The 72089-nt window shown below is 33.7% G+C and overlaps 4 protein-coding genes across 6 annotated transcripts in view; 1 reads left to right on the top strand and 3 right to left on the bottom strand.

The window, feature by feature from the left end:
* Positions 1–28126: 28126 nt before the first annotated feature.
* LOC105434579 lies at positions 28127–30709 on the bottom strand. Its single transcript, XM_011650775.2, has one exon. The coding sequence runs from the start codon at positions 30517–30519 to the stop codon at positions 28546–28548; it is 1974 nt and encodes a 657-aa protein (XP_011649077.1). The 5' UTR covers positions 30520–30709; the 3' UTR covers positions 28127–28545.
* Positions 30710–40160: 9451 nt separating this feature from the next.
* On the bottom strand, positions 40161–44227 carry LOC101210094 (stromal 70 kDa heat shock-related protein, chloroplastic). Its single transcript, NM_001308936.1, is given in 8 exon segments — positions 40161–40845; positions 40925–41323; positions 42085–42274; positions 42444–42542; positions 42656–42798; positions 42890–42969; positions 43078–43330; positions 43567–44227. Coding segments are annotated over 8 exon segments (2124 nt in total). The 5' UTR covers positions 44128–44227; the 3' UTR covers positions 40161–40446.
* Positions 44228–57585: 13358 nt separating this feature from the next.
* Positions 57586–62869, bottom strand: LOC101209678. 2 transcript variants are annotated; one of them, XM_004138893.3, is made up of 2 exons: positions 62679–62869; positions 57586–60344 (listed from the first exon to the last, which is right to left on the bottom strand). In XM_004138893.3, the coding sequence occupies exon 2, from the start codon at positions 59892–59894 to the stop codon at positions 57978–57980; it is 1917 nt and encodes a 638-aa protein (XP_004138941.1). In that variant the 5' UTR covers positions 59895–60344; positions 62679–62869; the 3' UTR covers positions 57586–57977. The 2 variants fall into 2 exon arrangements, with proteins under 2 accessions (XP_004138941.1, XP_004138942.1); XM_004138894.3 differs by having other exon boundaries at positions 57586–60233; positions 62679–62850.
* Positions 62870–69366: 6497 nt separating this feature from the next.
* The window catches only part of LOC101209432 (probable magnesium transporter NIPA2), a 7002-nt gene continuing 4279 nt past the window's right edge, over positions 69367–72089 (top strand). Inside the window, exons 1-7 of one of the 2 annotated variants that reach the window (XM_004138892.3) lie at positions 69367–69624; positions 69705–69902; positions 70127–70183; positions 70880–70970; positions 71145–71305; positions 71394–71521; positions 71616–71753. In XM_004138892.3, the coding sequence (XP_004138940.1) occupies positions 69776–69902; positions 70127–70183; positions 70880–70970; positions 71145–71305; positions 71394–71521; positions 71616–71753 (702 nt within the window). In that variant the 5' untranslated portion in view covers positions 69367–69624; positions 69705–69775. The remainder of the gene's footprint in view (positions 69625–69704; positions 69903–70126; positions 70184–70879; positions 70971–71144; positions 71306–71393; positions 71522–71615; positions 71754–72089) is intronic. The other variant, XM_031880520.1, reaches the window with a different exon arrangement.

Raw genomic sequence — 72089 nt, 5'->3', positions numbered from 1 at the left:
TACCATTTATTATTTACAATTATACTTTATAATAATCTATATTTGTAATATTTATGTGTCAGGATGACCAGTATTGCAGTCTATTTTGATGGTTTTTTTTCAACGAAACTAACAATTATGTTAGTTACAGTGTGTCTGAAATAGTAGTTGATGAACCTATGTCATATACTGAATTGTCCAATGTCCTTAGATCCAAGTTAGGTAGTTTCATTGATATGAACAATTTTGAGATATACTTTTGCTTAGTTCCTATAGAATGTCTTAAGAAAGATATGAGAATAAATAATGACAACGATGTTAAATGGGTTTACCATATAATAACATCGAACGTTGAACAACATATTGCCCTTATTGTTCATTGTGTTGGTCTTTTAACTATTTCTTTGAGTTCATCATTCTCAAGTTCATTTCAATCTGAAATCCATTCAGATGGGGGTTGTTTTTTTGAAACCATAGATATGTCTAAGATAGCTTCCAATTTTTCACTAAAACACCAAGACATGTTTTCAACCAAATCTTTATTGAAAGAATCTGTTCAAGTCATTGCCCATAGAGATAACTTTCAATATGTTACAATCAAATCAAAAGCAGGTCTTGATTCTGCAATGCGTAAATAAGATTGTCAATGGTTATTGCGTGCTTCTTGTTGCTATTGTGGTGATAGGACATTATGGGTTCTTACTAGGTTCGATTATGAACATACATGTTCAGTCTATGTTCCACTTAGAGACGATAGACAAGCTACCTTTATTGTTATTAGGGACTTGATAAAGAACAAAATAAATTTAGCTGGTTCAGAATTGTCCACTCCTAAAGATGGAGTTCATTATGTTTGTGTTAAACATGACTTAAGCATATCTTACCAAATATATTACATAGGCGTTGGATGAGATTAGCGGTTCTCTGGAGGATTCCTACAAGATGGTCGCCAAATTTGCATACATGTTGAATCTTAACAATCCAGGTATATTAATAATATACCTAACGACCTATGTAATATATTTGTCATTATCAGATTGTTGTTCTTTAATGTTAATAGGTTCTATAGTTGAATACTGAGTTGATGTGGATGATAGATTTCTATATTTCTTCATGACATTATATGCTTCTATTGTTGCTATCGCCACGTGCTCGAGACGATGCGGAGCGGCCGACGTCCTCAAAAGAGTTAATTTTAAAAGAACATAGGAATCGCCACCAATTTTACGGTGTGATTTGACACCGAAATAAAGTAAATGATTTTAAAAAATGGTCTGCAAAAAATAGAGTTGAGTTCGGGAATAATTTGTGTGTGAGGAAGGTATTAGCACCCCACGACACCCATTTAGAAAACGGTGGCCAAATTTTAAATCTTGAATTGAAAATATTTTTTAAGTTATTTTAAAACTAATGTCTTATTCTACCCTCATTACTCCAATGTTTGAAGCAATGATCTCATAAAATAAGTGGAATAATATTTCATTAATTAGACTGTATATTGAAGGAAACTTCTCACCTTAAGAAAATGAGGAATTATTACAATTTCTCAAAATCTATCATAGGTTAGTTTTCGAATAAAGATTTTTTTTTTAAAAAAAACATTGATTAAGTTCATTTTTTTCTTCTGATCATATCTTAGACTTCCAAAGAATTATAGATTCCTCACCTCAAGAAATCTAGAAAATCAGACTCCCAAATTTTCTAGATTCCATCATACGATTTTATTTAAAGAAAATGGTTAAGTTATTAAAAAAGATTCATTTAGGAAACTTTATGAAATTATAGATTAAATTTTGAAAGTTTAAAAACATTAAAAAAAAATTATAACATTATAGATAAAATTTGCTAAATGATTAACAAAGAGTTTTTTTTTAAAAAAAAAAAAACATAGAGACTTTAAATTGGAATAATTTTAAAACATTGAAAATTTTTGAAATACAAAAAAGAATTACCTTTTAAGTGCATATAACAATGATTATTATGATAGTAATGTGAATAAGTAAAAGAAAGAAAAACATAATCAAGTAAATAAAATAAGAAAAGAAACTGATGTAATTCAAAGTTGGATTTGGATCTTTTTTTTATTCAAGAATTCAATCTACCATTCTCAATAGGAGAAGGGTTATTTATAGATGTGAATGATAGTTACAGTTACTTGTTTGGGTGTAACTAATTAGTTATTGTAACTGATTAGTTTGAAGAAAACAGAAAAACAACTAATACCAGAAAAACAACTGAAAACAGAAAAACATCTAATAACATAAAAACAACTAATACCTAATTGTGTTGTTATGATGACTGTGTAGTTGCATCATTCCATCCTCCCTGAGATTGTACTCGACCACGAGTGCACTAGTCGGCAAGCTGGAAGTCGTCTGGAGCATAATAGGGCTTCAAGTCTTCAATATTGAATATTGAATGGATATGCATATCCGAGGGAAGTTCGACCTTAAAAGCATTATCTCCATATTTTTCTATAATGCGAAATGGGTCGATTTGTTTATCCTTCAACTTGTTATATGTTCCAACAGGGAATCTGTTCTTCCTTAGGTGTACCATTACTAAATCCCCTTTGGAGAAAACAGCTTGTCTCCTCTTCTTGCCTGCTGCTTTCTTATAAGAATAAGTGGATTGGATGAGGTGGTCATGAACTTCCTTATGTAGTTTTTCAATATTATCTGCCATGGTTTCTGCTTCTTTATGACTTTCTACAGTAACAGGGAGTGATGCGAGGTCAAATGTTAATCTAGGTCGTTTAGTGTATACGACCTCAAAGGGACATTTGTCAGTCGACCGGTTCTTCATGTTATTGAAAGCAAATTCTACTTGTGCGAGGGACAAATCCCATTGTTTAGGTTTAGAGCCACTAAGACAACGTATCAAATTGCCTAGTGTCCTGTTGGTTACTTCAGTCTGTCCGTCGGTCTGGGGGTGAGCTGTGGTTCTATATTTCAGTGTTGTATCAAACTTTTTCCACAGGGTCTTCCAGAAATGACTTAGGAATTTGACATCCCTATCAGAGACTATTGTTTTAGGTATTCCATGTAATCGGATGACTTCCTTGAAAAATAGGTTAGCGATATATATAGCATCATTCGTTTTCTTGCAAGCGACGAAGTGAGCCATCTTGCTAAATCGGTCAACAACCACCATGACTGAATCATGGTTTCTTTGAGTCTTAGGAAGCCCGAGCACAAAGTCAATTGAGAGGTCTTCCCAGATTGATTGTGAAATCGGCAATGGGGTATATAACCCTGCATTAGTTCGAGAGCCCTTGGCCCTTTGGCAAATGGAACACCTCTTCACAAAGTTATTGGAGTCTCTCCTTAATTGTGGCCAGTAGTACCGTATAGAAACTGTTTCAAAGGTCTTATCTTGCCCAAAATGTCCAGCTAACCCGTTAGAGTGAGCTTCTAGGATGTGATAACCTTCAGCTCTTAAGTAATTGGAGCATTTATGCCAGATGTCTGCGAAGTCAGCATCCCTTTCGTATAGTTCCGACAGGTGTTTAAAAGCAATTATTTCTGAGGAGAGGAGTGTAAGTAGGGAGCCTTTTCTGCTCAGGGCATCAGCCACCTTATTCTCTTTTCCAGCTTGGTGTTTGATAACAAAATCGAACCTCTATAAGTAGGAGATCCAACGGACGTGCATTCGACTGATATATTTTTTAGACTGAAGGTATTTCAGGGAGAAATGATCGGTTAAGAGAACAAATTCTTTGGAAAGCAAGTAATGTTCCCACTGTTTGAGAGCTCGGACTAAGGCATATAGTTCTTGCTCGTACGTGCTCCATGTTTTTCGTGCCAGACTCAACTTCTCACTGAGGTATTCAATCAGGTGACCTCGTTGGGATAGGACTGCTCCAATCCCCGTACCACAGGCGTCGACTGCTACCTCAAAAGGAGAAGAGAAATCTGGTAATTGTAGAACAGGGCAAGAAGCTAACCTTTTTTTTGTCTTCGAAGCTCTCCTGTTGAGATAGGGTCCACTTAAAGTTTCCCTTCTTCAAGCAGTCGGTCAGTGGTGCACAGATGGAGCTGAAGTTTCTTATAAATTTTCTGTAGAAAGAAGGCAGCCCTAGGAAGGCCTGTATTTCTTTGACAGTGGTTGGAACCAACCAATTCTGTATTGCTTCAACCTTTCTTGGCTCCATGCTTATCTTTCCTTTCTTGATTATAAACCCAAGAAATGTAATTTCAGCCCTCAAGAATTCACATTTCTTTTGATTGATGTCACGAAGTGGTGGCAGTAGGAGAATGGTTATTTATAGATGTGAATGATAGTTACATCCCTCAAGAATTATATTTGCCTCAAGAATTCACATCCTTCTTTGAACTCCGAACTGATGTAATTCAAAGTTGGATTTGGATCCTTTTTTTATTCAAGAATTCAATCTACCATTCTCAATAGGAGAATGGTTATTTATAGATGTGAATGATAGTTACACAGTTAGTTGTTTGGGTGTAACTAATCAGTTATTGTAACTGATTAGTTTGAAGAAAACAGAAAAACAACTAATACCAAAAAAACAACTAAAAACAGAAAAACAGCTAATAACAGAAAAACAACTAATACCTAATTGTGTTGTTATCATGACTGTGTAATTGCATCAGAAACAAAAAAAAAGTAGTCATACAAAGATATATATAATAATAATAAGATAATTAATAGAGAATAAATAGTAATATAAAAAGAATATCAACAACGATAACAAGTATAATAATGATAGAAAGAAAACACTAATAAATAAAAATATGAATACAATAACAATAATATATGTATATTTTTAATAATAACGACATAATTCTTTATTACTCATTCATTCTCTCTATATTTTTAGAGAGAAGAACATCAAGATCAAGAGTTAAAAAAAAAAATCTTATGCCTTGTTCTTTTTCTTTATTATTTAGGGAGAAAAAAAAAGACTAAGGTTTTATTTTTTAAAAAATAACAATAAAATTAAAAGAAAGCAAAAAAAAAATCTTATACATTTTTTTCTTTTTCGCTATTTTTAAAGAAAAAACGAAGAGATAAAAAAATGATCAAATCCCAAAGAAAATTACTCGTCGATGAGGTGCGAATCCTTGAGAGTAAAACCCTACCACATGCAACCTCTAACAAAGTCTATTTCAACACGAGATTTGATTTGGTAAAGAGAAATAAAAAAAGTACCAAAACAAAAAAAAAAAGTAAAGATACTAACGTAATGAAATAATTTAAAAAAAAACAACCTTTTGGAGAAACTTTTCTTCGAATTCGCAGAAACTCTCCCAAAAACAAAATTCTCTAATAACTTTTCTCTAAAGACTTTTTTTGTAATAACTCTTTTCCTCCAAAGAATTCTGTTTTTCAGAAAACTCTTCTCCCCTTTTTCAAATGACAAGGCCCCTATTTATAGACTTGTGGTGTACCACAATTTAAGAAAAATTAATAAGAATAAAAATGAAAATTTAATTTATTAACATAATATCAAAATTTTGATTTTTATTCTTATTAATTTTGATATTACGTTAATAAAATAAATTTTCATTTTTCTAAAATATATTAAATTAGATATTTTGAGATTTTATGAAAAATAAATTAATAAATCAAATGAAAATTAAAATATTTTTCATTTAAAATTGGATTTCTTTTTTTCCTAAAATGATAAAAGTGATATTATAAGATTTTATTTAAAACATATTCATTTTTTTTCTTAAAATAGTACAAATGTGATATTAAAAGATTTCAAATGTGATATTTTTGTTTCTTAAAATGATAAAAATGAAATATTATAAGATATTTTGTTATTACTAATTTTTACCTTTTTAAAATAAATAAATAATTTAGCAATTATTACTAATATTAGTATTTTAAAAAAGATATATATGTGTAGGATAAAAATAGGTGGCTACAGTATGCCCCCTTCATGCATCTTTGTAGAATTAGAAGGTGGACGAAGGTGTAGCCACTGACTCATCAAACTAAGATATTTTAGATAAATTACCAACGTTAAGGATCATGGATAAGACAAGCATCTCTTGACAAAAGAATAAATAAGCTGGAGACCAGGGATAAAGCAAGCATCACCGCAGCAATACGATGTCAAGGGCCAGGGATAAAACATGCACCTCATGACAAAAGAATAAATAAGCTAGAGGCAGAGATAAAACAAACACTACCACAACAACATGGTGTCAAGGGCCAGGGATAAAACAAGCGCCTCATAAAGAATAAATAAGTTGGAGGTAGGATGTAACGAACGCCACCACAGCAACATGGTGTCAAGGGCCAGAGATAAAACAAGCACCTGATGACAAAAGAATAAATAAGCTGGAGACCAGAGATGAAACAAGCGCCATCACAACTAAAATCAAATTGATAAATGTCATTTAAGAATGCTTTTATGCATGTATATGCTTACTACGACATGCTTATTTTAATAGTTTTCTTTTTTTCAAACATTCTCTAAATTCTATTCAAAAGAAGAAAACGAGTCAGAGCATACAAAATAAGTGGTTTACTTTTCCACAAAAATTGATAACTAGGTATCATGATCTTAAGCTGTAATCTAGTTGCTAATTTGCCTTGAAAATCTCTATGGAGTGATTATTTACCAAATAAAACATCATCTTTAGTCCTTGAGATTGATGGTAATAAGTAGATCGATAAAAAGTAGCGATCATATAAATTAGATCTTGATCTTAAAGTCCTTTCTTCAGCTTCAAACTCTTCATAAATGATGAACTTTAAAGGTTCTTATAGTCTCTAAAGCGAGGGAATGTTCTTCAAAATTAGCTCTCTTGAAAATAATGATGACAAGCGTCCTGTGCTTTGCAATGCAGTCTTACTCAAATGAATGATACTTGGACTTCGACAGAGAAAGCCAGTTTCACCCTATATATTAAATAAAGCGAGACCGCCCCCAAATGATCTTTGATAAAAAAAAAAAAAAAAACTCCTACTAATCCAGATTTTGAAACATAGTTATTTAAAGATTTTGGCTTACTATCTCAACAAAACAATTTGTTCTTTATTTCAACATCTCAAGGCCCAACATATTTTAGTTTTTTTTTTTTTTTTTTTTTTTTTTTTTTTTTTTTTTTTGCAAAAGAACATATTTTAGTTCTTCTCCTCATGGTTAAGAGATGAAAAATTGAAATCAAACCTTCAGGTTGATTTCATTTCTAAAGTCTTCATTGATATCATTTTCTTTTCACGACGACTAGAAAGAATATACTTGAAAAAACAAAAGAAGCCAACAATTCATTTTTATTGCGAAAAAATATGATACATATGGTCATGAAGATGTCATCCAATTCAATAAAATATTAAAAAGTGCTCCTATTACAAAGGTGTTGCCTTAATCTTGAGGGTAGCGAATATTAAATAACCTTCAATTACTCTAGTGATCTTAGGAAGTTCTTTATTTCCAATTGAGATGTTCCAAATTTTGCAAGCATGGAGAAATCAACTCATCATATGGAATTGCACTACTAATGATGATGGAAACAAGTGATTTGTTGTCATTCTTTGCTTTATTTATTTGACTTTTCCTCTTCGTAGTTTACTTGTTTAAATGATGGTAGTGACACATGGCTGATAATGCTGACACCTTCGTAGCGCCTTCGTCATACCCCATACTTAATAAAAAAAAAAGTTCCTTATCATGAGATCAAATAGTGTCAAATCAGGCGCTCTTGGAATTGGTGAAAAAAAATCATTGTGGAAGTGGATTGACATCCTTTTATCGTATATGATGAAATGACTTTCATTAAACTTTCCAAATTTTAGCCTCTTGAACTTGGATGTTGTAATCATGACGTCCAAGACTAGACACAATTGTGTCGCCTTAATTTCTTCATAAACGTTGTTCTTTAATACGCCCAATCTCTCTTCTGGAAACTTTGATATAATCTTCCTTTGAGATTTTTGTTTTCAAAGGTCTTTTTGTCGGTTTTTCATTTGCCGTAGAAACCTAAGTCATTCAAATAACTCATTTATTATGGAGCTCGACCTTAATCTGGTGTCAGGTATGCCCTCAAGTCTATATGTAAAACCCTCATGCGACGGTCTTAAAAAATGTCTTATTCAATCCGAAACCTCAATAAACCTTAGGATATAACACATGCAAAATCACATTTTTGATTTCGTTGCCTATTTAGACTGATATCTTTAATCTATGTAATATACCAAATGTCTACTGTGTATAAAATATATCCAACCTAACCTCGTATTTTTTGGTAGTCGGAAAACAGATGAACTGGTCGACCGTCAAATAAATTCTTCACTATCGAAATCGATGAAACGCTTTTTCTTCACGGTCGAAAACGAAATCCTCGAATCACTTCCTTCATTGTCGAAAAGGAAATGATTTATTTGAATATGGAAAGTGAGAAAACTGTCATATAATTTTTCTATTTTAATGACCCACAATTTTCTCCTATTTTCTATATTAAAATAATTTTGTATATTGTGTGAAAAAACTACCATTATATTTGTAATTTGGGCCTATTTTTGTGTAATATTGTGGTCCATTTGGTACATTTGTGTACAATATGAGCAATTTATGCTTTTTTTTTTAATATCATAGAATAAATTTGGCTATATGAGTTAAAGACTCTAATTTCATTACATGTAAACATCCCTAATTTACCGACAATAACTCTCACCACATTGTTATAATTTGTTTTTGTCTGTTGAAATTATGTTTGTGATATTCTATGTATTATATCTTGTTTTATTCAAAAAAAAAAAAAGGAGAAGAAGAAGCTACTAATGACTTTCGAAAAAAGGAAAATAATTGAAAATAATTGATTTCGAACGAGAAACAAAGTGAATGAAGGAGTGTAGATTCTCCATTTGACGGTTCATCCTATTAAGAAAACGAAGCCTTCTTCGTCAGACATATGTATATGTGTACATACATCATATATGCATTTCCATATTCATGTATGTATATGAACATATAAATCGATACATATATACATATACATATACGATATATATATATATATATATATACGTCGTAGACATAGATACAATTTGTATATACATCGTATATATAGATACATCATGTATATATATTGTGTTAAATAAAAATTATTTTTCATTTACCATTTGGACTTTTGTCATTCTAAATTTTAAAAAGAGTGTTAGATGAGTAATTATTTTTAATAAACACGAGTTTATCATATTTTGGTTAAATCCTATTAAAATTATTAATCATTGTTATTAAAAAAATATTTTTTTAATTTTCAAATCCAGTGATAATTTTTTTTAAATTTTCATATAAGAAACTACTTAGTTGGCACAAGTTTAATAATAATCATTCATTTTTAGAAAAAATATTTTGTAACACTATTTTAAAATATATATTATATTTATATAATGGTTTCAAATATAATATAAAAAACAAAAAATAAGTTGAGTTCGAACGAGATACAAAGCAGATAAATGCATCTAAGATTATTCAAAATTCAGAACTTCAGAATGAGTGAAAAGTCAAAAAGATGTAATAAATTACTGATGGTAGATGGCGAAGAGCGGCGAACTGGCTTTGTATTTTGGATGACAACCACGGCGAGCGGCGAACTGGCGATTGTTGTAAAATATATGTGGATGACAACCAAACTAACTTGTTGCGCCGTGACGAATCACTACCCTGAAATTTTTTTTGACTACATCATGGTGCTAATCGTAATGTCGGTTGCTCTCCAAGGTGAACACAGCTCCCTACTTCTGACGTGCACTCGCCGAAAATAGCAATAGAAACGATGAAGGATCTTGCTCAAAACTTTCATTTTGTGAAGAGAAAGTTAGGGAGGAGAACTTTTGTATCGAGAGTGAATATGGAATGAATGAAATGAATTGAGGAGGACTATATTTATAATGGAGTCCTCGTGAACTGCCATCTTAAATTTCGTTAAAAGGGAGGCATAGAGTAAAGATCGACAACGAATGAACAGTGACGTGGGGTGTGGAAGAGTGACAATTCAAGACGAATGAAGGATTGACTCGATTTTCGATGCGTGGCAAAACATAAGGGACTACAAAACTGCAGGGCACTTAGGGGAACAATAAAAAATGTTGGAATGAGTATAAAAAATTACATCCTTATTTGCGCAACCGCGGTTGCCCAAGCCCTATCCCCAGCCCCAACCCGCCCAAAAGGCGGCGACGCACGTGGTGACAGGATCATATAATCATCATCGACACAATTTGTATTCCCCTAGTGGCACTTAACTATTTATACTCATTTGTCTCTTCCAACTTTATTAATGTGGGACAACAAAAGAGGTAACTTTGCATTGGGCCAAAAACCCACATAATTTTCCAACAATCCCCTACCAAAGATTGTGGTGACAAAGTTACAGGATAGTTGAGAGAAAGTTACTTACGAGCAAAGATGTGACAGTAAACTTAAACATCAATATCCGAAGATTTGAGTTGATGCGTAGTGAAGTAAGACAACATCCTTGTTAAAGAAAGTGAAATTAGATCTTGAACTTTCTTCAACACTGGTTGAGGCCCTTATGACACGATTTATCCCTAGTTTTGGTCATTGTTTCTACAATATGGATTTGTGCTAAGAAGCACGGACACGAACACAGATATGATAGGACACGACAATACTCCAATTTCTAAAATAATAGGACACGAACACGTTGGGGATACGTTATTTTTTAAAATTATTTTTTTATATAATATATATAAATTTGTTAAAAAATACTAAATGTTCTTCATTTTCTCAACAAATATATATATACTAAATGTTCTTCAATCTTCATTGAAGAAACATAAAATGTCAAATTAACATTTAACCATTGTAGGTTGTAGTAGTACAAAACATATTAGGTATATTCAACATGAAAACTAATTTTCCGTACAAAAGAATAAAATATTAAAGACTAATAAAAAAACTATCCTCTCAAATCTCAATAACGTCTTCATCCTTATAAACACCATCCTCCTTAGTAATTTCAACATCCAGCTCTGGATCATCTAGATAAATTAGCTACTTCAAGTCTGCCTATATCTTCAAGTGAATAAAAAACATCTCCCGCAATACCTCATGCCATGATTTCTCCTTTTGAATATTCTGAAGTTTTTCTAGACAAAAGACGAAGGTTACTATGGATAAATACCAAATCCTCTTCATGTTGAGGCGTCATTTTGTTCCTCTTGATGGAGTTAATAAAGGAATATGTGCTCCAATTTCTTTCACAACATGAAGAGGATGATGGTTGTCCTAAAACTTTGAAGGCAATCTTCTAAAGCATTGATGCATATACCATGAGTTGCCTACCAACTTATAGGATCTATGGTGTATCTCTCGCATATAGAATCATAATCATCAAAATCTCCAGTTTTTGTAGAAAATTGAGCAAATTCTACGTTCACTTTTGCACGATCCTCCAAGCTTCTAAAATACCTCTTCACACACTTCACTCTCTCTATAGTTAGTTCAACATCTTGATGTGGAGCAACTCGATTAGGATCTTCTGTAAGTCATTCTTCACTATAGTATCTATATAAAAAATTTCTTTAATAAAATGTTAAACTCGAAAAAATTAACTAAGCATCAACTTAGAATGTACTATACTAAAATTAATTAAATACCTTGGATTCAAAGAATGTGCTAAACAGTGAAGTGAAGTATTATTCTTGTTCCAACAATCAATGAGAATGTTATACACCACGTCATAGAAATAAGAGAATTTAGTTGGTCGTAATCCTTCGTGTTTATATATGGACATCTTCACCTTTTCAATCATTGTATCCCACATGTCATACACCAAATGTAAACAAGGTGTATCTATATCACAATCTCTTAGCATGTCGTATATGTTGGGATTGATGCCCTAAATCTTGTGGTAGTTTGAATTCTATATATTATACAAACATTTTATTTATCTAATAAAATAAAATGTGTTATTTTATTTGACATTTAGTTGCACTAACCCACAAAACCAATAAACTAACATCCAAGGTTATCTTATGTAACCTAAACATGTATGTGGAGACATACAAGTGGATCATGTTTAAATGATAACCTAAATCGTCTGTAGTAGATGGATAAGGCTGAATACCTTATTCTGGTGACAATACGAATACAGCTTGTTTTGTAGTTGTAAAGTGCTACAAATGATTTGATCCTAGTCATTCATATCGAGACATTAGAGTAGGGGTATTCTATACAAAGAGTTTGTATAAGATCGGACCACGAAATGAATAGTCTCTCTTATTAACACTATTACTAGTTCAGACTATATTTCACCAAGATGACCATAGATGACTTGACCTGAATCTTGAGTGAGTTGTGAACTCCTGCCTATGAAGACAGTTCTTTGATTTGCATGGGTGAAAGTGACCTATATCGCCGACTCAATAAGCCTACCATTTTGGGGATTCGTTTGATTAGGGAGCTGGGAACACAACTACACAAGAAAGAATTCACTCCTCTATAGATAGAGTAAGTAGAGAAATTGCTCTCTTAAGGGCTGATTCCAGAGCTTGAACAATGTGGCGCCACACCCTCTCTTGGTCCGCTAGAAGTTTCGTTATAGTGGGACTATAACTATTGTTCATTAGAGGAATTGGTGGTACTTAAGGAGTTAAATGTAACTACAGTGGCAAAATGGTAATTTTTGGCCTAGCTGTACTTATGAGCAATTTGTGAAGGGTCATTGCACTGTTGATTGGTTATATCTAATGGACACAAAAATATATCTCCAGTAAGAAGAGTACAACTATTGGTCTTTAGTGGAATTACTGATAGTTAATGAATAGTGATTAATTTAATTAAAGAGTTTAATTAATTAATCTCACATCATTGGAGCTTTAATATGTAGGTCCATAAGGTCCCCTTGTTAGCTCAATAAAGATAAATGAGAATCAAACTTATTTTGGTTTAATTTGAATTGTTTAAATTGATTAAAGGGAATAAATTGTATATGATACAATTAATAAATTGTACATGATACAATTAATATAATGTATTTGATACATTATAATATTATGAGAGAAGTTAATATTTAAATATGATTCAAATAATAATAATATGGATTCGATTTATATTAGAACTATAGATCATATGAGAAGATCTAAACCATTGGTTATATTATATATGATATAATATAAAATTAATATTATATGAGATATAATATAAAATTAATATTATTAAAGATATAATATAAAATAATAATATAAATTCAAATTATATTTATATTAATATTAATTCAAATAAAAGAAGGAGTTATTCTACGTAATGGGAGAGGGAGAAAGTTATTTTTGATAACTTCCCTCTCAATCTCCCTTATATCTTTTGGTTAAGATATAGAAGGCAGGTGAAATTTAAAAAAGAACTCTCTCTGTAAAAATAGAAAAAGTCTCTGCAAATAATTTTCTCTTTAAAACAAAAACACAGAAGCTCCACATCTCTCTGTGTATTTTTTATCTTGAGGATAACAAGGAAGATTTTGTGGTGTTGCTCGTGGTGTTCATTGAAAAGTTTGAGACTTCTTGGGAGGTTCTACAAAGGTTAGTTTTCTTTCTCCTTATCCTCCATAGTAGCAGCTTTAGGTGTTTTCTCTGTGTTTCAAATTGAAATTCTTTTGCACGGTGTTCACACGCTTCCGCTATGGAAATTCAATTCCTTCAGTATATGGGTGAAGTGAATGTCATCGAGCACCAACTCCTTTACATGTCTTGCCTTGACCACATCATCTTCTCCATAACTTTCTCATTTATCACTGATGACCATAGCTTGTAAGTTGCCTTTAATAAACTTAAACCTCTTGAGCATAATAATAACCGATGCAAAACAAGTTTAAGCTATTGAAAGAAATTTAAGAGGCACAAATTCACTAAACATGGAAAGCCTCATGGAATGGTTCATGATAAAAAATTTCACTACCACGACGTCTCCAACAATATCAGAAATCTAGCTGCACTCTCCATAAACAATTTAATTATTTTTAACATTCTTGGCAGCACAAATGTTTTTCAAGATAAGATTTAGAGTATGAACCACACATGATGTCCATATAATCAAACAATAAGTTGTCTTGCCCCTTTGCAATTGGGAGCATTATCTGTTATCACTATTCTCATGACCGACTTCATTAATCACGTCCTTCATCAAATTTGCAATGTACTTATCCTTAATCTCACCTAAGTAATCGACCGATTTTAGAAACATTGGCTTACCATTAGAAATGACCATGAAGTTTATCAATGACCTTCTTTGTGAGTCACTCCAACCATCACTCACAATGCTCACTCCCTTTTTTCGCCAATCACCTTTAATAGGCATCAGTAGTCTTTCAATATTAGCTTTCTCCCTTTGCAATAGACTAGTCATCAACACATTCTATCCTGGAGACTTGCATTAGGACAACAGATTGTTTACGACATATGTAAAGGAACCGATAAAATGGGGGTTCATTGCCAAAGGAAATGACAAGCCCGCAGAATAAAACATTCGAGTAATAAGTGCATCCAATTGGTCCTGTGATGTCTTGTTGGATGATTTTTCTAGTGCACTTGTATTGCCCTTCCTTTTCTTGTTCACAATCTCAAACCTATTTGAATTGGTCGCATCCACTCCCCTAATTGATATGGATGAAGATGCCATTGGCAACGAAACATTTTTTGGAGCTTTTCTTTCCATTTGAGTTTTTGCCTCATCCTCTAACCTTTGCATATCCGCTATGTCTTTAGGAGTGACCTTTAGACATGGCCCAATTCCTTCACCAACTATCTTCAGCGAGCTCTCACTCTTGTAGATGAGCTCTTCTTTATAACATGACAAAAATTGCATTGCCATGAAAAATTTCCACCCCGTCACTTAACTTCTTAATCTTAGTCACATATTGTCATAGGGGTTTAGAAACATCTTCGACAGTGCTACTGTTAGTTTCTATGGAACTCGTTACTCCTAACATTTAAAAAAAAAAGCAAATGAATTTTGAAGCTTCAATGGCTGAGAGTTTGAAAAGATTAAAACTTTTTAAAAAATTAAAACTTTAAAAAAGATTAAAACTTTGAAAAGTATTAAAACTTTGAAAAAGATTAAAATTTTCAAAAAGATTAAAACTTTAAAAAAAATTCAAAAAAATTAAATCTTTATAAGAAAATAAACTAAAACTAATAAAATATAACTAAAAAAACATACTTGATAGTTGGTTGTGGTTGGGTGTATTAGTTTTGAGTTGCCGGAAAGCAGTAGCGGTGACTGTGAGCAAGAATAAAAAAAATATCCAGCAAATAGTAGCGGTGAGAGAGACTCTTTGGTCATTGAAGTTGGACAAAACATAGAAGACAAAATTGAGATGAAAGCAGGAGATGAAAACTCGAATATTCAAGAGTGAAAGCCAAGAGACGTATTAGAGGGCACAGAAGAAAACGGAAGAAAATTTATTGTATCTAATAAAATCTTTATATTTTATTATTTACTACAGTTAGTTTAGTTTAGTGGGCTTTGGGCTTTGGGTTGGGCTTCACTTAATCATAGTTTTTATTTAATTTATATAAAATACAAATATGTCGTGTAAATGGACTTGGGCTTCTTCCAAAGAGCAAAATGGCAGTGTCCGAACGTGTTCAGACAATTAAAAAAAAAAAGGACAGGGATTTTGGCGTGTCGGACACGTGTCCCCAACATGTCCAAAAGAATCTGTGTCCCCTAAGTGTCAGACACTATACCAGCTCTAATATGAAGTGTCCGTGTTTCTTAGGATTTGTGCCTTTCGGACAATTTAAAAAAAAAGACACAAATTTTGGCGTGTCGGACACGTGTCCCCAACATGTCCGGAAGAATCTATGTCTCCCAAGTGTCCGACACTGTACCAACTCTAATATGAAGTGTCCGTGTTTCTTAGGATTTGTACCTTTATGGCCATGCACATAGAATAAACCTTGAGTCATCGTGAAAGCTCTAGACAGAGGTCCTTAAACTCTTTCATAGAAGGTGGCCCCACCTTCACAATCACGTTTATATGCTCCATCAAGTTTGTCGAAGAAAACCACTCAATAAGAGTTATGAAGGCTTATCTATTGTCCACAGAATTATGGATCACTTAAAGATTTTAGAGCATCCATCTAGTCCACAAAGATCTGTCTGCACAAATGGGCTATGGACCATCAAGTTTGTCACACCAGACCATGAACCATCAAGGACCATCAAGTTTATCTCAACAGTCACCCAAGTTTATCAAGTTTGTCACATTCAGACCATGAACTATGTTTATTGAGAAATCTAGAACCATTTTCCTTGATAGTCATTTGGTTAAAGGATCAGCCAAGTTTGGTAGAACTTTGTCGTTTTTTTATCGACATTGTAATTTGCTTTCATAATGTTCGAAAATCTACGTGGATGGACTCTGGAGAAAGGCAGGGAACCAAAAACAAGGACGACATCGTGCATGGTGACAAAGTTATACTATCACCATCAACACAATTTGTATTTCCCTAATGACACTTAACTATTTAAACCCATTTTCCTCTTCCAACTTTATCAATGTAGGACAACAAAAGAGGTAACTTTACATTGGGCCAAAGACTCACAGGCTTTTCTAACAGCAATTAGCGTTCGGTGGGCATGTGATTGAGCATACCTAACACATGGAGGACATCGTGCATGGTGACAAAGTTATACTATCACCATCAACACAATTTGTATTTCCCTAATGACACTTAAGTATTTAAACCCATTTTCCTCTTCCAACTTTATCGATGTAGGACAACAAAAGAGGTAACCAAAAACAAGGACGACATCGTGCATGGTGACAAAGTTATACTATCACCATCAACACAATTTGTATTTCCCTAATGACACTTAACTATTTAAACCAAATTTCCTCTTCCAACTTTATCAATGTAAGACAACAAAAGAGGTAACTTTACATTGGGCCAAAGACTCACAGGCTTTTCTAACAGCAATTAGCGTTCGGTGGGCATGTGATTGAGCATACCCAACACATGGAGGAAACTAATAAACACACACTCCAAGGATTCTACATAAACTGAAATTGTGTGTGTTTGTGATTATTTATGTGTTGGGTAGATGAAGAACCTTTGACAGATAAGGTAGGATTTTAGAGGTTGGTAAGAGAGTTTTTTAATTTTATATTTTGTAAGTTACCTCTATTTAATTCTCAATTGGCTTTTAAATAGAGATTATCTTACTTTTTCTTGTACTACTTGACTTCTCAAATACTATGTTCAAAACACTTATGTTTGATATTTTCTTATTTCTTTTGCCAACATCTAATTTTTTTTCTCTTTCTCTTTGGTATTAATTCGTTTAAATAATAATTATGGTTGCATGTGAAAATCATTAGTGGTAAAATATAATCTACTTTGAAGCCTTCACATACTTTCTAATCATAGAATAATATTAATAAAAGAAAATTCGAAAATGGTTAGTCGTAATCTTTATGGCATCAACCTTAATTATATATGAATACAAATTCGAAAGTGTCAATTTTATTTATTGATTTTCTTATATATAATTGAATAAAAATATATTAAGAAAAGCTCTATAAATACAAATCAATTACAATTTCAACATTCGCATTGTTTCAACACTTTTAAATTGATACCTTTTTTTTTTTGCTTCCATGGTCTGGTATAATTTTCAAACAATGAAATACTCTATTAAACATTTAAGTTAATAAATGCATGAATTTGTAATAATAGTTTGAACTTAACCACTTAGGTGCATCTTGCTGAAACAATAGTATCTAAACACCATGCTCATTTGTTCACAATACAGTTTGAAGAATGAGTTTTATTTAGGAAGAATATCCAAACTTATAATAGTATTTTCTCTTTCACGTCATTTGGGGTCAATTTAAATAAAGATCTAGCTTCTTCATATAAAGAAGTCTACACATTTAAAATACAAGAACAAATATATCACGACCTTCCAAGTTTATTGCCACACGAGAAGCCAATATTATTTCAACTATACTTTTATGATACCATGAAAGAAATTTAATATATAGTATGGAAAGATTAAGAGATGTTGGGCTGAGCGAAAGTTTTACTCAAAAGTTAACAGAAATTTTAAAAGATAATCCATATGTCAATTTTTTTAGAAGTTTAAAAGATCTTGAATCTATTGAAGATGCTCATATTCATCTTGCAACAAATGTTCAAGTTGATCAACGTGTCAATAATCTATCTGGAGGGGATCAAGTAGCAACTATTTGGATTGAAGGAAACAATAACATTCAATTTAAGAGAGATATAGTGGTACATGCTCATTCACGAGAACGCCACATAATACAACATTATTTAGTTGTTATGATTCACTTCAATGTCATTTACTATTACCAAATGGAGAGACTAGTTGGCATCAAGACATCAAAAGAAATGTGAAGCAAAATCATGACGATGTGTCAAATAAAATGTCGACAAAAGGAACATCAAATATTAAAAAAGTCAACAATAAGGAAGATATAATGAACAATGAAAATCAAGGTTTGTTTGCTTGGTCGTTGTGATTTTTAAGAACTTATATGTATTTAAATTTTTTGTGAGCATAATATTCATATTACATATGATATTTTATTCAACAGTTTTATAAGAATTTCAAAATTTCGATATGTCGTGCAGAGAATATTATTGTTTTAAGTTGTAATACGACCATCTACAAAATCAATATTGCTTCTAGCCAGAAGACTATTCCAACAATATGTTATTGATATATACATAAAGCTTGAAACAACTAGGTTTGATTTCTATAAAACACAACAATCACAAATTCGATCTAACTTGTATCAAGGGATTGTTGATGTTGTAAATGCAGAAGAAACAAGGGGAGACAAGGTTGAAAAACGTGTCACTGTACCTTCAAGTTTTATTGGTGGTCCTAGAGACATGTGACGTCGATATTTAGATGCAGTGGCCTTAGTACAACATTATAGGAAGCTAGATCTTTTCATAACAATGACTTGCAATTATGAATGGGAGGAAATAAAAGAAGAACTTATGGAAGGACAATAATCTCACGATTGACCAGATCTAACTTCAAGAGTGTTTAGAGAAAAGTTAATGAACTTAAAAGACCAAATTGTTCACAAGTAAATCTTCGCAAAAGTTGCGGCATTCGTATATGTGATTGAATTTAAAAAACGGGGTCTTCCACACATGCCATGCCGGTAATATTGAAAAAGGATTTCAAGATCACTAATGCTGATCAATATGATAATTATATTCACGCAAAAATTTCAAATATTGAAACAAATCCTGCACTTCACAACGTTGTTGTGAAGCATGTGTTGCGTGGCCCATGTGGAGAAGATAACAAAAAGTGTCATTGCATGATCAATGGAAAATGTAAATTCCATTATTCTCACCAATTTTCCTAAAAAACAATGCAAGGAAATGATGCATACCCAATATATAGAAGCAAAGACGACGGAACACAGATATTTATAATAATATTACTTTTTATTGTTTTATATTTATTAATTTTCTATAATGTATTTCATAATAGCAATAATTTACTTAATTTATTTGTTAAAAAATATATTTTTTCAATCATATCACGTAACAATAAGAAAAAAAACTTTTGATAATTGATGGGTTGTGTCTTATAATCCACACATATTTTTGAGATACAATTGACACATTAATGTTGAAATAGCTCGGGGTTGAAAGTAGTTAAATATTTATACAAGTATATTTATAAGGGCATGATAGAGCAACAATTTATATATCAAATGATGGTGACAATAAAAGTATTGATCAAATAAGAGATTATCAAGATGAAATATGAGTTTCAGCTCATGAGGCATTACGAAGAATTTATGATTTTAAACTGAATGAGATATACCCTCCAATTATAAACTTGTAACTTCACCTTCCAAATATCCAGTGTGTTTCTTATTGGGAAAATTAAAATTTGAAGAAACTTATTGGTTGAGATAATATTTCAAAAACAATGTTAACATAGCACTTTCATATGTGTCAAACATCTGAAACAACTCGAAAAATTTTATACAAAAAGTTCATGAACATTATGCATGAGACAAACAACTACAAATTTGGAAGGAGAGGAAAAAAGGAATAGTTGTATCACGCATTGTAGGAGCAAATCCAAGGGAAGGAGAAAGATATTACTTGTGTTTGTTATTAAATCATGCAAGGGGACCGGCATCATTTGAGCCCATATTGATAGTCAATGGAAAAAAAGTTCAAACATTTAAAGATTCAGCAAAAGAAAGAGGGATTCTAGAAAGAGGACTTCTATAATCTGATGAAAGTGTAACATAATGTTTAGATAAAGCAGCTTCGTTTGAGATGCCTTATGCTTTTTGAAGACTTTTTGCAACCATCTTAGTGTATTGTGAACGATTGATGTTAGAAAACTATGGGAAAAATATTCTCATGAATTGTTAGATGATTATAGAAAAGATGAACCAGAGAATGTAGAATATCAATTGCAGCACAATTTAAGAGACATAAGTGTTCTTAGAGTCAATGGTCAAACAAATCACTATGTATGATTTGCCAAAAATCAAACATATGTTCGAAAGTAGAAACAATTGCTATATAAAAGAAATAATTGATGAAAAATCAATTGTACTATCAGATGAAAATATTCAAGCTCCTTCAAAGTTGAATGTTATTATTGACAGAATTGTAAGTAATAAAAGTGGTGGGTCAAGAGGAACCGAGAAAATATTTTTGTATTGTGCTTTGTTAGCTACTATAAGATCAAGAAATATGATTGTCATTGCAAAAACAACATCAGGCGTTGCTGCTTCAATTATGTCAGGGGGCCGACCATCTCATTCTAGATTTAATATACCATTAGAAACACATGAGTCATCTGTATGCAATATTTCTACGCGGAGTAATAAGGCAGAATTGATTAAGCAAGCAAAAGTAATAATTTGGGACGAGGCGCCACGGAGAAAAAGGCCACAATAGAAGCAGTTGATAGAACTTTTAGAGATGTAATGAATAATCTATAACCATTTAGTGGAAAGGTTATTGTGTTTGGAGGAGATTTTCGACAAGTGTTACCTGTTGTCCCACGAGCTACAAAACAACAAACTATTAATGAAAGTTTGGTAAAGTCACACCTTTGAAATAAAAAGGAGAAGATTCAACTAACTAAAAATATGAGAGCTCAAAGTGGTACTTGTTTTGCACAATATTTGTTGAAGATTGGACATGGAACTGAACTATCAATAAAACATGATTATATTTGCCTCCCTGCCAATACCACTGTCATGGGTGCAAATGAAAAAGATTCAATATTGAAGTTGTTGAATATTGTTTATTCTGATCTCAAAACGCATGCTACTTCACCAAAATACATGACCAATAGAGCAATTCTATCGATAACAAATGAGTATGTTGACCAGATAAATGTAAAAATGATCGAGTTGTTTCCTTGAAAAATGGAAGAATTCATAAGTTTTGATTAAGCAATTGACGATACACATAATTATTATCAAGAGCAATTTCTCAACTCATTGTTGCCTAACGGTGTTTCTTCACACAACTTGTTTCTAAAATAAGATTGTCCAGTTATACTATTGAGAAACTTAGACCCAGACAATGGTCTATGTCAGAAATTAGAATGGTTTGTTGTGAGTGTCGCAAAAATATAATTTATGCAGAAATTGCAACTGAACAAAATGTAGGAAAAAATGTTTTTCTACCGCGAATAAGAATGAGTCCTGCAAATGACGAAAGATGTCCATTCAAGTTCAAGAGAAAACAATTCCCAAATAAGATTATATTTTGCAATGACTATCAATAAGGCCCAATGACAAACAATACATGTAAGAGTCTCTATGACAACAACAAAAATACTAATGAAATCAAAGAATTTGTGGACAAAAAACATTGTATCTAAACAAGTTTTGAATTTGTAGCTTGAATTGGGTAATTTAATTATTATTGAAAAAATTATAAAAATGAATGAAGTGAGCAAAATATTTACACTCACAATGCCAAATGGAGTGACTTTTTTTTTAAAACAATTTTTTTTGGTAATTTGCATGAGGTGAAAATAAGTTTTTTTCTTTTTATTTTTTTTGAATAATCATATTATTATTTGTATTAGGTAGAACAATCGTTGAAATACATATATTTTTTAGTTACAGTTCCATTATTTAACAACAACATATAGTTGTAAATTAAAACAAACTAATAAATAAATAATTTAAACATGTAATCAAAATAAAAAAATCAGAATTAAAATTTATAGAAATATATTAAATTCATATAAACATATATCAAATGCAACAATATTATTTAAATAACTATTAAACTAAATTCTTGAAATTAAATTAAAGAATAGAAAAACGTGCATACCACATGGTAATACACTAGTATATATATATGAAGAAATGTTGTACCACATGGTAATACAGTGGTATATATATATGAAGAAATATTGTACCTTATGGCTGGAGATCTACCGCCTATTTGATTCTCATAACAGTGTCGTCATCGTCATGCCAAAAAAGGTAATCAATCATATACTCATATTTGTAACAGTATTAATGGGCCTAACAAGTATTATTGTCGACAAACAATCACACAACAAATGTATGATTCCGTTGTGTTGTATTATTTACTTCTTATACAAACGGTATGATTATGTCCTTTTTTTTAACAGAATGTATTCCAATTACGCTATATTATTTTGTTTATGATTATATTATATACTTTTCTTTTCAATATAGCACAGTTACACATAACTACAAATTTTTTTTTGAATTTATAGTAATCTAGTTTTAGATTTTGGATTAATTTAAGATTTAATTTAATTTATCTTTTATTTTGTTTGCAAATTTGGGTTTAGTTAGATTTAAATGGACCGACTTTTATCTTGTTTTTAGAATTCAATTTTAATTTGAGATTTAATTAAGAACTTTTTTAAAAAAATATAATAAATTACCAAAATATTTATCAGAACAATTAGGAAAAGAGAAATCCCAAAAGTCCACAGTGAAAAATACAAAAAATATTCCAATCAACACGCAATTAATTGGCCTTTGGTAACACGTGTACTTTATGATACGCGTAGGAAATGGTACACGATCACGTGCCAAATCATTTAGATTTAGGATATACACCAATATTAATGATTTCTCTTTTAAGATTTTATATTTGATACGTAGATTTAATATACAATTGTATAACCAAATCTAAACAATCGCATACCAATATCTCAACTATTTTTGTTCAAGATCTTTTAGATTTGGTGTGTACCCAAATCTAAGCAATTGTATAACAATATTTTACCAAATATAAAAAATCTTAGTACATAATCTTGAACCAAAAACAATTTTAAAAAAAATAATACTGATTTAAAACAAATATCATTATTTCAAAAAAAAAAAAAAAGAAAAGTAAAAGAAGATGGAAAGGAAGAGAAGAAATTAGAAGAAGGAAGGAAGCGACTGGGAGAAACCTAGAATATTATTTTAGAAAATGGTTTTTTTATTTTGTTACAAAAGTATAAATATTTGGATGATTTTGTTATATTTACTTTAATTAACTAATTGCTTGAGATTTAAAATAGATATGAGTATTTTAGTCCTTTAGCAAATTCTATTTAATATTAAAATAATATTTCGTCATTTACACAATAATAAAGATTTTGTTTGCTATTTTTTAAAATGCATAATTAAATTTTGATTTTTACCTTGTTCTCCCTAAATTATAATTTGGGCCCATTTATTTTCTTACCCTAATAAGTTATAACTCTCATACCTTTAAAAATTAATTTTACACATTATCAAATGTTGGAAGAGTACATGTTTTATCCACCATCTAACAAACCAAACAAATCTTAAAAATAAGATTTTTTCATAATATGGAGGGGACATTGAGTATGAGATATACCAAAAGTATATAAATAAACCGTGTAAATAAAAAATCAAAATATAATTTAAAGAAAGTAAAAGAAACAAGATTTAAGATCCTACAATTATTACAGAATAATTATTGATCATAAAACATGTATTTATATTTGTATGCAGAATAAACTAAATACATACCTTTTTTTTTCAACCTAATAATGTAGTGGGAAAATGAGAAGAATATAATTGTTGTACAATCCAAAAATGATATTAGTATCTGAAAAGAGATTATTTAACATTCTTAAAGTAACTACAAATATAAAAAACATTAAATATGCATTGATCATGATTAACCATAGGAAAAAAAAGTACTCAAGTTATTTTAAACAAAATTTTACCTTTTGGATGAAAATGTGGGATGTGGAAGATAGTTCTTAGATATTTTTTAGAGAGTTTTGAGATAGAAAGAGATATTGTTGAAGAAATTTGAGAGAGGTTGAGATGAATTTGTAGAGATATATTTGAGAGATTGAGAGAATTAAAATGGAAAAGAGGAGAGATTTTATGGTTTTTAAGATTTGAAAGAGATATATTATAAATTTGCTTAAATAGATATAGTATAATTGTTTTGTTCCAACTAAACAAAAGCTAACCCCTTACACCCAACATCTCACTATAAATTATAGAATATAAACCATTAATTTCCGTTTAGCTCATTCTAACATAAGTGTTTTGTCTATTGGGGTTTTATAATGCACCTAGCATACACGCAGGGTTGACAGCCAGCTTGTCCTCAAATTGGAACTCATGAAATTGTTGCTGCACTGTTTCCATCGTTTCCCACATCACTTCATGCTCTGTTAATTTCTTCCAACTGATTAATAGCTTAGGTTTCCTAGTCAGTTCATTACGTCAAGCGCCCCAAATATCGTCCAATAATTTGGTCAACTTGGGCAGGTTTCCTAGCAAGGTTCGGCCTAACAGCACGCTTCAACAAGGATATGTGAAAAATAGGGTGAACTATGGATTGGGCTCCCTGTTCTAGCTTCTAAACAACTTTTCCAAACTGTTCTAACACTCAATAGAGTCCAAAGTCTTTAGGAAGGAGCGTGTCATTGCTCTTTTGGTGTAGAGATCGTTATAGATAGGCCTCAATTAGAGATAAACTAAATCACCCGCATCAAATTCCACTTCAAAGTGGTGATGGTCGACAAACTTCACCAATCCATGAGCTAAACACAATTATTCCTTCAAATGTCCATGAGCTCATTACTATCTGTAGTTGGTCCAATGTTGCATTGGCAGTTTTAAGATCACTACATCCGTACACAACGTGGAATGAGGTGTTTTTGAGGGAATTATGAAAGGAACTACTGGATCCACTACTTAGGTCTCCCTGTGCAAAACTCAGTCAAATCTCCAAACATTTATTAACTATTTTTGTTTGTCTATTTAACTAGAGATAATATGCGATGCTCCAACAGAGTTTGCCCTCCTAAACACAGAAAAACTGTCTAGAAGTAGCCAAAAAAAATTATCTCGTTCTGAGCAATCAATTTAGGAACCCATGGAGTCTAACCACCTCTTTCACAAACAGAGCCACCATTGATTGAGTAAAAATTGGATGACTTAGGGGAAGGAAATACACTTATTTCCTTAGTCGATTGACCACAACAAAAATGGTATCACTTCCCATTTAAATATCCTCCTGGATTCAATCCAGAACGGGAAGCAGTTGTTATAGTTCCATAAGAGCAGCTACCACCGTGTTATTTCATTGACAAACCTAACATGCTTTCACATATTTTTTAACTGTTGATTTCATACTTGGCCAATACAATTCACATATTTTTTAACTGTTGATGTCAGTCTCTGCCACACAATCATGACTCTTATCTTCTTCGGATCAAGCTCCATTTCTGTCATCGAGACCCGATGGCCCAAACAACTTATGCATTTTGCACAAAGCTGCATTTATTAAGGTTCTATACTAAAACACTCTCACATAAGATATTAAAGGACACCAACAACTGGCCACAGGCCGACATTGGCAGTCCAAAACCAGATTGTACACAAGTATATCATCAAAGAAAACTAAAGCAAATCATTTGTGGAAAACACAAACTACCAAGTTCATCAATGCCTAAAAAAGCATATGGAGTGTTGGTCAGCCCAAACAACATCACTAAAATTCATAATGTCCTTCAGGCATGCAAAAAGCAGTCTAACGGATGTCCAGCTCGACCATTCTGATCTAATGGTATCCCAAATCTAAAACTAGCTTTGAATGCACACCCTTGTAATTCACCCAACAGTCCTTCGTTGACTGAAATTGGGAATTTAGACAGCATAATCACACTATTCAGAGCACAGTAATCGACATAGAAGCGCCAACTTCCACCTTTCTTCTTGAACAGTAACACCAAACTGGAGTATGAATCTACGAGCTTCTCACAATCATATTTTCAACCACAGCTTTATGAACGAAGGGGTATTGCTAAGGTCGCACATTGACCAGCAATTCATTTTCCTTCAATTCGAATTTGATGGTCTATCTCACACCAAGGTGGTAGTCTAGTGGTTGAATAAACACATCCTCATATTGCATAATCAATTTGTCAATGCTGATGGCATGAGGGCTCTCATTTCTACAAGAAAACCCTTGTGATGGGTCTGCCACTGCTTTGATAACCTTTCGAGAGAAATTTCTTTCTTAGTCTGTGAAGGATCCCCAAGGAGAATCACACAATTCTTTCCCTTCTCGAACTTCAAGGTCAATGCCTTAGTCAACTTCAGCCCCTTACATTCTAAGCCACTGAGTGACCCTTTTCTCTTCCTTTTCTCTTCTTGATTGCATTTCAGCACAAATGAGACTCTAACCTTCGTGGGGTTTACATCTATCCTTCCAATTGGGCTTGCTAATCTTTGAGGAATGTTTCTCTTCAGACCCATCTCTTTTTTAAGCCATTTAGGTTGCAATCTTCCACCAATTGGGTTTTCTTCATTAATTGATTTGATTTAGGCCCAAAAACTCGAATCATATAACTTCCACCTAGATAATCAAAACTAATCCATTATGAAATGTGCTCTCCAAAACTTTGTCCAACAAACGAGATACTGGTGCCACTAATCTTTCGAATTTGTATCAAAAATCTACCGACTACCCCTCCTGCCTATGGCTAAAACTCGAGCACACAAATTGCTTTCATATAAAAGTCGGAAACGCACTAACAGTCACCGTAGTCCTTAAACAAATCTCTATTGCTCATTAATACTAGTCTATAGCATCTCCATCGAAACCGATGATGGCACTTTCATTTTTCATCGTCAGTTAAATCCTGTATCTCATTTTGCACTAAATAACCATGAGTCCAAATCCTTGATTGAAAATACCAGCATTTCCATTTTCTTGACTTTGGGTCACTACCTTATCGACAAGATCGAGCCTTCATTCCTTTCTTGCACCTTTCTTTTTGCTTGGTAGTTCCCCTTCCTTTGCTTCTATCACATCTTTCATTCTTGATCGGCTTCAAGACAACTCAACATAATCGAACAGCATGGTTGATGTTGCCTTTTGATTGTCCTTTGCTGCCTGTTGTTGATATCCTATCCTAGGGTGATTCATTCCATACTCTTGACATATCTGCCAACAACTTCTCTAATGATGGTATTTTCTGTAATTCTGCTTTCAAGATTTCCATTTTCAAGATCTAAAATTCCCATGATGACAGCTGTGATACTAGTTCTAAACATACTTCTCGAGGGGGTTTATAACGTTGATCATAAATATGATAATACAAGTCTTCTCCACCAGTTCTAGAGGGTGGATATCTCTCCAGTTAGTAGTTTGTTAGACCACTAATAATATTAAAATATTGTAGGAGAGGGAAGAGAGAGAAAGCACGTGTAATTGGGAGTGTGAGTGCTAATACTGGGGCCCACAGTTAGTTGGGAGGGAATGAGAGGTTTAAATAGTAGGGAGAGCCACTGTGAGAGAGAGGATCATTTTGATTGAGGGTTTCTGTTTTCATCCTTGAGAGAAAGGAGAGACAGAAGGAGTGTTTTCATTATTTTCTTGTTTCTGCATTTCAATTCTCAGAATTGGTAGTTCATCAATGCTTCATTGTACTTCTTTCGAATTTCCAATTAAATAAAGAACATTCCTACTGGTGTTCTATCATAGTTCTAACCAACCAAAAGCTAACCCCCTTACGCCAACATCCCACTATAAATATAAAACTAAAAAGCAGTTAGTTTTCATTTTACCCCTTCTAACATAAGTCTGGACTATGGAGAGTTTCATAATGCACCTAGAAGGTCCAGCACCATAGCAATAAAGGTTAAACTTCTAATGTGCACGAGTGCAGAAATGAATGCTATACACATGCCAATATTATATCAAGGCATTTACCTTGCACAATTCTTTCCAGACGAGCAGCCGGCATGTTCTTTAAATCAATCGGAAATAGCAAAAGCCTAGATAGATGGCCATGGATTTCCAGCAGAGGAATCCTCTTCGCTCACAAACTCCACCATATTGGTACTGGGGGCGCTGTCTTTATAATATGACAAAGAGAAGATTTAAACATCATGAATATGAAATTCAGTTCATACAAACACAAACTCAGCGTACATAATGGACACTATTAGTGACCCTTCGGTGGGTTGCAATCCATTGAGAAATCATTCTTCCTCAAACAATCGATTTTTGCTGGTAAGATTTATTCCAATAGGAATAGGAGTGAAACTAAGAGCTTAACTGATAAGAATCAAACAATCCATTTCTGTAGCATAAATTCCAATCTGAGTCCCCTGAAGCAATCAAGCCACCACCATCCGTGCTAATGGATTCCGCACAAGAACAAGGTACTTGATGAGACTGCATTTCTTTAAATTTGCCATATTCTTCGGCTTCCTCATTAACTAATAATCCAGGAGAACAAGAACTGTTTGAAACTATAGGATCAACCTCACAGTCAGTATGCTCCAGAGGAGTCTTAATGATATCTGACAAGCTAATGCTGCAAGAATCAACATTCTCTTCTTCATCTGACAGGCATCGACAAGTATCAAACTCGTCCATCTCATAGAGACGGCTCATTAACCCTTCCCTCCATGATACTCTCATCTTGGATTCTAATAAATCCTCACAGGAAGAATTGTTATTCCTAAAAGCCTGATCTTCAAGAATCTTTTGAAATTGATGAAGATCCATGGAATTGGATATTGTGGCAAGACAATCAAATTGGAAACTTAAATCTGTTATACTCGTTATTGCATTAGAGCTGTCTCGAGGTAGATTTAAAAACAATTCAGACGCTGAATTCTGATCATTTTTCTCACAACTGTCAGCAGATAACCACGGAGGGAAAACTTTTTGAGCCGAATTTGAGTCTGATTGTGGTGTCTGGATAACATTATCACTACTTAACGAGTCAATTGAGAATGGAGAATTCTCCCCATTGACTTGATACCTCTGTTGTCCTCTTCCCTCATTTAAAATAACATTCAAGGAATTACGAGCACATGAGGGAGAGGTATCCTCAAAGGATAATGGTTCCATGAAACCTTGAAACTCTGGAGGACTGTATACGTCGGGAGGAAGAGCATCGATAGATGATGGCGAAGGAACAGAACGAAGGGCAACTGATTCAGCGAGATTCTTAGATTGAGTTGAAGCATTTTTAGACTCTTTGTGATCCTCATCCTCCTCATTGCAGGGGGATAAAAGCCAATTCATAGAAGCTTCAATGGGTGAAGGGACCTTAAAAACAACAGAATTGGAAGTGTCCTTTGTGATACTTCTATCTTCTTCAAAAATTTGTATAGGCTTGACTTTAGAAATGGATGCAATATTGTCTCCAACAATAAGAAGCCCTCTCGGCCTGCACTTTCTCTTATCAGAGATCCCAGAAACGACATAGCCAGCACCATAGCAAACAGGAGTAACTGCAGGCATAATTGCTGAACCACACTGTAATTCTGGTGATATAGAGGCTTGAACAGGAGGCGTTTTGCTATGATCTGTGTTTGAATTCTCCAGGGCTACAACATTATCAACTGTTGGATCGAAACCAGACCCATTTTCCATTTTACGCATGGGAGTGAAATTGAAATCGTTGGGAACTAAATTAAGATCAGAGGGTTCACATTTACCATCATCAACCATCCTGACTACACTATGTGCCCCATGCTTCCCCGATTCCTCACCAGCAGATGCCAACATTTTAGATTTGTGGGTACATAACGAAGAGGGTTTCTTCCCAGATGGCCATCTATACAAACAAGGGGAGTTTTTCTTCAATGGGTCCAACTTCGTGGAGGTAGGTCTCGCAGCCCTAGAGTGGAGTTTAACAGGCGGTTTGGGAGCATTCTCCTTGAGCGGCTTAGATCTGAGAGGCTTAATAGGGCGCACATTGGAGATAGATTTGGGGGTTTTGGAAGATGGTTTAAGCTTATTAGCCGGGGTTTTAGAAGAAGCAGAGGAATGAGGGAGAAAGAACCTGAGACAGCCTCTGGGGGCTTCGGTGGAGGTGGAGGAAGCGTCACTGCCGATGCTGGAGGTGTTGCAGGCGGTGGGAAAGGAAATGGCATTGAGAACATGGAAGGGGCTGCGCGGACCTTGCTCTTGCTGCTGCTGCTGCTTCTGCTTCTTGTTAATGGAGGAAGGCGAAGAGGAAGAAGTTTTGTGGATAGTGGTGGATGGAAACGTAGGGCTCATGGTGAAATGGAAAAGGAACGTGAGATTTGTGGAGAAGAAAGGAAAGAAGTGTAGAAAGGTAATAATGTGGAGAGTGGAAGTGCAGACTAAGAATGGAGATGCATATTTTGAAATCAATGGGTGGGAATTTCGAAGAAGACGAGAACCGATCAAGATTCTCCTTCGGATTAATGCTTTCTTCCATTCAAATTTCAAATATTACCTCATTTTGTTTTCTATTACCTTTGGTTAAGCTATATAATTTATAATTAGAATTACTCTCTCTAATTTAATTAAATTCGACTCAAATCTTACACGAGTCTATTTGCGAACTATTTATCAAACTATAATGACTAAGGTCATTAATAATTTATAGAAATACAAGTTATTGTTTCTTTTATCAAAGATAAGTGGAGCAAACAGGTACGAAACACATCAAATACATTTAGAAATTATGTGCTTTCTTACCATGCGTTCAAATATATACAATGTGTTGATATTTGAACATTGAGGCTAAAGACAATTCTTAGAATTCTCAATGAATACATAGAAGGATGTGAAGAAAGGCGGGATGACCATAGTCACCAATATTAAGGCACCAAGAACCATTGCCTTTGATTGACCAAATATTAGTCACGCTAGTAGGAAACAAGTTTTATTGTTTTCTGGATGGGTATTCTAGTTATAACCAAATCATTATTGCACGAAACATGAGCATCCAAACTTGTTTACATGTCCATATGGAACGTCTGCCTTTTGTCCCATGTTGTCCAAATTGTGCAACGCACTATGAACATTTCAAAGGTGCATGTTGGCTATTAGGGATGTGAGAATAAATTGAATGACCCGACAACTCGTACTACCCAACCCATAAGATAAGGGTTGGGTTGGATTCAAAATTTTGGTTTTTTTCGGTTTGTGTTGAGTCTCGAGTTGGGGTTGAAAAATTCGATTCATATTTATTTATTTATATTATATATTTTTTATTATTATTTGAAGAAAATTGGGTAAAAGAAAAGGTTGGTTGATACTTAGGGATGACAACCCAACCCATATATTAAGGGTTGGGTTGAGAATACTATTCGGGTTGTCAATCCAACCAACCCGTTTACACCTCTAATGGCTATATTTTCGAACTTCTTGGAGAGATAAGTGAAAATTTTCATAGATGACTTCTCCGTCTTTGGAATCACATTTAAAGAATACGTAAACAACTTGTAAGAAGTGTTAATGAGATGTGAGGAAATAAATCTAGTGTCAAACTGGGAGAATTGTTACTTTATGGTGATCGAGGGAGTTATGCTTGAGCACAAGATCTCTAACACTAGATTAGAAGCAAATCCTGCAAAGATTGATGTGGTGGACAAATTGCAACCGTCTTTAGATGTAAAGACACTCCACAACTTTCTGGAACACGTGGGCTTTTATAGAAGATTTATCAAAGACTTCTCCTAGATCACCAAACCATTAAGCAACCTATTGAGTGCAAATCAACCCTATTAATTTGATGAAAAATACTATCAAGTGCTTCAAACTTTTGAAGGACGCATTGACCATAACACCCATCCTGTCACACCTCATTCCATAGCCTCTCCTCATTAGGTCCAAGATGGTGGCGGGAAGCCAGCTAACATTGTTCTCCTTCTAACGATACATGTCGACTCTACTTAACCTAAACTTTTAACTATCCATTTTATAAACATATACAATGCGGAAACGACAAATATTCAAAACCCGAAACTATAGAACTCCATAAATCATCTTTGGATCCATCCAAACTATGGGCAACCTGTTTAAACAAGTCTTATATAGATATGAGTAAAACTAGAGTCTCAACCACACACCTCTATTTGCATAACAATTGAGATATGTGAGTTAGATTTATCATTTTAATGATCCTATTCGCAAACCTCTCTTCCCAGAATCAATTAGTTCATTGGTGTATCATTAAAGTTCATTGGTCATCGCATGTGAGATGCTCACTATGTGCTCCTCTCCTTGCATAATTACTATGTCTGCATTGAGTACAAGTTTTTCTATTGTTTTCCCAAGTATAAGCGAAGTGATAGGTTTACTGAGTAAGCCAGGATCGAACACAAGTAATTTCTATCAAGTTTTAGCTACAATGTTTACTCTTCATTCAAGCGGTATAAATATCTATACAATATGAAGTAAAAGTATGTATGGGTATTAAATCTACTAATTACACTAGAGATTATGTAGAAGGTGACATGGAATGGCATGAATGTGGAAAGTGAACTAACTTGTATTAAAGAAATGTGAAGGAATGTATCTGCGTTGTAAGCGATTAAGCCATGCGGTAGTCCTTGATGCGATAGAGATCACATAATCATCTTTTAATTAAGGCAGACACCTCTTAATACCTAAACGCTACACTTGCTCACCTTTCGGGATACAAATGATAAAGATAAGTTAGGCGATAGCTATCTAGATTTCCTTACTTGTAAGAGTCACATTGCCTCTTTTTCAAAGGTGACAACCTCTCGGCGCCAATTTACCACACTTGTTCTCCTTTCGGGACACAAATGGAGGTGAGTTGCCAGAATGGAGTTTATTTCCAAACTTCTTCCTACGTGCATTTAGCTATATCCTTGCTACTTACTCTCTTGAGCAATTGGTGACGAACGTTGGCCAAGCGATAGAGTCAAGCTCAGGTAAACGTGATGAACCTTATATATAAAGAACTCTTATCAAGCACTTATCACAAGATTAAACTACTTATATAACACTTCAACATATGAACAACAAAGATATGAAAGATTGACAAGGAATAAAAGTGCAATGTATTGATAGATGTAGGCCTTTCGGTCATGAACAATATAAAGTCAAAATTTTACATTAAGAATACAAAAATGGAAAGCAAGAAAGGAGTTGCATAATACATAGAAGTGCATTCTTTGGCTCTTTTACAAGTTAGGGGAAGATGATGGTGGTTCCTCTCTCTAATCTTTCTTAAGTCGTAACTCAAATGTTGACTGGAGAAGAGGTGGAGAAGGGGAAGAACTTCTACAAAAGGAAAAAGGTCAGTCCTTTCCACCAACTCTCATGGAGCTTTCTATGGTTTGTTCTATTCAAACCTTCCCTTTTACAAGGTAGAGATGGAGACTTTATATAGGCTACATCAGGAAACTTCTATTCTTTTGCACATCTCAACATCGAATGTAGCCTTCTAAAGTCACATCAACTTCAACTACCAATCTTGTCTTTTAGTAAATCTCATCAAGTGATGATGTGGCATCTCATGTGGTGATGCTAATCGTTAGGCAAGATGTCATCGCATAAGCTGTTGCACGTGTTCCTCTTGCGATCCACTATATTTCTTCTTTTCTTCTTAATCCTGAGGTAAAAACACTAAAGGCAAGGTAAAACAAGCATGAAGACTTATGTAAGCTACATTCTCTTATCTTTATAAATTTGTGATGAAAGCTACGTATTTTGACACTTTATCCTGCGTTTTGGCTCCATTATTCTACTAAAATTAATGTCATAATAACCTTGTATTTCTACATGTTATCAGCAATTCTTGCAATTAAGTTCCTAGCCTCTGTAGGATTTTTGTCTGCTAGAGCTCCTCCCGCTGTTGCATCAAATTGCATTATATTTCTGTCAAAAGCTAAAATGCTAGAATAAAAATATTGAATTAAAGATTGTTCAGAAATTTGGTGATATGGAAAACTAGCACATAATTTGTTATATTGTTCACAATATTCAAATAGAGACTCCCCTTGGCCTTGTTTAGTTCCAAAAATTTCCTTTCTTATACAATGTGCCCTAGTGGCGGAAAATATTTTTTCAAGGAATTTCTTTTTTAGTTGGGTCTAAGTGATGATAATCTCAGGCTCTAGGTAGAATAGCCATCTTTTTGCAACATCTACAAGGGAGAACGAGAAAACCCTAAGATTTAATTGTTCTTTAGTAACGACGTGTGGCCTAAGGAGTACAAACCATTATGATGTTCTTTAAATATTTGTGTGAGTCTTTCCCATTGCTACTCCTAATGGTGGATAAGAGGTTGGTTAAACTAGACTTGAGTTCAAAAAGAGTCATATAGTGGGAGGCATGACGATACACAATGGTCTTTGGTCGATGGCAGGTTCCTAAAGCTCTCTAAGAGTTTTCTCTCTAACTTCCTCACCTATTCAATTCAGATGGGGGACTCCTAAATTTGGTTCTACTTGAGGTTCTACGAGGGATCTACTTCTATATGATTGTGAGGACCTAAAGGATTATTGTCAAGATTTTTTTGCTCTCTTCTATGTTTACTTAACCTACACTCTTGCAAGGTAATATCTTCAAAAAAAATCTATATTATTCGAAGAAGAAGATCTAGTCATACAAGAACGAGAGGAAAACCAATAAAAAAAATATATTTTTTTCTTCTTACAAATTGAATTAAATGTTCAAGAAATCTAGACATCAAATTTAAAATATCAAGATTCAAAAAGGTTTATTTTCCTATGCCTACTTCCCGACAACGACGCCATTTGAAAACCGATTTTGTTCAGGTGAGGACAAATGTTGGGGTAGGGTTGTAACTGTAAGATATGAAACAACACAAGTGGAATGCAAGAATTGATATTGACAAAACAATGTGTAAAAATAGAAAAGCAAAATAAGAAAAGTAATTGAAATACTAATAGTCGAGAACTCTTATACTCAGGAACATAGCATACAGATACCAATTAAGCTAAGCTTATGTACACCATTTCAACAAGAAAATTAATCATTAAAAAGTAAAGTGTTTAGTGTTTTTCAAATCAAGACTCAATTAGGCAAGATTGACATTAAACCTAGCGAAGATTTCATGAAATTATAATCAATTTAACAATTAATTGCAAGGGTCAAACCTTAGAAAGAAAATTGCAAGAAATTGTTAACCCTAATTCCTCAATTGTGCATTTTGTATACTAAAGTTAATCTTGAATTCTAAAGATTAAACGGGCCAAATTCAAATATGAAAAACTTTAGTTGAAGAAATTAAGTAATTTTAAAATAACAAATCACAATTCAACAATCAAAATTATAAAATAAAAAACCCTAAAAAAATGGAATGGAATTAAACCCCAATGTCCTTTAGCCTACCAATTTCATAGGAATTTTTCTGCACAAAATTGATAAAAGAAAGGGCAGAAACTGAGATGAACTTGGCACTTTATCAATTTGGAGAGAGTTCTTACAAGCCTTTGAAGCCTTTGAGGGCTATTTGGGAAGGGGAGAACTCATGACGAGAAAAAGGAATAAGTTTATTTCTCCCTTATTCCTTTTTAATCATTTTCTTTCTTCCTATCAAATTCAAATTCAATAACTAATTAAATATTCAATCTATAAACATTTAATTAATTTTAATTTTACATTACCATAAATTCTAAATCAAATATATTGTCATTGTCGGTCTGATTGATAAAGTCAGAAGGCACAAAGACACAATATTCTTTGCGCCTTTTTGGCTAGGCTTTCTTTCTTCTTGTCTTTTATTGCTCCTAACCTCGAAAGAGGTGAGGTTCCTTCTAACCTCTCATCTTCTCCACGTAGCGGTCGAGACTATTCTACTCTTTCTGGATAGATTCTGTTCTTTGTCTTTCTCAAATTCTTTGAGCATCGACTGCCTACAAGATCCAGTCAATTAATGTAGTGGGCTGACTTTGCGCCTCGTCGTAGCTCCTTTCAGTTCTCCGCAATATTCCCGATATTAAGCTACAGAGACCAGACAGGTTCGAAGGACTATTCATATTAACTCGTCTGTCATCTGGTCCCTTTTATTTTGTTCTTTGCTCCTAACTACTAATGGAAAGGACCCAGGGAGCGGTGCAAAGAATATTGTGAAGGACAGACAGGTCCGAAGGACTATCCATATTAACATTAACCCATCCTTCGGTCTTAATACTCCTAACTACGGGATATTCTTGTAATTAATTGACTGGATCTTGCTTGAGGTGCAAAAATATTGAACTGCACGACCTTTTTTTCTTTTTGTTTTCATTGTTTTTTTTTTTTATTATTTTGCATTATCTGAAATTGATGTTCACCTTTTAACAACATTCTGAATAATTTTTTCTTGTTTTGTATTTCATTTCATTTCAACTATATTATATTTGTCGTCCTGTTTTAATCGATTGTTAACGATACACAATTTCTTGATATTGCACTTACAACATCAATTTAAAAAATATAGATATAACGTCACTAATGCATACAATTTTGATATGTCCGATGAACTGAAGGCCACCTAGTGTAGGGTCATTCTTCACGATAATCCCTGATTATCGGTCTGCTTCCACCTTTGACCCGTTATTTATTCCGTGTCCATTGTTTTTCTTTGTTTATTTTTCGTGAGCCTAATGAACAATATAATTGATGTTCCTTTTCATTACTATTATATTGCTTATCGTTTTTATGAAGAAGAAGAATTAATAAATGAAAAAAGAATCTAAATGCAACAAAAAAAGTAATCAAAATTTCGAGTGTATTGAATTTATGGTACAAATTGAAATAAAAATTCAAGACAAATGAAAAAATAATTAATAGAACTTGTTTGTGTATTAGATTTATGGTACAAATTTAAGAAATATATTTTACATAAATAAAAAAGAATAATACAATTTGTTTGTGTATTGGATTTACGGTAAAAAAAACTTTTATACAAATAAAAAAAATGAATACACTTTTGTTGTGTATTGGATTTATGTTACAAATAAAAAAAAAAGAATTTTATACAAATGAAAAAATTAATACAATTTATTTTATCATATTCGGTTTGAGGTACCAATTTTAAAAAAAATATATAGAAATGAAAAAAAATCAGTTTATTTTTTCCATAATTCTTCCCACGTAATTCTTACCCAAACAAGAATTATTATAATCAACTTATATTCCTTCCACTTAATCATTTCTCCAAACAAGAATTATAATAATTAATATATTTTTCTCACATGATTAAAGAACACTTATATAATCATTTCTCCTCTTATTATTTTCTTTCCCCAAAGGGCTCTTAAAGTTAAGAATGGGTGTAAGAATGAATTTGATGGGTAAAAAAGAGGGAAAAGGGGTATTTAAAGAAAATGATCAAAGAAATCGCCGTTGGGAGTCGAAACTGTGCACTCAGGATTGAAAAAATGTGGAGACGGAGGTTTTCGAATGAGAAGGCGCACTATTTCCAAATTTAATTTCTAGAAGCGAGCGGTTCGAACACGTGACGTGAGAGTCACTTGACAGACGAAATTTGTTTGAAGCGTTGTGAATGGAACGCGCAAAGCAGAAGTGGAGCGCATGCGTTTAAGGACAGAGAAGCTGATGCGAATTTTCATATAGTTGCAATTAATTTTGCAAATGCCACTGACTTTGATTTTGCCCCTTCTCCTTCTTTTGATCTCCATTAGCTTGTTTTCGTTGGGTTGTTCAACTCTATTTTCATAATCCCTACAAAAATACAAAAATAATGAATGTATGCATGCATGGGGTAAAATTAAGTTGCTATAATCCGTTTATTTTAGCCCTAACACCTTCTCAATCCTTAGGCGTGTTATGTGACTTTCCAAGGAAAATTCTTTGGTCTCGTGTCTCAACGTGTTTTTGGAATTCTTCCACAAATAAGGTAATTTATCAATTAAAACAAAAACTTTCGAATTGTTCATATGTAATTATGTATTTGCTCATTTTTTCACATGCAAGCTTCTACACTTCATGAGATTATTCCTTTATAGATCTTTCATCTATCATCAAGAATTTTAGTATAGATTGATCGCATACTTCTTTGAACCAACTTAACTTTCGTTTGGGACATTGTACTAAAAAAATCATAGATCATATGTCAAATTGTTTAAGATAAGAGTTCTGCAAATAAAATCATTTTCCTTCTAAAGCGTTAAAATTAATGGTTTGCTCCTCGGTTGGATTGGTTTCTGAAACTTTCGACTTCTCGATGGTGCATGCATTGAGAGCTTTCTTTATGGTTAAAAAGAAAAGTATCTTTTGTTTCTATCGCTTGAAGTGGGCTCCTTCAAATCGGAATAGACGAATGAGACCGATTGACAAAAAAATCAGTATATGTTGAACTGACCATCACAAAGCAGAAAGAAACGTCTTAAAACTAGCTAGTGAAACTTGTACGAAGCAATGTTGTAGAACCCAAACAACAACAATGCGTTGGAACTAGACTGCAACATTGCTTTAGAAGCTAGATTTAAGCGTAAGAAACAGGACACCTAGAATGAATAGGTTTAGGCATTGAAAATTGGATGCCTAGACACACTGCCTAATCTGAAAGTTAAACGCCTTGAGTATGGACGCCTAGTGTAAAATGTGTTTGATGGACACGTGGATCTTGTAGCTTAAAGTACATCGCCTAGGGTATGCATTCAAAACCTGCAAAACAAAAACTAGTGAAGAGAAAGGTTGAGTTGCTGATCAAGCTCTCAAGACATTTTGTGGCTCTACTTGAAGTGTAAAAAAATATGATAATGTCACAAAATCCGTAAGATAAAACAACCAAAATTTCCTTCGAAGCTACGCTGAAACCGATCGGTATACCAATACTAGTGAATGATTTTGCTCGGAATCAAAATAGAGAGAAAAAGGATGGAGAGAACTTTTTGTGAGATGTATTTTATGATATGTTTGAAAAGAGTATTGGAAAGGCTTTATATAGATGTTGCCTTTGTAACACCTCGATGGTCACCTTATTGTGGCACGTAACGCTTCAACGGTCACAATCTTAACACATCTTTTTTTTATTATTTAATAGAAAAAAGACCACTTGATTAAGACAAAAAAAAATTTTAATAAAAAATAATAATATTATTTTATTCTCAACCACACCACACCTCACCTCGCCTCACCTAATGTGATGGTGTTATGGCATCACAAAGCAAAGCAACAATGCAACTCTTTCCATTGTGTTGCACACTGCCTTAAGTGATGCACGTTGGGCTGGTAAAGATGCAAGGTTAGGCACCTTGAACATTCTTGTCAATTCTGTCTTAAGTGATGAAATGTAATATTGATATTTAAACATATTAATAATTAAAACAAATTAGATTAAAGGCAGTAAAATAGCAACTTCTAGGATCTATCAACACATAGAATTACCCAATTAGAATTCAAACATACAATAACTTATCTAGATTAATTTAGGACTCATTGAGGTCTTATATGACTCATCTTTCACCTAATTTCCGCACAATTTTGGATCATAACTTTAAAACAAAAAAATACAAAATACAAACTTAAAAGTATTGACTCAAAATTTCAATGTCTTTCTTCTTGCATAAACAACGTATTAATACACTCAACTACTAACAACATTCTAAATAAAGCATTTAAATGCTAAGGTCCTCCTTTAGTGGTTCCAATATTTTATTTCTTTTATTCTAGCCTTAATACCTTTAATTGGATGTGACAATTTTGAGGGAGGAGAGCTAGTGAGAAACGGAGGGAGAGACGTAAAGAAATGTTAAATAATAGTCGTTCCTATACTCAGAACAAGTTTTACCCATTTGCACACGATGGGAGTGGTCGCCTACCTTTTAAAAGAAAAAGTAAAAAGTGGAAAGAAAATGCGCTGTGACTTCAAAGGCCATTACATTCAGCAACATCTTCAACGGATAAAAAGAAGAGCTTTTAGAAGAAAAAAGAGCAGATAATGCAGTAGTAGCAGTAAACATGAAACACAACCGTATGGAAAAATTTTGGAAGTTACAGCTGCCGCTCAAATTCTACTTATAGTGTCCATGTAAAGCATTTTACTCTTATAGAGATCACCTATTTTATAAAAGCTAATATCAATGGGACAGTGGCTACCAACAATTTTCTCAAACCAACACCCCAATCCAATCCTGCCCCAGAAAAATCAAATCGGAATACAAATCCGAGCCCGTTGAGAGCAAAATTTTCTATTCAGAATAGGGGGGAAAACAAATTTTAATCTTTTCATTTGCTGTCACTAAAATCGGCATCAATGACATCTCCTTCGGGTCCTTTGCCTGTTGATTCCGATGGCCCTGATTCGCTGCTAGCACCCGGTCCAGGAGCAGCACCAGCACCAGGCTGATTGTACAAGGATTGTCCCAGTTGCATCACCTCTTGATTTAGAGCAGCCATTGCTTCCTTAATGGCCTCGGTTGAGCCACCTGAAATTGCCTCCTTCAATTCCCCAAGTTTTGATTCCACCTTCTCCTTCACTGGCCCAGGCACTTTGTCTCCAAGCTCCTTCAGTTGCTTCTCTGTCTGATACACAACAGAATCAGCCTGGTTCTTCGTATCGATGGCATCTCTCTTCTCCTTGTCCTCCTTGGCAAACTTATCAGCTTCGCTAACCATCCGCTCCACCTGTGGGGCAATACAATTTTTTCAATGTTCCTTAACAAGTCAATCAATTAATTTTACTTCATGGTTTCACAAACCGTACCTCATCACTAGGCAATGTGCTAGCACCAGTAATGGTGATATCTTGCTTCTTGCCTGTGCCTTTGTCAATTGCAGTAACCGAGAGGATTCCATTGGCATCGATATCGAATTTGACTTCAATCTGAGGCACCCCACGTGGTGCAGGGGGAATGCCGTCTAGTCGGAAGCTACCAAGTGATTTGTTGTCCCTCACAAATTCTCGTTCTCCTTGAAGAACATTAATCTCGACACTTGTCTGACCATCAGCAGCTGTCGAGAAGACCTCGGACTTTGAGGTAGGAAGTGTAGTGTTTCTGGGGATAATTTTGGTCATTACACCACCAAGAGTCTCAAGACCCAAAGATAGCGGACTCACATCCAATAGCACAATGTCACTAACGTCTCCAGCCAAAACACCAGCCTACAAGTAAAAAGTTATATTCAATCAACAATAATCCAATGTTTATCCTACATAAATAAATGTCGACCACCTACAGCACAACTTTATTTTAAACTAATATCCCCATACTTACTAACCGAAAATTACTACCTCAATTTCGAAACAAAATTGTTATATTATGTGTGGTGTGTGTAGGTTAAAATTATACTCCACATTCATTATTTAAACTTGGAAAAGGATTCATGTGCCAAGAAGAAGTAACAGGGTTCTTCTATTATCCAAATGAAAAATTAAAATAATAGATAATGCTACTACTGTTAAATTATATACCTGGTTATTTAAAGAAAAAAATAATAATTACTCGTTCATTTCAGTAATTAACAGACTCTGTAATTATATTTCTTGGGCTAAACAGCAGAAAATAATATATTAAATATGATCTTCCCAGTATTTTGACAAATAGTATGCTTAGTAATGATTTTGGAATGTTTAAAATTACTTGTCATATTTAAAATCTCTATAAGACATGTGCTTAATATTTCAAAATCAATTAGTTTATGGAAATAGTGTTTAAAAGTGTAAAACAAATCATTAAATTGATTTGATTGATTAGATTGATTAGATACATATTCTCCAGTTATTTTGAATATGACAACAGTGAATTTATCTTCCAAACATGCCCGTGCCCGTACATATCTACAAAGAAATGTATGGCAAGAAAGTGAAATTAACCTAGAAGGATATTCACAATGACGGACAGATAGGGATATCCCCAGACCTACCTGAACAGCAGCACCTAATGCAACAACTTCATCAGGATTGACAGTCACATTTGGTTCCTTCCCAGTCATCTTCTTGACGAGTTCCTGAACGGCAGGAATACGGGTTGATCCACCGACAAGAATCACCTCATCAATATCCTTGAAGGAGAGTTTTGCATCCCTTAAGGAGTTTTCAACTGGAGTCTTCAGCCTAATTAGTCAATTAAAACAAAATAAGATATAATTAGACGCCTGTGCCACTTTATTCCTTTATCTAAAACTATGAAAAATAAAAAAAATAAAAAGTTATCCCTCAGTGACTTTGTCAATGCTTTACAATTAAAACTAAATAAATGATAAAATGTAGTGACGGTAGGTACCTATCAAGAAGATCTGAACACAATTCCTCAAACTTGGCCCTTGTAATTGTGGTCTCAATGTGCTTGGGGCCATCTGCCGTGGCAGTGATGAAAGGCAAACTGAAAAAGGACTCCCATTACCAATGTGTAATATCAAAATTAAATTAAATAAACAGAGAACAGCAGAATTCAGGTCAACAATGGACAACTAGGATATATGGCATGTTATATACCTAATGTTGGCCTGGGTCAAAGATGACAGCTCCATTTTGGCTTTCTCAGCTGTCTCAGTTAGCCGCTGAAGGGCCTGCTTGTCTTTCAACAAATCAATGCCTTCATCCCTTTTGAAATTTGCAGCAAGCCAGTCAACAATTCTCTGCAGATTACACAAAGAGGTTCAAATTTTTCAACCAGATAATGATGAAGAAGAGATGTTTAGCAATCTATTAGTCCAACAGCAATCAAACCTTGTCGAAGTCATCACCACCCAAATGTGTATCCCCTGATGTAGAAAGCACTTCAAACACTCCATCGCCCACTTCAAGCACTATAAACAAAGAAATTCCAGAATTATTGCTGTGCCTTATGTAATAGAAAGTGGGATAGGATATGGAAATGAACAGGAAGCCATAAAGTCTTGGCAGCAGGTATATACCTGAAACATCAAAAGTACCACCACCAAGATCAAACACCAAGATCGTTTCATTGCTCTTCTTCTCAAATCCATAAGCTAATGAAGCGGCAGTGGGTTCATTGATAATACGCAAAACTTCAAGACCAGCAATACGACCAGCATCCTTCGTGGCCGTTCTTTGAGAATCATTAAAGTAGGCAGGCACTGTCACCACAGCCTTCGTTACTTTATCATTCAAAAACTTCGAAGCATCATCCACTAGCTTCCTTAAGACCTGAACAAACGCCAAACGAAACAAAAAGAAAGTAACGTCAGCAATCAGCATGCTTGAGTAACGGAGTGCCTTCCATATAATCCATCTATGAAGTTAAATTCAATAACCAAATCCAGTATTCTACAGTCATCTTAAGCAGTTTCAAATGATAATATCTTCATTTCACTATTAAACTCAACCACACCGTCAGAAACCAACATGAATGTACGAAGATAAGAAGAAGAATTAAGTCATACCTGAGCTGAAATTTCTTCAGCGGCAAATTGTTTTCCAATCGCGGGACATTCCAGCTTCACATTTCCATTCTCATCGCGTACTACTCGGTAGGAGACCTGCTTAGACTCCTCATCCACCTCCGACATCTTTCTACCAATGAACCTCTTCACCGAAAAGAAAGTATTCTCGGGATTTACAACTGCCTGCCGTTTGGCAATTTGACCCACAAGCCTATCTCCATTTTTCGTGTAAGCCACCACCGATGGCGTCGTTCTCTGTCCTTCAGCATTAGTTACAATAGTGGGCTTCCCACCTTCCATGGCGGCAACAGCAGAGTTAGTAGTTCCAAGATCAATTCCCACAACTTTCTCGTTAACAATCCTCAATGGCCTGACACTGGAATTCCTACGGCTAGTATTACTTCTCAAATTCAAAAAAGCGGCGGCAGGAAAAGCAGAAGAGTTGCCGAGTTTCTGGCCGAAGAAGACAGAGCGTGAAGAAACGTTGTTAGATTTGCGCATGGAGGCCGCAGCAAAGGAAGGAGCTCCGAGGCCATGGATCTGAGCGGTAGATGCACCCATTAAGGAAGAAATTGCAGAGAAAGGAGGGAAAGAGAAGAGAAATGGATTGAATTAAGAATGAAAAAGGAAGAAGTCGCTGGGAAATTGAGAGAGAAGAGTTTGGTGGGTGAAGAAGGAGATATAGGGGAAGGAGAAGGAGGAAAGGGTTTTTGAAGAAAAGGTAAGGGTTGGGTTATGACACGTGGGCTAGGGTTCTAGAATAATCCTTTCTTCACCCATCTAATCTTCCGCTCTCAAATTGGATGAATTCTACACCCTTGGATTTCTTATTATTTCTTTTCTAATTTGGCTCTCTCAATTTTCCACCTTCACAAGATTTTCCATTCACAAATACTTCCGCCAATCCTCCCAATTTTTCTTACCATAAATGAGGTCGAACCTATAATGTTGATGTTAATCTTACTGTTACTTTATTTAATTACTACCATCATTCTCATTTAAACATATATTACAGGTTGGGTTAAGATTTGATGGCACAACCTTTTCTTTTCTTTTTTAATCAACTCCAAATATGGGTGGATCAAACCAAAAATAGGCATGCATTCAGATTTTAATGAAAATTTGTCTTTTCTTTGTATCACCATCTTACAAAACAGACTAATACTTAGATCCACAATTCTCTATACTCTATCTATGCTATATGTTCATTGTTCTATGCCCAATCCTCCATACATGATACTCTCCTCATACCTCAATTTCTACTTTATATTATATACTATCTACTTAATTGCTCAATTCTCTTTGCTCTACATTCTATGCATCACTTCCAAATTCTCTAACGATTGGTGCTTGAAGAAACATATAATAAAAGGGGGAACAAGGAGAAATACAAAAACAGAGGGGAATGTTGCGAAATGAAGAAGAAGGAAAATGATGAATTAATTTTAAAGTGGTAATTTTTGATGAGGATGACATGAGTAGAAGACCAACATTCATTAATTTCAATAAAAGGTATCCGTGAGAGGGTCGTTAGTTTCAACAACATTTTATTTTCTCACACCCACTTTAGGTTCTCCTCAATCATGATTGTACTAACAATTGTAATATTGATATCCCAAATTAAGATACATATGTTAAATGATCTAAGTTCATGTTCTATAACTTCTACAATTACAAAATTTCTATTCGGCTCATTAAAGTTAAACACAATAACTAATTTAATTTTGGTAAAGTCACTTATTCCAATCTAATTATAATTACAACCGTTAACTTTTTAAAAAATAATATGGTATTATTGATGTATAGACAATAATAATTGAAAAAAATAATAAAACTTTAAGAATATTATCGATGAATATCATGTTTTCTGAGCCCATTAACGAGGGCCCAAATTTTGTGATTCGTAGGAAATAGTTTTTTTCCATTTTTATGGATCTTGCACATGATCTTGATGGACCTTGCCCATATATATATATATATTGTTGTCTTTGTCCATCCAGAAACCCTAAACGCATCAAGAAACCCTAGATCCATCATAAAATTATAAACTCGTCAAGAAATCCAAAACAAATATATTAATTTTTTATGATCGCCCTTGCAAATCAAGAAAAATCATTCTTTGATAGGAATTTTCAGTCAACTAATATATTACATTTGATGTTTAGTGTTCATCGAGAAATAGTTTTCTTGATAATTGTGAATCATCAACGAAATGAAGGAAACTTTTTTTGAAAATAAAAACTCTACATTTTTTTTTTACGTTTTTTAGTATTTCTTTAACAAAATAAGGGGAGGTTTTACAAAACCGTCAACATAAATAATGTATGAAGAAAAATATTTTTCTTGATGGTCTCTTGGCGTGACCATAAAAATGGAAGACCAAATTTGTAGCAGTGATATTGATATGACATGATTTTCCATCAATTTCCATCTTCTTGAAAAACATCTTCTCCAACATATTTTTGTTGCCACAGTCGATCCCAAGAACGGTGACCATAACTATCACGCTTCTTAAGATAATTCCAAATGAGAAACAAAATGAACATCCACAACACCTTGATTGGGAATTTGATAGAGCTCTACAACAAAAATGACATTCTATCACATTATGTCGCTAGGTTCATACCCAGTTAATTAATTAGGCCTATAACTAATTAGTTATATATATATATGTAAACTTCTTTATTACTTTGGAAAATGTTCCTCTGCAATTCAATTACTTGAAGACAACTGTATTTGTATAAATAATTTACCTTATGCTTTAAAAAATATGAACATGCAACTTTATATATATTTGTGTTAAAACGAAATATGGTTTTAGTCTTTCAAACTTTTAATTTTAATTCATGTAATTTTGAAGATATTGTTTTTCTTTGCACTCTCTCAATCAATGAAATCACCATAGGTTGGATAATGAGACAAAACCCATGGATTTGAGCTTTTTTTTTCTGCAGTGTGAATGATGGCTGCAAAAGAGGAGATTCCATTCAGGAATCCTTGTGAGAAAGAGCAAAGAACTATACTGTTTTGGACAATATTTGGATCAAAAGCTTCGGGATTTTGGCATTCTTCCATGTACTTAACTTGGTATGTTGTTATAATGTGTCTCACTTGTTTGCATCCTTAGCCAATACCAACTTGTGTAGGTTTCACTCACTCCGTAAACTGGGTCCTTGGCAATGATTTTGTGCAATGTATTCTCCATTTAATTTTCAATGATTACAAAAAAAAAAAAAAATCCATTATTTTGAATTAGATAAAGCTTTTATAGGAAATACGTGTTTGTTTTGTCTACCATCATATTCAATACTGCTGATTACGATCATTTTTCTAATGTGAAGCTACATTTTTTTTTCATGGTTGGCTATTGATGAAGCATTTTGGTATCTTACAATGTGTTTGATGAAATGCTTAAATGAAGCATTTTGTTGATTTTAATTTATTTTTGTTCGTTCAAATTAGAAAATTCCACATATATGTTCATGGAAACCTTTTGTTTGGAGGTCTACAACTCGTAGGAATTGCTGCAATTCGACCCTCCTATCAATCACCCACAAGCTTGTCAATCTTCAATGCATAATTGTAAGTTCATGTTTGATATAAAACTTTGTATGTATGTATATACAAATATAAAACTTTGTATGGATTGATTTTGTTGTTGTATATTATTTTTTTTACTATTTTTTGAGATCTAGATATTGTTTTGGAGATGGTTTTGTTGGGGTGTTTGATAATGTTTTGAGGAATTCTTGAGTTTTTTTATGAGATTTGATCTAGAAGTGTTGTAATTTTGAAGGTTGTGTTGTGATTGAGATTGTATTCTGTTTTTGTAGGGGTGTTCTTAGAGATAAAGATAGAAGATTGGTATGCATATTGTATGCTGTTTTTTGGTATGCACAATCATAGTATTTACTTCCTTCTGATATCTAGTTCTTTGTTTCCAATTTCATGGTTCTCGTGTTGGATCATCCATTTAGAAAATTAATGATGTCACATATATACGCATGAGTATATTTTGGTTCTTTGCAAAGTTATCAGTTTATAATTGATATAACGTGTCACTATTGATGTTCTACTTGTACTATAGTAATATTTTATGTTTTTGTTATGGCAGTATCATTGGATTACTCATTTGCTATGATTTGTGTAGGATAAAATTATTATATATTTTATGTTTTTGTTATGGCAGTATCATTGGATTACTCATTTGCTATGATTTGTGTAAGATAAAATTATTATATCCTGAGAGTAGTTGATGAAGTGAGTGGTGACAAAATTCATATCTTGATTTTGGTAATTCTTCACAATTTATTAAGAATGTAGAATGATGCAAACAAATGTACCAGGGAAACCAAGCTTTCTCTAAAGCATGGAGGATGTAATATGGAACCTGGTTTGCCAATAATATATTTTATAGCTAATCCATAACGAATTCGTATTTCAGTTCTTTTACTTCTTTCCATTATAATATATATCCATCAACCATTCGACACTATCCTTTTAGCTTACTTTGTTAAATTTTCTGGGACTGTCGGCTATATTCATGTTGTACTCTCTTGTCCTGTGATGTATGCTTATATTTAATGTTGTCTTCGTAGATTCTAATGGAGCCGACAAAGTTCATGAAATTTCCTTCAAAGAAGCTAATCAAGGTCATCAAAATACACTGGCTGTTTTTAGAAATGAAGGATTTGACCATGGTTCAAGCAATAAAGAATATTTTCAGAGGTGAAAGATTACCGGTTGGTTGTTTATGCTTGTACAAAAAATCATGTTATATGTATTATGATGGTATTTACATTGGTTTTGATTAAGGGTTGCAATTTCATACTTGTAAATTGTTCAAACTTGATTACAAATGTACGAATATTACAAAGTGTATTATAAACATATATATATATATATATATATATATATACACATATACATTAAAGTGTCGATCATTTGTTTCTATATGGGTGTTATGTATTATAAAATTGAGAATAGAAAAAAACAATAGTAATTGAGAAATTTGCAACAGGAAATAAATGTCATAATATATGAATTAGTTACACCCCATAATTGTCGTCAATATTAAAACAATGACATTTTTGTTATAAAAAACACTGTCACGATTGTCCTATATTTGATAGGAAAAAAATGTATCAATTTCGAAAAGATGACATTTATTTTTAAAAAAACTATCACGATTGACAAATTTAAAAAATGTCATAATAAACGAATTTGCGACATTTTTTTAACTGTCGTTAATATGCAAATGATGACAGTTATTTGTTGTCATGATATAAAATATGTCAGTTATTTGTTGTCATAAAATAGTAATTAACGACATTTATTTTCTGTCATGAAAAAACTTATTGCGACAGTTTTCGAAAACTGTCGTGGAAGGACTTTCCATGACTCCCGATACTATGACTGTAAATAACTGTCACGGATCTTATTCATGACAGAAAATAACTGTCGTCGTAGATCATTTTTGTTGTAGTGGAGAAGAGTCTCATGGCTCCTTCCACTTCCATGTATGTAGCAAATGGAATGATGCATTTTCCTTTGATCTTCAAGTAAGTATGAGACATTGTGTCACACTTTCACTAGGGTAACAAGAAATGTACGAAAGTGTAGTTGGTTGAGGTTCATCGTAAGATGTTGATGAGGAAAAGAAGTGGGAGTCGACGCCATCGAAGAAAATAATTCCCAATTTTTTGTCATTTGATATGAATTTCTTTTTTAATTATATTATGATTGTCATTTGATTACCTTACTTTTTTCTTGTCAATTACTAAGTTGTTTTTTATTATCATCAATTTTTGTAATCTACATAACATTGTCGATCATTTTATTGTCATCATGAAAACTGACCATAGGAAGATTAACCACAACAACAAAATACTGAGAGAGTCATTTGGTTACTGTCTCATTGTCATTTAATTACTTTTAACTTTTTTTTTTTCAATTTTACCTAACCTTCTAAAATAGTCATTTGATTATCTTCTAATTGTCTTATACTTTTTTTTTTTCTTTCAATTTTAGTTAGCTTTTGAGATTACTATTTGGTTATCTTTTGATTTTCTTTTTTTTTTGTAATAGTAATTTTTTATATTGTTTGATTGCCTTCTAATTGTCATCTGATTAGGTTTTATTTGTTGTCATGTCTAATTGTTTTTATTTTTTTTATTGATGTCTAATTGCTATTGTATATTTATTTGTTATTTGATAGTTGTTTGATTAGTATTTGATAGTTATTTGAAAAATTAGGCTTTTTAAGTACCAAATTCGTGTTTGCTACGTAAGAATTCAAAAATCGATATAAATCACAAAATGCAGAGACTAACTTTGTTCATACATTTTCTTGGAAGCTCATTTGCAAAATGATTATTAGGTCGAAATTAAATATCAATCAAACATGAATCACATAAAATCAAATAAGCAATCACAACGTAAGTACTACTCAATATTCAACCAAAATATGAATTGAGGAAACCCACGTCAGACCTTGAATCTCTTTAAAATTTCAACAAAATCACATCAATATAATATCCCAATGATGAAAATCAAATGGCTATTAGATAGAAAAAAAAATAGCAATCATATGACAATTAGAAAAGTCATATAGCAACCAAGGAGAAATAAGCTAATAAGAATTTCAACATCAATCTTCTTTGAAATAGTTAAAAATATAACAATTAGATTCAAAATAATTACGTGTATAGCAACATTTTAAAAAAATTGCAAATATAGCAAAATCTGTCAAAGTCTAAGTTTATCACTCATAAACTTTGACAGATTTTGCTATATTTACAATTTTTTTAAAGTGTTGGCTATATTTGAATCACATTTTCCTAAAATTGCTACCCATTATAATTCCTCATTTTCGTTACCTTCAAATTTTACTATATTGGTCTTTAAATTTAAATTCCAGACCTAAATGTGATTCAAATTCTGATCTAAATGAGAAAAGAAATGGCTGCCATATGCGAACTATCAGATGCCACATTGCTAAACCATTGCTCCTCCATGCAAGATAATGTACTTTCTCCAAACTAGTCTTTTCAATATCATGTATTTTACAAATGAGAAAAAAAGATTTCTCTCTCAAAGTCTAGTTGATGCCCTCTATCTGGTTTTTTTTTGTTCAAGAGCACACATATAAGGAAATTGGGATTTTTAAGAGAAATTTGAAGCTACTAATGTGGGGCTGTGTTGAAACCACTTCGCTGGAACACTTTGTTAGAACAACAAAACCTGTAAAACAGAAATTTGTCAATTGTTGAGCTGAGACGAAACTCGCTTTCTTTAAGACGTTAAGCGGCTATGCTCTAGGAGCTAGCAGTTGTCTATCGTTTATAGGATAAAACAGCCTTCTGCATTAGTGGAAAGAACACTTGGATCCACCGAAATACCAACACTCAAGAGAATACTTACCGCTCTCGAAAGAATAAAGAAATAAATACAAAATACTTTTTTTCTTTTGTGAAGAAGAATATGGAAGAAAGCTTTTGTTGTTCTGTGTTGAAAAGAGGAGGGGAGAGGGGGGTTTTATAGGGGAACCGTGAGAAGTAGGGAGTAATAATAGAAATGATATGTGGCAAAAAATTAACCATAGTTTTTAAGGAGAAAAGAGGGAAGAGTTTTCCGTTCTTCAAAAGACTCAACTACTCTCGAGTATTATGGCCACTTACTATTTTTGTTATTATCCCTTCTCTTTTATTTTTTTCACCAACAATCTCCCATTTGAAAAAATCTTTGAACATATTTTCATCCAGCAGTGTCTCTCTATGTAATATTATACTTAAGCAAAGGTGTCTTACGATTTGAACCTTTACGTAGCGACGATGATCATAATATTGTAAAGTAACTCTTGATTTTGAACTTTACCTCTAGTAGCATTGCACACACAAATTATTCGAGCAAAGTTCTAAAAAATGCTCATGCTTTAAGGCCTTGCACGTATATCCCATTTTATTGAACACTCTAGATAATTTGCCGAAAAATTCCATAGGAAGCGGTCCTTACTTCAACATCCATAAAGATGAATTTATTATGAGTACTGTTGTAGCTAGGTACCTCACTTGACATCAAGTATATATATAATTCATTAAGAACTAAGCTCATTCTTTTCTTTCGCTTTAGGATGTCATGTTGATCATAAGAATGAAACTCCTAGGTGTTGTAGCATTATTCTCTTCATATCCCTTATGATTAGTTATAACCCATTAAACTTGATTCTTGGGATCTCCAGTCTTTCAGGTTGGGTTTTCCTCACAAGCAATTCATTTTTCTATAGGCTTGAGTCCCATTCTTTCTGAGGTTCTAAAAACTTTCTCCCTAACTAGTCCTTTCGTTAAAGGATCAACCAAGTTATCATCAGTTTGTACGTGATCCACTATAACTGCACCAGTAGTGAGAAACTCTCTAATGGTACTATGCTTACAACGTATCTATCGTCTCTTGTCATTGTAATAACGATTCTAAACTTTTGTGATAACTGCAGTACTATCGCAATGGATCAGTATGCCTCGTATTGGTCTTTTCCATGTGGGAATCTCTGATAGTAAGCTTCGAAGCCAGCTTGCTTCTACACTAGTAGTAGTCGGTGTTATCATCTCTGACTTCATTGTAGACTGTGCTAAAATGGTATGTTTCTTGGATTTCCAAGCGACAACCCCTTATGCTATATTAAAAATATAGCAACTTGTAGCCTTTGAGTCATCTGAGAGGGAGTTCTAATCAATCAATGCACCCTTCTAAAACAGCGAAAAACTTTTGATAATGTAATCCTAGATTCTGGGTTTTTTAAGGTATCTCATGACTCTTTCTACGGCTCTCAAGTGTTCTAGGCTAGGTCTATTAGTAAATCTACATAGTAACCCTACAACATAAGCTATGTTTGGCCTAGTGCAATTAGCAGCATATCTCAGACTACTTATGATGCTCACATACTTAGATTGATGAACACTCTCACCAATGTTCTTGAAGAACTTAACACTATGATCATAAGGTGTACAAGTTGGTTTACTTTCAAAGTAGTTATATTTCTTCAGAATTTTTTCTATGTAAGAGGATTGATCCAACGAAATTTCTATTTTAGACTGAGTGATTTTAATACCCAGGATAACATTAGCTTCTCATAAGTCTTTCATGTCAAAATTTTCACATAACGTTGATTTTACATTATTTATGACATGCAAGTTTGATCCAAAGATTAACTTGTCATCTACACATGAGCACACAATAGTGCATCAGCCATTCTTGAACTTATAGTAGATGCATTTACCACTTTCGTTAACTGTGAATCCTTTAAACATGATTAGGTTATCAAATTTTTCATATCATTGCTTAGAAGCTTGTTTTAGGCCATAAAAGGGATTATCTAGCTTACCGACCTTAGATTCTTGACTATGGACTTACTATGAAACGTTCAGGTTATTCCATGTAGATCTCTTCTTCTAAATCACTGTTTCGGAACATAATCTTAATATCCATCTGAAGTACTAGGAGATTGTTTAAGGCAACGATTGCAAATAAGACTCTAATTAAAGTGATTCTAATTACTATGGAGAATGTATCAAAGAAGTCTATGTTTTTTCTCTGCCTAAAACCTTTTGCTACTAGGCTAGCTTTATACTTATTGACTGACCCATCAGAATTAAGTTTCTTTCTTAAAACTCACTTGCAACCTATTGCTTTGCAACCAAGGGGAAGATCAACTAAGTGCCAAGTTCCATTTTATTCAAAATACTCCATTTCATCATTAATAGCTTCCTACCATAAATTGGCATCAACTGAGGAAAAAGTTTTGGTAAGATCTTTTGGATCTTCTTCCATATTGCACATTTCAAAGTCTTCTCCAAAGTCGTTAGCTATTCTTACTCTCTTGTTTCTTCTAGGCTCGGGATCTAATTTCTTATCTTGGGATTAGATCCTAACTGAAGGTAAGCTACTAAAAATTGAGTCACCACTAGTTTGACTAACCAAGCCTCCACTAATCTTAAATTTAAAAGAAAATCTATCTTTAAAGAAATCTCCATGATTTGATTCTATGATTAACTTATTATTTAAGTCATAGAACGTATAGGCTTTACTAGACTCACAGTATCATATAAAGACGCACTCATAGGCTCTACTGGCTAGCTTTCTTCTCTTAGGATTAGGAATTCTAACATAGGCTAGGCAACCCAAGTTCTAAGATAAGACAAGTTTTGTGTTTTATTCTTAAGGATTTCGTAAGGTGAGATTGAGTTATTTGATTTGGGAATCCTATTAAGGACATAGTTTAATGTCTTAATTATTTCACCCCACTAGGATGGTGCTACTCCTGACTCAAGAAGAATAGCAACTACTAATTCGATTAGAGTTCTATTCTTTCTTTAGGCTTTTCAATTCATTACAGGAGAGTAAGGCGCAGTTTTCTCATAAATTATTCTTTTCGAGTTGTAAAATTCATTAAAGACAACTGAATCATATTCAGTTCCCCTGCCACTACGAAGTCTCTTAACCTTTTTACTAAACTGATTTTCTACCTCAGTTACAAACACCATGTGAGAGGCATCATTTTATTTCTAAGTAAATAAAGGTGAAATCAGAACAATCATCAATAAACGTTATGACATATATTTTGTTATTTCTAGTCAACATGTCATTAAACTCACATAAATTAGAATGAATTAACTCAAGAGGCTCAGTTACCTTAGTTATAGATTTATGCAAAGTTTTAATTATCTTAGCTTGACTACAACAGATGCATTTTTTAAATTCATGCATAGATAACTTTGGAATCATGTTTAACCTACTCATGTTGCTAATTAACCTTTTATTTACATGACAAAACCTAGCATGTCAAACATTAAAGGAAGACAACATGTAAACAAAAGATACTTTTTTTTATTCATATCAAGATTTAATTTGAACATTCCATCCATTGCATACCCCATTTCCCACAAAAACATTATTCTTTGTTAAAGTAAAGAGGTCGGATCCTATGGTTTGAGTGAATCACCTTGTTGAGGAGATAGCCTGAGACTAGGTTCTTTCGAATTCAGGAGTGTGCAGAACTTCTTTCATAATGAGTGTCTTGTCGGAGGTGAACTTGCTCCACTTCCCTAATGCCAGCTACTTTGGTTGTGTGATGATCATTCATAATAATATTTTTATCCTTAGTTTTGTTATATTTTTAAAAATAAACTAAGGTCATGAGAGACATGGAATGATGCACCAGTGTCTAGCGGACACCAACTTCAGACCTTCTGATCACATTTATTTCTATGATCGTAGCTACTAAATCCTCTTCTGCCAAATTTGCCTGTGCAGCAAGACGATTCTCGTTTCTACAATTTCTAGCTATATGTCCAGGTTTATTACAATTATAATATACAATTTGTACCATAATACTGGATTGGAATTTTTTAGAGTTCTTCTATCTTTTGAGACCTCTGTTATGAACCTTCATCTTATTTCCTCTAGGCTTCAGTTCTGATTTCAAGACAGTAGTGGACTTTATTTTGGGGATCCTATTCACCTGCTCCTCCTTCTAGTCATACTTGCGAGCCTCCTCCTCAATTCACAGTCGAGTGATCAGGCTCTCTAGAGAGAACTCCTTCGTCTTATGCCTCTGGGTATTTTTAAAGTCCTTCCACAATGGAAGTACATTATCAATAATAACAACCAACTTGAAATTGCTCATCTAAAGGAATACCTTCATTAATTATTTCGTGGGCAATCTTCTGTAGTTAATGTGATTAAGCTTTTACTGATTTTTCGTCAACCATCTGGTATCGCAAGTATTTGCTTATTGCATACTTCTTTGATCCAGCTTCTTCAATGTCATACTTCTTTTGCAGTGCATCTCAAACTTCCTTCATCGTTGACATAATTCTGTAATAATCATTTTGTTCGCCAATAAGTCCAGTAAGTATGAGATTTTTGCAAATAAAATCTGACTCTGCTTATGTGTTGTGATCCTTAGAGTTGCTTCTTAGTTGGATTGGTCTAAGAAACTTTTGGCTCTTCGGTCGTGCATGAAGTGGCAACTTTCTTCGGGGTTAAGAAAAATGACATCTTTTGCTTCCAAGGTTTGAAGTGGTCTCCTTCAAAGCGGAATGGTCGGTTCAAATCTAATGTTAGCATGTCGACTTGGGATGAACCGACCATGGTAGCAGCGTACAATCGTCTTAAAATGGTTGAAACCGTTTCGCTGGAACACTTCGTTAAAACAATAAAACCTATAAAACATAAATTTCTCAATTGTTAGGCTGAGTCACCGAACTCGCTTTTTTTAAGGCGTTTCACGACTATGCTCTAAGTACTAGTAGTTGTTACGGTCCCGTCGTCTCAAAGATAAAACAATCTTCTGCGTCAGTGGAAACAACACTTGGACTCCTGGTCCATGGGAATACAAAATGTTCTTTTTTTCTTTTGTGAGAAGGAAGAATATGGAAGAAAGCTTTTGTTGTTGTGTTGAAAAGAGGAGGGGAGATGGGGTCTTTAAGGGGAATAATGAGGGAATGAGGGAGTAATAATGGAAATGATATCCGACCATAAATTAACCACAATTTTTAAGAAGAAAAGAGGGAGAGTTTCCCCTTCTCCAAAACACTCAACTACTCTCCAATATTTTGCCCAGTTACTATTTTTGCTATTGTCCCTTCTCTTGTATTTTTTTTTCACCAACAGGTTGTCATCTAGGGATTTCGTTCAGCAGTGGGTATTCATCATCAGTGTGGGTCTAACGGAGAAGAGATTTTTTCCAACGAGGGTAGTTTGGTTCTAACCTGGATTTTTTTTCGATTTGCAGGTGGGTGTTTCGACACGAATAACCCCGGTGAAGAGGGTCTCGGTTAGGGCATTAGTCAATCTGTGATTTTTGGTTCACTAAGGCTTGCCTTTGGAAGAAGTGCAAGAGAAAAAATAAGAAGAAAAAGGGGGAGAAGATGAGAGTTTGGTGTGAATAGTGTCGATGGCTGAAAGAAGGAAGGAAGAATAATTTTGGTATTTTTAAAGTTAATAAACGTCATTTAGGGCCCCATTAATTTGATTAACAAATTAGTCAAATTTATTATTAAAGATTTGTCAAATTTGTAATAAGGAAAAATGAGGTGACTTTTTTTAAAAAAGACATTTTTGCTGCCAGCTGCAATTTCCCAATTTTAAATATAAATGGATGGATGACGTGGGTATTTTAATTAGCAAAAGGTTATTTTGAAAAAATAAAATAAATGAAGAGGCACACCACACCTCCCAACTTGTCCTTCTCTGTTGCAAGTGTTCTTCTGCCAGCCACTTGTCGGTTCAAAATGGAAGCCAAAACCCTAAAAATGAAGAGAACCGGTTGAAACAAAACTCGAAGGAAAAGAAGTTATGTTGAAATAGGGCAATGGAATGGGGGAGATGAGAAACCCAAAAAGGGAAAATAAGTAAAGAATAAAATAAGAGTTGGAAAATGGAATGGGAGGTTTCATGGAGTAGGAAAATGAAGAGCTATGGTGAAGTGAAGTTGATTAGATTTTTAAAAAGTAGTTCAGATTTATGGTGAGTATTGTTGTTGATGGTGTTAGTATTCCTGGACATAAAACTTATTATAAAACTAAACATAAGAGTGGCAAAGCACCCACATCATCAATCATCAATCACCAATCCTCAATCTACTTAGTTTCAAACCTATTATGTTATCTCATACACTAAAATAAAATAGAGCATCATTGAAATGGAGACCTAATAAACCTCAATCTATGTTCATGTTGATGAAAGCTAACGAAATAATGAGTCGCCAATGATAGAGTGAAGAAACCTTTTTGTAGCACACCACAATTGAGAATAATAACATATACTCCCTACTTTCTCCCTTGTAGACAGACAAGACTCATTTTGCACAAATAAAACAAAACTATTCTAGACTTCATCTACATCAGCACAATACATAGCAATCACAGTACTTTTAAAGATGTAAATAATGTTACAACTAAAAGAAGCGTATAAAATACATATTTCTAATTACCATACATAAACATAATCCCATGCGTTTCCTACTTTCCAAATAAAATGTGTGTATTTATAGCTCAATTCTGTACGGATCAGAAAGCATCAACAAACACTCAAAACTTGGAGTAGCTGTGGACAAAGTTTTTCAGAAAGTAACACCACCACTACAAATCACCAAAGCATAGGCCTGGCTTTTATAACGATATACAAATAAAAGAGCCTATTGACACAAAAGTACTGATATAATGTTTTAAATCAGATAGCCCTGACAAATTCCACAATGTAAAACTACAAATCTAATCATCATTATTACAGTGCACGGTTCACAAATCCCCAACTGAAGTTTTATGTACATGATGATTCCAATGCGTTATTAAATAACTCCTAGATTACCTGAATTTCTCCATTTCCACTGGCTTTCGGATCATCAGATATCCTTAAATGCCATCACTCATATTCTTCATCTTCAAATGCCCGCCAAGCAATGACATGAGCCCACCTCCATGAACTCTTCCCTCAGGAATTGAATATTCAAGGAATTTTGTGCCAATACAATATCCATTCCCATCTTCCTCTCCCTTCTCTGTACTCAAGAAACTAGAATATGAAGCAGATGATTTCATTGAGGATGGAACCAATACCTGTGGTGGTATAAGCTGATGTCGCTTCATAGGCTTCTCTGCAGAATCAATTGAATCACATATGAAACTGATTGCAGAAGATGACTTATAGTGGTCAAAGCTATCTCCAACTGTAGACGCAGCAGAAGCAGATACTAGACCATGGAAAAGTCCCGGTCCAATCAGGCTTCCCTTGTTCGTTTCTCGATCTTGGATCATGCTACTATGAGCAGCACATAAACCACTTTTACCCCTTGCAAATTTTTCGCACTTGCCTTCTCCCCATGTGCATCGTTTTCCACCTCCATGGGCTTTGCAGAAGTCTGTGCTCCCTTGGGCACTCTTTCCACAGTTCTCGAATTTGCATCGCTTGCCTCCACCATGTCTGACACAGCAATCAGTGCGCCCACGAGCACTTTTTGTGCATCCTGACACAACACACCTCTTTCCACCACCATGAGCAACACAAAAGTTTGTGCCCCCATGTACACTTTTTGGGCAAATCCCACCCCCATCAAAGAGGCAACGCTTTCCCCCACCATGTCCCTTGCAAAGAGGAGTACTTCCTTCAGCACCTTTTGTGCATCCGGCAAATATACATCGTTTCCCTCCCCCATGGGCCTTACAATACATGGTACTTCCTTGTGCACCTTTTGTGCAGCATTCATACTGGCAACGGCGTCCACCACCATGAGAAATGCATAGACCAGCGTGTCCTTCAGCACTACGAGTGCAGCCATCCATCTTACATCGTTTTCCACCACCATGTCTAATACAAAGGCCTGACTTTCCACGTGCAGCCTTCGCACATCCACCTGAGTATCCACAACGCCTACCGCCACCATGAGCGATGCAAAATTCTGTCTTCCCCTCGGCACTTTTGGTGCACCCTAAATGTTGGCACCTCCTTCCTCCACCATGAGCTTTACAGTAAGCAGTACGACTCTCAGCACCCTTAGTGCACCCAGGTTTCTGGCATCTATGTCCACCTCCATGACCAATACAAAGACCAGATGCTCCTCGTGCACCCTTCTCGCAGCCAAAGTATTTGCACCTTTTAGGATTATTTGCCTGATGATCTGAACACACGCTTTTGGTTGTCTGGTCAATGACAGTTCCTAAAGAGTATTCTACAGTAGGTGATAGTCCTTGGCTCAGCTGATTTCTGCTATCAGTTTCAAGAATCTCCTGCTGAATCAGAATGTTTGAAGTGCCCATTCTTGGAGCAAAAAGAAGTGATGGCATATACCCACCTGATTTTTTTGCTGAGGTAGAACCCTCGTCAACTAGTGGGATAGACAGTTGATTAGCTTCAGCAGCCCATTGGCTTATCAGATAAGTTGTACTGACATCAGTTTCTGCTGAAACTGAACATTCGACCACGCTTGAAACTTCATTAGTCCCTCCAGAAAGACCAAGCTGCAATACTGAGTCACTCGGTGATATTTCCTCTGGTAGAGATGCAACTTGTGCCTTAGTCTTATTATATCCAACATTGTAATAATCATCACAGTTAGCACTTGGAGTTGGACCAAGTCCAAGTACCAGTCTACATCCATCATCTGGAGAGTAACTGAAGTTGAAGTTGAGGTCATTTAAAGCAACCTCACATCCAGAAGATTTTCTTCCTCCAAAGCCAAAACAATTCAAGCTCAAAGTAGTGTCACCAAAGTTGTCATCTTTTGTGAGATCAGCATTTTGAGAATAATGTGCTACAGTCTTGTTCAAATCCATTCTTTCAACACTGAAGTTCAAACTAACAGGATAATCTGGCCAACAAGATGTAAGGAATACTAAAAGCAGATGTACATAACAGCACCCAAAACAGATTCTAACAGATTACTACTACCTCCACCGCTAACAAAGCCCGACGTATCTGATCTATCCATCAGCTTTATATGCTAACCAAAGATCTTCCCACCAATAATGCAACAATTTTTTTTAATCAATTCCTAGTATATCTAATGACGTTTCTTGGATAGAACCCTTTGATGACAACGAGTAATGTTGATATGCAGAAATATGAGGAGCTCCTTATGCTCCTTGATGAGAACTCATTCAGCTTCATCAACCCTGAAAGTAGTACATCTTATAAGACAGTTCACACGACCAATGTCAATGAAATGATGCCTCTCCATCAATTCAAACTCATTGTTGGACACAACAATAGCAGAATAGTAGGTACTGTCGAAGCAAAGAGGAATTTGAAGTTGATGTCAGGAAGAATGTTTTAAAATAAATCTCTAGTCAGATGACTACTGTCAATACAATTTTGAGAACATTATAGAAAAAAGTTACAAGTTCTACATCCCAACTTTCTGAAATAACATGACTTCTTAATTGAAACATAAATAAAGTTATGGACAGATACAATAACCACCAATCTGAAATGAGTGCAGTGGCAGGATGCTAATCCAAAATTTAAGTTAAATGCAAACAATAAATGAAATGGTTACATGCTTGAAAAATGGCACTAGAGGAGCATGTAATAACATATCAGTTCACAACTCCAACAATAGCAGAAACATTACTTTGGACCTTTTTATTTATTGTCGTTGCTTCTTTACAACTTCATTAATGGACAAACAATTATATACAAACTTCAATGCATATTCGTTGTAAATCCATTTGGAATTTTGGACGCATGGTAGATGAGGTCAAAGTCTCTTTAAGTCACGTGGATGCAACAGAAAGTAAGGAAAAACTAATGAGAAAGCAAGCAGTAAAGAGGGTAAAATAGAAAGAAATAGAACGACATAAAAACTAAGTTGAAACAGATGTAATTTTGCTGATGCTGCAGAACGCATACATGTAGATAATGAGCTAAAGTTTATATGATTGTTGAAATGATACCCTTTTGTTTGTCAACTTCTTTTAAGCATCCAACTTCAGTAACAGGTTTAGTCTTGTACACTTCACTTAGAAATACCTTTTCTTATCACATTTTTCATTGAGACATTTCACTATATGGCGTGTCCTTGATAATTAGCAACAATAACAATTATAAGTTTTATAGGATTTACAATTGCAAGAAGGATATTCAGAAACCCAAACTAACATGAGTGAAATCCTTTCTCAAAAGCTCTTGTAGCTCTTTGAGTGGAAACAACTCTTTCTTTGATCCTTCCTTGTGAATAAAATCATGACCATGTCCACAACAAAAATAATAATAACATATCTTGAATTGTGTTTCTCCTTGGGAAGAACTGTTACTTCTGATTTTATGCAGAAATTGTAAATAATCTTTTGTGGTTATACTACTAATCAGCTACAATTTGAAATCAGTTTTGTTAAGAGTTCAGTTTAGCCTTCACTCATCAAATATCGAACATTCAAGAACCGGTAATGGAAGTAGCAGATTTTCATTTCCAGGGAAGGGTTCAGGTTCCTTGGCAGGCAAGTTCCTAGGTTTTTCTTCCCTAAAAGCAGAAACGAAACGGAGTGATCTTCTGAAAAAACAACTATTGGGAGAATGTGAAGATTTGAAATGTGGTAATATCCAATCCAACTCTTATCCATGGACTCTATCATATAACTATCCTTTGTTTTTTATTACCAGAAGTTGGGAAACACTTCTATAATTGTTTTGTGACGGTGTCCCCCTTGTTTCAAGAAGACCCTATTCTTTCAATCTTTTTTGTGAGTTTCTCTCCTTAGATTTTGTTCATTCATGTTTTTGACAAAAACTAGTTTTCTATATCGCCCCCAGTTTCCTGATATAGAACACAAGACTCAATAGTTTTGAAGTGCAATAAGGATTCTTCAGCAGTAAATATGTTCCAATTCCTAATCTCCTTTTAAAATTACAGCTACCACTGATTAGCATCATAGCATATCGCCTCAAAATGTTCTGAAACCATAAAGTAACAACCGGCCAAGTAGTAGTAAATATACTTTATATAAAAAAAACAAAAAAACAAAAAATAGGATTTCTTAACCATAAAGAAAACAGAACTTCACGCAAATCGAAGAAAAAGCAAATAATACAAATGAAGTCAACCTCCATGAATCATAATAGGCGACACGAATCACTAGCTTCACTCCCACAGAAAATCAAGAAAATAAACTTTTGGGTATAAACAGGGCTTAATCATGCAAATAAAAAATAATTAAAGGATACCCTTGTTAGATCTTCAAATACATCCCAATTCAACAACTAAGGAATTTTAAAAAAAAAACAAACAAACAAACAAACAAATCCATATACAGAGAGCAAAAGAGATTCAAAAAGAAGATACGTACGCCCAATCACAACCATCATATCGAGAAAAAAAAAAAAAAAAAGACGAGGCGACCAGAAACCAAAAGTTAGGATTTCTAACAACAAAATGCACAAGACACATAGATAATCAGGTAATAGTGGAAGATTCTAGTCCTAATAGTAATAGATTGAAGTAAAAGAAAAGACAGAAATGAAATGAAATCCGAAAACACAAAAAGAAAAAAAAATCTAAGAGAAAAGAGAAGGCAGAATCAGGGAAGAATAGGAGAAAGGAAAAGGAAACAGAAATGATGTACCGTGAGGAAGCAATTAGTAGAAGAGAATCCGGGAAGAGTAGAAAGTAGAGTAGCAACCTAAGGCATGTGGAAACCTTGTTAGAGAGATTTGAGAGAGAGGGGGGGAGAGCAATGGGGGAAAAAAGAGAGAAAGAAAAACAGAGAAAAAAAAAAAAGGAGGCAACAATAAAACTGAAGTCCAAGTGGAAGAGAAGAAAAGAAAAGAAATTGTGGTGGAAGTGATGTGGTAATTAAATAATAATAAAAAAGTTTTTATTATTGGTTTAAAGAAAAATGAATTTGATGAATTGATGTGGGCGGCTCATATGGAATCTTAGAACACCATCTTCAGATACAATGGGGCAGCCCTCTCTTTAATGCCCTTTCAATTCCATAAATAGCCTTTTTCCTTCACACTAAACGACAACTTTTCTTTTCTTATTATTTCATCACTTCTTCTTTTCCCACTCCTTTTTTCTGTTTTTTCTTCCAGGGATGTTTTCGTAAATCCACAATTTCTTTTCTTTTTTACAATATATACACATTTTCAGAAATATAAATATCTATACATTATAACCACCTAACCTCCCATTTGGAATGCAAATGATGTTTCTTAGGTACGAGTATTAAATATATTTAATTTAATTGTATCCACCTTATATATTCAAACAAATTGTCAATAATGAAAATATTGGTGAATTACTTGTCAACAATCAAAATTATAAAATCAAATCATTTTTAAACTTCACTCATATCTTAATGTTATTATCTAATATTTATGTTTAAATATACATGATAGATAAATATAGGGTTGGTGTGAGACCCGTAATTAAGAAAGGCAAAAATTTTACTAAGTGAGGAGGTGTTTTGATTGGAACTAGGCGACAAGAATTGGTATTTGAGTAGTTCGCAAGAAAGAGTCATGTGATATCATGTTTGGCGATTTGGTACAACTGGGCGATTAAAGGTTTTCGCGAGTTGGAACTAGGTGTTTAAGAGTGGAGACTTCCCGAAAACTTCCTAAGCTTACTTAATGGGCCACGTGTGAAGGTTTAAGCTAAGCAGGATTAAGTGAAACCTTAAACTTACACGTATACCACTAAGAGTGGGAGTTGAAAAATTATAAGAGTCTAAAGGTGACTAATCAGTTTTAGAATTAGTATAAATAGGGGGATGAAGTCAGATTGTCAAGTCAGACGGTAAGAATCCATTCCTAATAGCCTACAGATTCAGTGAGATAACTCGCTTCCCCAAATTGAGAAGAATATACAACCCTAAGTTACAAAACTAATTTTTACAAGTATAAAATAATTACAACTAAGTACAAGTATGATATGTACACAAATTTAAAAATGTGGTTGTAGAAGAGATGGAAAGGTTATACATTACAATTGCATCTTTGTGTCTAAGTTCCTTGGCGAAAAAGAGTTTTGGTTTCATCACTTACGCTTCGCGTAACTTTCTTTGCGTCGTAATTCTCTGCATCTTGATTGTTCATCGTAATAAGTCTCTGCTCCCAATCATTCATCACAATGTTCAAATGATCTTTCTTGGTCCTTATTGCATAGTCAAATGAAATACATATCTGACCAACTTTACGCGACGACACCTTCATGTGTGTTCTAACTTTAATAGATTCTATCATTCATGATCTCAGGCAATTGGAGTTTCTCATATTCATTTGTGATAAAACGCATCCATTGAGATTCCTCTTAGTTTCTTGTCGAAAGATACACTAACCCTAGGGGTGGTTCAAGTAATCATAGATTCCTCTGGTACCTTGAACCTCCTCACACGATCTTCGATTGAACGCATGATTCACCAGGACCAAATGTTTTGCCCAAAACCAAAGTAAAACCCTGTTCTAATATTTGAAAAATCAATTTTCTAGCAACGATGCCAAAAACTTGGTTGGGTCAGACTCAATATGTTAATTGTATTGAGTTTATATTTGGTCTAGGTGATATGTCATTGAACATGTTCACATCATGTGAGGGGCTCACTACGTCTCTCTTTACCGCAAGATTGATTCTATACGATAATTCATTGGTTGTGATCATAGCATGCGAGATGCTCGCTAAATAGCTAAGTCCTTGTTAGTACAAGTTTTCCTACATCTTGCTCAAGTACAAGCGAAAACAGTAGGTTTATTTGGATAATACAGGGCCGAAAATAGGAAATTGATTTAGGGCATTAGTTTTAGGGTTTACTTATCATCTAACCGGTATAAAAGAATCAAAGAATAACAAATATAATGAATGCAATAATAAACTAAACTACCTATCTAATCGTAGAGAATCTGTAAAGATGGAATAAGTTGGCTAGATGGGAATGCAAACTAACTTGTATGCGAGAAAGAGTGAAGGAATGTTTATGCATAATAATGCGATTAAGCAATGCGATATAACTTACTCAACCAACTTATGATTAAGGCATGCTCCTCTTCGAGTCATTAGATGCCACACATGGTCACCTATCAGAATCCATATGACTGTGTGTGATTAGATGAAATATATCTAGAAGAGTTCACTTATAAAATGTATAGAGCTTCGTGATTTAAGGGTACAACCTCTCGGTGCCTAGTGCCCACACTTGTTCACCTTTCGGGATACAAGTGATGAAAGTTATCTCACAAAGGAAGAGAAACATCTTCCTTGCATGCGTTATCCATGTCCTTTCTACTTACCCTCTCCAGTAGTTGGCGACTTACGCTTGCCAAACGATGAGAATAACTCAATTAACATGATAAGACTTATAAACAAAACTTCTTATCACAAACTGAATCTACAAATAACACATTGACTAATGAAAAGTAAAGAAATGATGGATTGAAAATGTATAAATATGTAATATATATTAAAGAATATAGGTCTTCAACCATTGTACAATATGCACAACATATATTACAAAGAAATACAAAAATGTAAAGAAAAGAGAATGAAAATGATTATAAGTTGGGGGAAATGAGAGATGGAACCTTCGCCACTCAAACTCTAAGCTTTCACCATAGTATGACAAGAGAAGAAGAAGAAAACTACTCTTTACAGACGTTAGAAAGGCTATTCCTTTCCGCCACACTCTAGGTTTTGGCTAATTTAGGCCTTTAAAATGGCTCATTCAAGCGTGTATATCTTGGTAGGGATGAAGTTCTTTTATAGGCAACTTTTCAGCGGAAAACTTCTATTCTTCTGAACATGTCAGTGTTGTACGTCGAAATTGTCTATGACATGTCACATCATCTCCAATTACCATTCTTGTCATTTAGCAAACTGCTTCTTGCTTTGTGATTTGGTATTCTCATCTATTCTTTTTGCGAGAGGCTTTGCGATTTGCTAACTTCTTCTTTTGTTCATAGACCTGCGTTTAGACATTAAAACATGGTAGAATAGGTCATGAGCGCTTATGTAAAATATAGGGGTGCTTGCAAAAATAGCAAAAAAAATTGTGATAATAGGACTCATATAACATTTTCTAAATTGCTAAAGTAGCAAACTCGATAACTCTTTGATAACCTTCTGATATCACTAATTACTTACAATATTTGTCATATGTGCAATATACAAAAAAAAAAATGTTTCATGGACTGTTTTTTTTTTCTAAATGTTTTTGTTATATGATGCAATTTTCCTAAAATATATTTCAAAGTACTTATATATTTACAACATAAGTTACACGCTTTGACACTTTTATCATGTGTTTTGGTTCCATTATTCTACCTAAAAAGCTATAATATAACCTTTATTTTTACAAGTTATCAGTGTTACTTTTGTTAAGAGTGATATAAGCGAATTGTATAACGCATGTTTTGAGTAATAAAAGTTTATGTTTTATTACTTCTGATGTGTTAAGTGTCTATATTGTCTAAAGTATGTTTTCTAAGTTAAGTTTAAGAAGCTAGGCGATTAAGCAAAACTTAATAACCTTAAGTTTAGTGTTTTTTTTTTTTGCATTTAATGAATCAGAAATGCTCAAAGTCATGCCGAGTCTCGCATGACAAGTAAGATTGCGTGCAGGACAGACTGTGACAGCTGAAGTTAAATAAATCCTAAAATTTGAGAACTTATGGTTCTTATTCGGGATTATATTATGTTGGTTGTGTACATTAATTAAGATAGTATGACGAGTAGACTAGTCATTGAGCAAAATGACTAGTCTACTCCTCATTAGTATGGGGTGATTGTACTAAGATGGGCGAAATGAAGAAGCATTGGACAGTGGGGGCGAGAGATGTAGATAATTTTTTTACATTTTAAGCAACTTAAATAATTGTTATTCTAAAGTCTTTCTTGTAAAATTAAAATTTTCAATTTATTTATCAAGTTTTCAAACAAAAATTGTCATGACGTCTCATCCACTAATAGTAAGTATGACATAATACGCTAATCGAAGGGTATCGTGCCTCTGGGACGCTGTCTCTCTCTTTCGACAACTCAAAATAATTGTGGAGATGGTATCCCACTCATACATACTGGAAGCGATAGAATGACATTAGATATACTTAGGTAGGATCAACTGGTGCAAATTATTGTAAAAAAGTATTGAAGTTAATAACATATATATAGTGATAAATATTAGACGTTGAACTGCGTTGGGGAAAACCGTACTTATTGTAGTAATAGCATGAAAAATGAAAGTTCAACTACGTAAAAGTGATGAATTCAAAATATTACATGTCCAACTTAATAAACAAAATTTTAAAAGCATATAATTAAATAATTACACAATACAATAGTATGAATTTAAGCCGTATAATTTATATATTCATACACTAAAACTTTAGCCTAATCCTCACAATTCAAACTAGCCAAATCAAATAATTTCTCAAAAATCAAATAACATACTTAAAATCAAATAATTTTTCTAACATCAAATGAAATACCTAAAATCAAATAATTTTTATAAGATCAAATAACATTTCTAAGATCAGATAATTACATTTAAACTCCATATACTATTATTTTCCTAAAATCAAAATTCAAATAACTCCCTCGATCAAATAATTTCTCTATAATCCAAATTCAAATAACTCCCTCAATATACCTAGAATCAAAATTAAGAAAAAAAAAAAACTAAAATCAAAATTCTCCTTGATAAAAAGAATTCTCTCAATCAAACAATTCTCCCTCAAGTAATTTTCCTAAAATTAAATAATCTTTACTAAAATCAAATATCAAACATAAATTAAATTATTTTTAGGTTAATTTTCATAAATATAACAAAACATCAAAATATTTACGGTTCATATAACAAAATAAAAAGCTCATGATACTGGTCAATTTTTAAAATAATCCAGGTTTGCCCTTATCACTTTTGAATTTCGCGCTACTCCAATTTCTTCCTTCCTTTCCATCTTTTTTATTCTCCTCATCTTCTACAATTCTTCTTTTATATATTTTTTGAAATCGGAATCTTTGTTTTCAATCAATCATCAATCTTGTATTATTTTTTTCAAAGTGTTATTTGGTTCAGATCATGTACCAAATATAAAATATGTTAGTACACGATCTTGAACAAAAATTGTTGGGATATTGGCGTACATGATCGTTTAGATTTGGGTACACGATCTTGTATCAATATCGTTTAGATTTGATACACGATCGTGTACCAAATATAAAAAATCTTGGCCAACTATCTTAAACCAAGATCGTTTAGATTTGATACGCAATCGTGTATCATTTCCTAGTGTTGACATGAACATTTTTTATATTTTTCATTGAGGGCCTGTGAGTTCTTTTTTTTTTTCAAAATTATTGTATATAGTGTAAGTATTTTGTCGGTTTGTTATATTTTTAAAAAAATCTCTTACTTTTACAACAAAATGGTTTACTCGGTCTACAACGTAGTTAAATAATAAAAAAAACTAACCTACCTTTTGACGATAAAATCGAAAGCCAAAATGGGAGGGGAGGGAGACTTTTTTTCATCAAAGGCTGACTGCGAGGGAGGCTCTTGGTGACTGATTTTTTGTGAAGGATTCAAGGATTGCTAAATTTTTATGAAGGATGGAAGATTTTCATGAATATTTAAGGAAAACAAAAGATTGAAGGAAGGCAGAAGACAAATGAAAGTAAGGACGTAAGAATAACCCGAATAACCATATTAAAAGGGTTGGATTATGAAAGTTTAAAATATGGGTTGAGTTGGGCTCAAAATTTTTGTTGGGTTGGGTGTCGGGTTGGTGGCCTAAAAATTCGATTCAACCTAATCTAACCCGAATTAATAATATATATTATTTTATTATTAATTGATGAAAATTGGGTAAAAGACAAAGGTTGATTGATACCTAGGGATGACAATCAACAACCTGAGTTGGGAATACTATTTGGGTTGCCAACCCAACTAACATGAAAATATGAGTTGAATTGAAAATGTTCCCCAACCTAACCCAACCCATTCATAGACCTAAATGGAAGGCTGGAGACAACATGGAAGGTAGAAGCTCGACGACTAGGTTTTGAACGAAGTTGTGTATTGAGTACATGACTTCCTACAAAATAGAGTCGTGACTTTAATCACATTTTAACTTGAAGACGTGTACCCGGCTCACAATTTAGCGTAGTCATGTACCACTCCGCTACTCTATTTTTTACATTTTTTTTTCACTTACCCTATTTTTGTCATTATTTTTTAAAAACACATTATTGAAAAAACTCTCAAAATTACGTTTGAAAGAAGTGTAAAATAACAATATCTTAGAAAAGAAAAGAAAGGAAACAAAGGAGAATCTATTGGAAAAGCGCGGCAAGGACACTTGAAACCTGAGTTGTATTTCTATTTTTCCTCTTTCATCTTCTCAAATGCAAAACTTAACCAAACCACAGCTCACCCAACTCCCAATCAATCAAATGTTCCAACCCATCATCATCATCAATGCCGCTTCTCTAATTCGACCCATTTTTCAGGTTTCGCGGTGGTGGTGGCTTCATAGCTTTTTAAGGCTTTTCCGCGAGCCAAGAGACTGATTTGGGTATTCTTTTTTCTTGATTTCTGATGTGGGTTTCTTGTGATTTCTTCCTTGGGTTCTTACTTTTCGATAAATGGGTGTAGGGATTTGAGATGTCTCTTGGCTCGCGAACAAGTTCTTCCTCTAATCCTCCCTCATATTTCTGTTTCAAGTTATGGGGATTTCGTCTGATAATGTTCGTGGGTTTCTTCTTGCTGTTTCTTCCAGCGTCTTTATTGGCTCTAGTACTATTATCAAGAAGAAGGGTCTCATCAAATCAGGGGCTGCTGGAACCAGAGCAGGTTTGGTTTGATCGTCCTTTGTTTTTTTTTTTCTTTTAGTTATTTGAGAGAGCTATGAACAAAAGCCATGAACAAAAGTCTGAAAGGATGAACATGAAATAAGAAATCATTGAACATTGCAAAACATGTTTCGAATATTTGATTTTGAAGAAAGCTTTTCAGTTTGTATATCTTGTTATTTGGTATTATTGTTGTTGTTGTTGTGTTTGCTTCAATGTATTCAGCATCTGGAGGCTTTTCGTACTTGTGTGAACCTTGGTGGTGGGCTGGGATGATAACCTGTAAGTTTTATGAGTTTTCCTATAGCTATTAAATTATAAAGGCTCCTTTCTATCATCACTTAGTTTTTTATGTTTGTGCTGGTTTTCTCATCATTTCTTTACCATGTTTTTCATTTTTCTTAAGAGAACATTTGAATTCTTAGGTTAAAATTTTCTTTTTTTCAAACATATCGAATTTTGAAAACATTTTGAAAAAGTAGATTATATAATAATAATAATGATAAATCATAGGCAGGAGTTGTGGTTATCAACTTTAACTCTTAAAAACCAAAAACAAAAAATTAAATGGTTATTAAATGATACCTTAATAGTTCTATCTATTCTTTTTCCTTGAATACCGAATTTTGTTCTTATCATTCATGGTTGTCCAATTAAGCCAGTTCTATTGTCATGGTCCACATTTGGTTGCAACGGAAATTGGAACTCATGATACTCATCATATTTTCCTAGTTTAGTTGAACTTTGTGCTACTTGGAAAAGTATTTTGTCATCTTCTAACCTTAACTCGTATCAATTTATTACTTGTTTACATATAAGGAGTGGTATCTAAATATATTGCCCTACCAAATCTACAATATCCTACTTTGCGTTAATACAATCACACCATGAAGGCTTGAACATCAGTCAAGTCTTATTCTTCTATTCATTTCTCTTCAATGAAGTTCTTTTTCTTTCCATTTTGTATGTTCTTTATAGTGATTGTTGGGGAGACTGCTAACTTCGTTGCGTACGCATATGCTCCTGCAATTCTTGTCACTCCTTTGGGAGCTTTGAGCATTATTTTCAGGTATGTAATACATTACGCTTGCAGACATTATGAAATGTCAACTACACTTAAATTCATAAAGTTGGATTTGGATAATTGAATCTGGTATTGAAAAATTAGTGTCCACTTAGCTGAGTGTAGCTTGTGATATTCTATAATTGATAAATGAATGAAAGCTAAAACAATCTCATGCAGTGCAGTCCTAGCTCACTTTATGCTGAAGGAAAAGCTGCATATCTTTGGAATTCTAGGTTGTGTTCTCTGTATTGTGGGTTCTACAACTATTGTTTTGCATGCTCCACTGGAGAAAAAGATTGAATCTGTTAAGGAAGTATGGCATCTTGCTACAGAGCCAGGTATAATATTCTAGATTTTTCTGAAGCTATGTAGTTTTGAACTTCTAAGATTTGGATGCTAATTTGTGCTTTCTTGCTTTTCTTTCAGTATTTCTGGTCTATTCATTCCTGGTAATAGTTGTAGTTGTGGTACTCGTTTTTAAATATGCCCCTCGCTATGGTCAGTCCCATATGATTATATATGTTGGAATTTGCTCTCTCATGGGATCTCTTACGGTTTGTTTTCTGTTCTATCTTTGAAACTCGATAGCACATCTTAATTTTTACTTCATCTTTCCAAGGCTATAATAATTTTCGTATTTTTCTTCAGGTTATGAGTGTCAAGGCAGTAGCCATTGCTGCCAAGTTGACATTTGAAGGAATGAATCAATTCAAGTACTTTGAGACATGGTTCTTCACTGTGTTTGTGATTGGCTGTTGTATTTTGCAGGTGATCTACTTGAACAAGGTAATATTTTGAAGCATTCAATTATATTAATATGTCTCAACTTTTAGATATGGTAATAAAGCACAAGATTCACAGCACACTAAGATACCTTCTTAAAAACTGGCTTGAAACATTTTCAATATCTCATTCTATGTTTGAAACAACACCCACCCTTCCCAAAGAAGACTTGTCCACCGTCATTTGTAGAGTTTTATTGGTAAAATTATTTCTCACTTCTGAATCCTAAACATTTCGATATAGCAGAGTTGGGCTACAAAGATTTATGGTCATTTGATCATTTCTTCAATTTGTTTATGGTTTCTAGGTAAAAATATCCTTTTGGTTCCTAAATTTTGA

Source organism: Cucumis sativus, chromosome 2, assembly GCF_000004075.3.
Source record: "Cucumis sativus cultivar 9930 chromosome 2, Cucumber_9930_V3, whole genome shotgun sequence".
Lineage (NCBI taxonomy): Eukaryota > Viridiplantae > Streptophyta > Magnoliopsida > Cucurbitales > Cucurbitaceae > Cucumis > Cucumis sativus.
This window is presented reverse-complemented; position numbering and strand designations above follow the sequence as displayed.

Excerpts from the sequence above, each read along its gene's own strand:
- LOC105434579 (XM_011650775.2), bottom strand. The coding sequence starts at position 30,519 with ATGAGCCCTACGTTTCCATCCACCACTATCCACAAAACTTCTTCCTCT.
- LOC101209678 (XM_004138893.3), bottom strand. The coding sequence starts at position 59,894 with ATGGATTTGAACAAGACTGTAGCACATTATTCTCAAAATGCTGATCTC.